The sequence below is a fragment of the Myotis daubentonii genome, chromosome 7 (assembly GCF_963259705.1).
Source record: "Myotis daubentonii chromosome 7, mMyoDau2.1, whole genome shotgun sequence".
NCBI lineage: Eukaryota > Metazoa > Chordata > Mammalia > Chiroptera > Vespertilionidae > Myotis > Myotis daubentonii.
The window spans coordinates 10,256,847-10,317,794 of NC_081846.1; the positions used below are offsets into that span (position 1 = coordinate 10,256,847).

At 47.3% G+C, this 60,948-nt stretch overlaps 1 protein-coding gene and 1 pseudogene across 2 annotated transcripts; one reads left to right on the plus strand and one right to left on the minus strand.

The window, feature by feature from the left end:
* The first annotated feature begins 40,521 nt into the window (after positions 1-40,521).
* FZD7 (frizzled class receptor 7) lies at positions 40,522-48,025 on the plus strand. Of its 2 annotated transcripts, none has more exons than XM_059702798.1 (2): positions 40,522-42,342; positions 45,503-48,025. In XM_059702798.1, the coding sequence occupies exons 1-2, from the start codon at positions 40,624-40,626 to the stop codon at positions 45,623-45,625; spliced, it is 1,842 nt and encodes a 613-aa protein (XP_059558781.1). In that variant the 5' UTR covers positions 40,522-40,623; the 3' UTR covers positions 45,626-48,025. The 2 variants fall into 2 exon arrangements, with proteins under 2 accessions (XP_059558781.1, XP_059558782.1); XM_059702799.1 differs by lacking the exon at positions 45,503-48,025 and adding an exon at positions 45,203-45,461.
* Positions 47,223-58,953, minus strand: LOC132238794 (S-methyl-5'-thioadenosine phosphorylase-like; annotated as a pseudogene).
* Positions 58,954-60,948: the final 1,995 nt, after the last annotated feature.

Genomic DNA, 60,948 nt, shown 5'->3' on the forward strand with positions numbered 1-60,948 from the left:
CCAGAAACTTACATCTGCCACACTCCCCACCGTGGGGCCTTCTGGGAGCAGTCATTAGCGAGTGCGTTCATTAGCATTATATTATCAGCCCAAACCACGATCTGAACAGGAGAATCCTTGCTTTATTGTCCCGCCTGCCTGTCAGCAGCAGAGTGGTTGTTTTCCACCTGGTCAGAGAGCCCCCCTCGTGGTCTCACACAGGATCCCCACCCCCCACAGCTGAGCCCTGGGCAGGACCCCCGATTCGCTCACTGATGACCATCCTGCATTGAGACCTTCACCCCGGTTCTCACTCCGGCTACAGCTGTCCCACTTCCTGACAATGGCTCTTTCCCTTGTTAGGGTCCCAGGCCCCTTGAGAACCTGGGAGAGGGACAAGCTCTTCCTTGTGGTGTTGTTCTCACTGACTCCGGGCCCCTAAGAGCGTGCTCCGGGCGTGTGGACAGCAGTGCCTGCTTCCTGTCTTGGCCGCTCAGAGCAGCCCCGACTGGAGTTTGGCTTCCCGGAGGCTCGGGGAGTCCTTGCACCTGGCGGCCTGCACAGGGCCAGCGTGTTCCAGGGAGCAGCCCCGAGCGCCCCGCGCCTCTGCTTAGAGCTCCGGGTTCTGGCCATGAACCCAAGGAGGCCAGGCCGCAGGGGCACACGGGGCTCCCGCAGCAGGAGGGAGTTGCAAGAGCCTGTCTGTCTTCTGCAGGATTTTGAGATTTGCTAAACTAGCCCACATGTTGGGTGTCAAGGGGAAGGATGGGCAATTCCCTAATATTCTACAGCCAGAGAGGGGTATGTGGTCCTGACAGGTGGGGGGGGGGGCGGGGGGAGGGAAGCTCAGTAATGATAACAGGAACTGGGCCCTCATTCTGTGCCGTGAGCATGATAGTCATTTAGTGGGGAGAACTACTGTTCCTCATTTTATTAAAGAAACAGGAACACGGAATGAAAACTTGCCAAGATCCCAGCTGGGAAGAGCTAGGATTTGGCCCCCAGGGTGTCTAACTCCTGAGCCCAAACGGCTAACCTCTACCCTGTACCACCTCTGCTAACCTCCACCTCATCACTGTTATTATAGACGTGGCAGGGACGCAGGCGCAAAAATAAACTTCCCACAGTGCTCACCTGGCATCCTCTCCAGTGATGCCACACTCCCAACAGGTCTGAGCCTGGAGAAGGGAAGTGACTGTCAAGTGAGGTTGGTCCCCTGGTGCCCTCTGGTCTCTCTTGCCTGCGAACCTCAGGCACCCAGAAACAAGAGGCACGAGAAAGGGACAGGTGTCGAGCTCAGTACCAAAGGGCTCAGTTCTCTACCAAACGAGGGCATCCAGGCTTTTCAGACTCCGACCCGGACCTCACCGCCATGTCTCTCCCCTCCCACCAGCTCCTTCGTAGAGCACTGTGTCCTGGCTGCAGGCCAGTGCCTCTGCTACATGCACAATAGCCCATATAATAGTAGCCGGGTCAAGACTCTACACACATATCCTGGTGGCTGCCAATGAGTCATCAGAACACTTCCTCTGAGTGTGGAAGCGGAGATATAACTTTCTACCCAAGAGCTAGAAAATAAGGTGCTCTGAACCTAGGCGCTCTTTCTGAAGGCACCTACTGCTCACGAACGACCTAATTACAAATTCCTGCCTCAAATCCCTGCTATGAACATGCTCCCTAAAGTACAGGCTGGGTACAGAAGCCCAACAGTATACCTCACAGTCACATTCCAACCAACAGTATCATGGTGTTGAAAACAGGACTGTATTTTTCACCCAAATAACACCTTTGTTGACACCTGACCATGCTAGCAGCAGCTTCTGCATTCCAGATGCCAAAGGGGCCTTCGCAGATATTCCAGAAAGATTCTATCACCATTCTGATTGGTACTAAAAAAAAAAAAATCTATCTTTGTCACCATGGGGAACTTGATGTTAAACCCCAGGTACATCAACTGAGATACACAACTTGATTTCTTCCTATAGTATCGCCATGCTCCAGACACCCCTTTGGTTGACTTTTTCTTGTGAAGGACCCAAGCGAGAGAATAGTCTAGAACAGCGGTTCTCAACCTGTGGGTCATGACCCCTTTGGCAGTCGAACGACCCTTTCACAGGGGTCGGCTAAGACCATCCTGATATCAGATATTTACATGACGATTCATCACAGTAGCAACATTACAGTTAAGAAGTAGCAACGAAAATAATTTTATGGTTGGGTCACAACATGAGGAACTGTATTTAAAGGACCAGAAGGTTGAGAACCACTGGTCTAGAAGATCAATATGGAACCTAGAGAATAGCCTTCTTTTACAGATTTGGAAAATGAGACCCAGAGACGTCAAGTCACAGCACTTAGTATATTTGTTGGGAAGGCCCCTGTGTTTGGAGACGGAAACTCGGGTTGGACTGCTAGTTTTGTGCCTTCAATATCTCTTTGACCTTGGTCCAGTTTCGTACAAGCCTCAGTTTTCTCATCTGTAAAAGGGGACCATCAGGCCCATCTCACAGAATGGACTCCCTGGGGTCCTGTGCCATGTGGAAGTGCTTTGTAAAGTGTAGCAGGGTGTGCAAGCACTGCATCACGAAAGGCACACACACCACTCCTGGTCCTCTCCCTGTTGAAAGGATCCAAGTAGCAACGGTGGGTGTTGGGAATGCTTGTGCTAGCTCTCCACTGTTGGGGTCTCTTTTCATCAAGGCCCTATCTTTTCTTTTCCTTAGGATGGAGGCGAGCCCGGCCTGGCCTTAACAACCTCCAGACCTGCATATGTCACTGCTGTCAGGGGAGGACAAAACCCAAAAGGAGAAGGGGGAAAAATAAATCTTTTGTTTTTGAAGCTAAATAGCCCAGAATGCAGCCAGAAAAGTTCCATAAAGGTTTGACTTTCACCAACACAGAGTGGAAACAAAGCTGACCCCTCCCCTGGCCATGCCCTCTGACCCCTCGGCCCGGAAGACCTCTGCTCTCTCAGCCTCCGATCTGGTTTCAGGGTCTTCCTCGGGGGCTGATTGCCTCTGGGGGTTGGGAATGGAGTGTCTTCGCAGCAGCCCCAGGTTCCCAATGGCAGGGGGGTTACTGATGAATATTCATGAGCCGTGTTTGGTGCCTGCTGCAGTTTCTCAGGCAAGGTGGGCTTAGAGGGAGGAATATATTACAGAAATGGCCCTCCTGCCACCACCTTTGGAAATTCAGGGCTCAGGGCTCAAAATGATCTTTTGACAGGGTAAACCCCCTTTCCTTCTGTTTTCTCCCCACCACCCCTACCCTCACCCTGTGTACATTAAACTCATTCTTCATGTCTAACAAGGGCGGCTGTGTTTCCTCGGGGCTCTGTTCAGTTTGGGTCTGTGTCCATAGATTTTCAGAAAACATCCATAAATCCCTGCCGCCACCGCAGCACAATTGATGGTAATTCTTTCTTTCTTGTGAAAGTTGCCACTGGCCACAGTCCTGGAGCTGGAAACGCTTTCTGTCTTTCCTTCCGATCCAGTCCCAGCATAGCTGGCATATTCTATGCGCAGGAATATTCGCATTGGCCGAAGGTGGAGGCAGGACGAGCAGAGGGAGCTGGGAAATAGAGGACTCAGGGGTGTTTGTTTGTTTTTTAAATATATGTTTTTATTGATTTCAGAGAGAGGGAGGGAGAGGGAGATAGAAACATCAATGATGAGAGAGAATCATTGACTGGCTGCCTCCTGCAGGCCTCCTAATGGGGATCAAGCCCACAACTCCAGCAGGTGCCCTGACCAGGAAGCAAACCATGACCTCCTGCTTCATGGGTCGACCTTCAACCATTGAGCCACGTCAGCCGGGCGAGGACTCGGTTTTGAGGCCCATCTTTGAGGTTTTCTCATCAGTGAAATGGGAGAAAGGAGATTTGCCTTCTGGGGAGGACGAAAGGCAATAGTGATTTGGGAGGCACTTGGGGAACAGTCATGGGTGGACATGGCTGCGGGGTCCTGGCTTCCAAAGCCTAAGCCATTGCAGTGGACGTGGCCAAAGGCACAGCAATAACAAAAAGAAGACAACGCAGATTCTGTGATGGACGTGAGCAGAGGCCCCACAAGCCCTCCACTTGGATTATCTCATTTAACTCCCTCATTGGCCTTGTGAATTAGGCTCTTTTCCTTTTTATTTTTTTAATTGATTTCAAAGAGGAAGGGAGAGGGAGAGAGAAACAGAAGCATCAATGATGAGAGAGAATCATTGACCAGCTGCCTCCTGCACGCCCCACACTGGGGATCGAGCCCACAACCTGGGCATGTGCCCTGACCGGGAATCGAACCGTGACCTCCTGGTTCATAGGTCGACGCTCAACTACTGAGCCACGCCGGCTGGGCAGGCTCTTTTCTTACCTCCCTTTATCGGTGAGGAAACAGGCCCAGCAAGGTTGAGTAACTGGCTCAAGGCCATACAACAGGGTAGTGGTGGAACCAAGCCTTGAATCTTGGGTTTTCCGTGTGACCTTGGCCAAGCTATTTCAGATCCTCAAGCCTCAGTCTCCTCATCTGCAAAAAATTAAGGGGCTGCACAGGATGACCTGCCAGACCCCTTCAGGCCTAAGGATACTGGATTGTGTTTCCAACAGTTCTGCCTGAGACCATCGCTACGGGCCAGGTCCACACTCCCGTGGGGCAACCCTCAGTGACTATGTGTGGGGTGGGCCAGTTGACGCTTGGCCAGTCCAGCCCACACACGCTCCTATGTAGGCCCAGTTGCTTCTTCCAGGGCCAGTGGAGACCCAGCCTGTGGGGGCCCTACCCAGTGACAGGAGAGCTGCTCGGTGGAGAGGCCACAGGCTGCAGTGCCTGCCAGATGGACACAGCTTTTCCCAAACAGTGGAAGTCCTCTCCCTGGCCCCCCGCCTCCCGGCTCTGAGCAAACCCAGAAGAAAAGCCCCCCTGCAGCCTGCCGACAAGCACCGTGGTGGCAGCTGGCCAGCTCGTGCCCACATCCCTCAATCGGCTCATTCTCCCGCATCCTCCCCAGGGCGCCCCTGGGTTCCTCTCCCGGGTCCCACAGAGAGGAAGCCAGGCAAGTGCAGGCAGAGGCAGCCCTGCTCTGGGTCCAGCCTCACAAGGCGATGGCAAAGCTCAGTCTGTGGGAGTTGCTGGGGACGCTCCAAACCCGGAATGGCTTCAGAGCCTCCGAAAGATTTCCTGTCTCACCTTCACCCCCGCCGCCTGCTCTTCCCAGAATCTGAGCTGCACGCCTTCCGGAAAGCCCCGCTGACATGTGAGATTACCTTCCGCGCCGAGACATACCAGGAGGGAGAGTCATCCTGTGCTTAGGGAAAGGGAACGTGGCCACCAACTGACTCCCTTGGCGCCACCTTCCAGGGAGGCCTCCGCGACGCTGCCTCAGTTTCCCCCGGGGTAAAAGCCAGGCTCGGTCCAATTTGTGGCCAGTTTCTGGGAACAGCCCAGAAACTTCAGTACATATAACTGGGTACAACATGACCCAGGACCACGCAGACCTGGGTTTTTATAGGATATAACTTTTTCTATTTGTCGACTCTTGTCTGATACTGCTGTCTCAGTGACCAACGTGCGCCTGACCTGAGTCCTTGAGATTCAGAATGGAGGAAGCCTGAGGGACCATTTTATCGGGCCTGACCCAACGAGGAGGAATTGATTTGTTGTTGTTGTTGTTAATCCTCCCCCGAGGATATTTTTCCATTGATTTTTAGAGAGAGTGGAGGGGGAAAGACAAGAGAGAGAGAAACATTGATATGATGTGAGAGAGAGACATCGTATGATATGATGTGAGGATCGAGCCTGCAACCAAGGTACATGCCCTTGACTGGAACCGAACCTCTTCAGTCCACGGGCCAGTGCTCTATCCACTGAGCAAAACCAGCCAGGGCGAAATTGTTGTTGTTTTTTTAACCTCAACAAAACAACCTGCAGCAGCTGGGAAATGAACTGCATGTGGGAAATGTTGGTCCCCGTGGGCCCCGGAACCCAGGGATGGAGAGCCAGGGAGGTGCTGAGTCTTCCTGACAACCGGAGCGACCGGTTGGTTAGTCAGCAACAGGTAGTCGGGCTTCTCGCAGATTCTCTGCCCTCCCAACTGAGGCAGAATCTCCTCTAAAGACAACGGCTCTGGGGGCCCTAGCGTGGCTTTCACCCCTTCTTGCTTCTAGGGAACCCCTGGTTCCTTCACTGGCCAAAGGCAGGGAAAGTGCGATGCTGGCGGGGCCTAAGGACTCACAGGCACGGCTTCTCCGAACCTGCACTTGTGTGGGTGTGAGGACAGCGAGGGTCTGATAAGCAGGATGAGCAAGTGGGTCACGTGGCCTGGCTGCTCCTCTTGTCTCCACCTGTGAAGAGGGAGCCGCCTCCTCAGCTCTTTAGGATATAGAGAAGCCCACGAAATACAAGGCAAGCATTTGGGCATAAAGATAAAACCTTACCTGAGGATTGCAGGGATATTTTAAAGACGCTTTCCTTTGATGGCTGCGGCGGGGGTGGGGTTGGGGCGGGAGGCGGGGGGGGGGGGGGGGATTATGATTGGTGCCCAGATTTGCTTGGGCATCTGCTGACCTTAGTATGGATTTGGTAAAAGTAAGTCAGGGAATCTTCCTTTACCAGGCACCATCTCCGGGGCCCAGGGGGCCTCTCAGACCAAACGCTGCCACCAAGAGGCCAGCACCCCGTGCCCCATCTCCATGCAATCACACTTCCCCTCCACCCTCATGGTCTGGTCCTCAGAACCAGCAGCTGCCTTTGAAATGGTTTCTAGGCCCAGTGACGGTTCTGTGCAAACCCAGGTATCTCTTCTCCAGTGGTCTCCTGGGAGGCCATGGTCACGTTTACCAGGGGAGGCTGGTCAGGGTGGGAGCCACGGATTTGCAGTTGTGACAAAAACTATACTGACAGCCTCACTCAGGATAGGAGCCTGTGACCTCAGTCACAGCTGGGCTGTACTCAATGGGCTGACAGACAATCCCCAGGGTTAAAACTAACAGGTCCCAAGACATACTCAGCCACCACTTAAGCTACTGGATAAGGCCACTTTCTTGCCTAGATCTAGGCCTCTTTGAGCTGGGAGAAACTTCTGTGGTGGCTCTCCATTTATAGATTCAGTTTATTAATTTGACTTATTTCTTTGGTCATGGGCTATTAGATTTACTACGGCAATAAGCAGCATTTACTTGTAGACCCAAATCAAGTTGCCCTTGATCATCTTTCTCACACCCAGGAGGTTAGGACCACACCAGTTCATTTTTTAGAAATCCCATTCCTGGTTTGCTCATTCTGTAGGCTACCTTGAGATAAGTGGACTTAGAAGTATTTAACTTGTCTAGAAAAGCATATGGCTAAACTTTAAGGAAACTCTAGGAACAACAAGCAAAAATAAAACAACACCCCAAAGCCTCATAACTCAATTCCTGATGTCACTGTGAATTATCCTCTTTGTCATTTCTACCTACAGCATCATGACAGACAAATTACATGCTGGAGGTCCTACTCCAGGCTGAGACCTACACCTCTTTCTTCCCTTTTTTCCTAAGCCAGGCACTACTGAGGCAAAAGGATCTAAAGGAAACTCGGCAAGGATTTAAAAAAAAAAAAAAAGTGTGGGGAGCACAGATATGCTGCTTGTTGGTTTTACAACAACATGCTTCATCTTGCTCTTTATATGAGGTGTGCTTGGGTGAGAGTGTCAGGGATTATAAGATCAGACTTTCCCGCCTGGAATCACAGAGTGACAGATAGACAAGAATGTTGAGATTATCTGGTCCAAGATATTTGACAACTGGAATGTCCAACAGAAAACAGCTGGACTGGGCTGGCACGTACTGCTCAACGTCAGCCCTAGTCTCGTCCAGGTTCCTCATTTCCCAGGTGAACAGAGTGACACCAGGGAGGTGTAATGGTCTTACCTGACCACATAACCAGCTAATGGAGGAGTCTGTTCAAAAACCAGTGCTTTTTCCACCACAAAACTCTATCCCTTATTTAAAATTACACATCAAATAAAAATACCAAATAATGACATACCATAGTCTCCAAATAACTTTAGCTCATGCCCTAAAAATTCTAGGAGTAGGGCTGACGGCAGGTATAGCACGAGAAAAGCACCAGTTTCTCTCTCCCCACTCTCCTGGGTCAGCTTTGGGGGGGATTGGCTTCTTTCTCAGATGGGCACTTCCCTCATGGTGACAATGTGGCTGCCTAAACCTCTGGATTCAACATTGCCCCTCAGGTTAAGTCCAGCAAGAAAAAGCGTTCTCTACAACCTCCCCACCACTCCCTACCCCCACCCCCAACCCCAGCCAAAGACCAAGTGGGCTGGAAGAGCAGATCGGACTGGTTGGGGGTCTTAAAGCCAGAGGAGAGACTTTAGATTTGATGAGATGGGACTTAGGAATCCACTGCAGGCCCTAAGCAGGGTCAACAGCCTGACAACAGTGCAGAAGCAAACCTATTGCCCCAGGAAAGAGCAGGATCGTCTTTGGGATACTGTCTTGCCAACAAGAGGTGGGATTTCTGACCTTCAGGATAGGAAGTCCAATTGGAGTGAACCTTGAGGTTCGAAAAACAGAGAGCCCAGCAGTGAAGACAAGAATTGCTTGTGGTGAGAAGGGAATGGAAGGCGGGTGAAGTGAAGATGACAACTGAGGACAGCCAGGGAAGGACTGGGCCATAAGCAGCAATGGCAGAATGTCGTTTCAGCAGGGATGCTGACAGCAGCAGCCAGAACGCTCTGCCAGACAAGCCGGGAGCTGGATCACGCCGAGTGCTGGCAGGGGAATGGGGATTTCAGGACCCGTGTCCATGCTGACGGGAGTGTGGGCTACTGCAGCAATCTGGGGAACAATCTGGCATATTTGGTAAAGTTAAGTACAGGTAGGCCTTACAACACAGCAAGTCCACCCCTATATACATCCAAATGTATTTCCTAACCCATAATGCCCATTGCAGCAATATTCATGGTGATGGGCGATTGGAAACAACCTGAGCGTCGTACTGTGAGAGCAAATAAGTAAGAGTGGAGAATTAGGCAGCACTTAAAAACCTGGTGCTAAGCAAAAACCAAACCAACCAACCCAAAAGACAAAATGAGATAGGTAGCAATACCATGCATGTAAATAAAAAAATAGATGCTCAGAAAATTAACACTGCAACTTGCCCACCCCCTTCCCGTCAGCCCTTCTGATTCCCTGTTTCTGGATTATTTTACCCATGGCACTTACCACCTTTGGACAGACTGATAATTCTCATTTTTATGCTTATAAGTAATTATCTCTCCTGCCCTGTTAGTATATACATTCCAGTGCATCCCACATGCCTGGCACACAACAGGCACTCAATGAATATTTGTTGAATGCATCAGCAATATTGGCCAGGAAGGGGATGAGGGTGGCCAGAGGCTGGCCATGCTGCCCAGAACATCCTGGACTGAAGCATGTTGGTGGCTTCTCAGTTCCATTCTCTCCCACCCCCCAGGGGCTGTCTGGGCCTGCGATCAGCCTGCCTGACTCTTCCAAGATATCTGGTCTTGAAAACATAAGCCCGTGGACACTCTAAGTCAGCGGTTCTCAACCTGTGGGTCGCGACCCCTTTTGGCAATCGAACGACCCTTTCACAGGGGTCGCCTAAGACCATCCTGCATATCAGATATTTACATTATGATTCATAACAGTAGCAACATTACAGTTATGAAGTAGCAACGAAAATAATTTTATGGTTGGGTCACAACATGAGGAACTGTATTTAAAGGGCCAGAAGGTTGAGAACCACTGCTCTAGGTCCTTGTCCTGGGACACCAGAAATCTGAAGGGTTTCGGTTGCATGGCTCTTCCCAAACCAATTTTAGGGGAGGTGTTGGCTGGAGGAGTCTGCCTCAGGGTCCACTCAGGCTCCTTAGAAGTTCAGCCAGTTTTTGGATTTGGAATTCTCAACTGGTTCACATGTATTAGTAGGTTTAAGACAAAACAAAGACTGGAGTCACCCTAGAAGGTACCTCACCACCAGCCTGAGAAATATCTGGGAAACACAAATGCCCAAGCTTAATCCCCAAGGAGATTCCAAAGATCTTAGGGGGGCCAGGAATTTGGTTTGTTTGGTTTGAACTCCCCAGGTGAATGTGGCCCAGCCAGAACCAGAGCCCCACACTGTCCCCAACGGCCAACAGCGCTCTCCCCAGGAAAGCAAGAAATCCCTGCTTTCCTCCATCCCCCTCAGGAATGCTGGGGGGGCTTCAGGAGCTGATGCAGTCAGAGCTCTGGGTGGAGGGGGCAGGTAATGGGCCAAAACACCCCCTCAGCCTGCTCTGGTATCAGCATTCCAGGCCCACCCACCTGGGCCCTTGGTCACCAGGAGACCTCACGCGCACACACAGGCCCTAACCTGCCCCAGCCCAGATCCGGAGCTTCCCCAGCAGCTCTCTCCGCCTGCTTAGAACAAAGGCGATTGTTCTCCCAGGAATGCACTGCAGAGAGATGTCCATCATCCCTTCCCTTCTCCCCGTCCCTGGCACCTCTGCTCCCACCTTTCGTGCCTGGGAGGGAGGGTGTCCTGACTATGACCGATCTTGGCTACTTCTTCCTCTCCAACATGAAAGTCACATGCTCTTATGTGTGGTTATTTGTGCACGAATCCCTTCGGCAGTCGGAGGTACATTTTCAAAGCTAAAGGCTGAGGTTCGGGCAGATGAGGTGTTTTGGGAGGGGGGGCTGTTTAGTACACATTGGCGTTGCCGACCTTCCTGTGGGAATCGTCCCATTCTTCAAACTTTAAAGTTTAGGATGGATTGTGCCTGTCCCTGCCCCCACCTGATGAAGCAGTAAATTGTAACAAGAGAATCTGGCTAAACAAGTTTCCGATTCAAACGTTATCTTGTGGACAAAGAACCCTTTGAATATGGTTTCTGTGTTTGGCTTCTGGGGATGGAGTGGAAAGTTGTTTTCACTGTTACTGGAATTCTTCTCTCCCTTCGGCCCCTGCGGTCACTCGCTTCAGGCAGCCATGGGCCGGATGGAGGCCAGGGGAGGCCACGGGGCCGGGAGAGCGGAGGCCAGGCCATTTCCTGCTCATTAACACCTGGGCATTGATAATATTGCTCTCTAGGAAGCTGCCGCTGAGAAGGCAGAAGGCGGGTTGTCCCCCTGGGTCACCCCGTCGTCATCCGTAGGCGGAGGGCCCCTTTCTGGAAGAGCCCATAATCCAAACATGCTTGAGGCTGTTGATGGATCGACAGCTCCCATTTTAAAAGGATTCCAAATCTAAACAGAATGTGTCTGGTTACTGACAAAATTAAATTACCCTCGGCTGGAGGAACTTCCCCTTCCAGGGAAAACAAAGTTACGGCTACAGATAAAATAGAAACCTGGGCAGAGGATTCCGGCAGCAGGCGAGTGTGATTGTTAAGTGTATGGGCTTAAATTCATTTTCTGTGTGTCCCCCTTTGAAATACTTCATCAACGAGAAGGTACAAAACGCTCTTTGTTTGTGTAGTCGCCGAAGGGTCACAAGTCTCCGGTGAACAGCACCTGGAGGCCCGGGTTTGCTGAACTCTCTTGTCTCCTCTGGGAAATCTCTTTTTCTCCCTAGAAACGCGATAGCCAGGCTGCCCGGGAGCCAAGAAAGAGGGAGAAACTTTTCCTGTTCTGCGTCCTCTTTTTCTCAAGGAAAGGTGGCGGGTAACACTCTGCCTTCTTGGACATTCTCATCAGACGAGGCCAAGGAGTGAAAGGAAGCAGCTTGTACAGATTTCAGTCCTCAAACTGGCCAACAAGAGAGCCCTCCGAGCCAGTCGCTTTATTTATTCGGCGGGTCTGTGTGGCGCTTCAGGCCATCACAACCCTAGGCTCTGAGAGGGAATAGGAGTCTTCAAAGGAACTAATATTCCTAAAGTATGAAGGGGACCTAAGTTTTGCCTCCCTAAAACTCCCTTTTGGGGACATTGATTTTAAGCTAGTTATTAAGAAACAAAAGACTCAGAAAAAAGCTTGACCCTCCCCCCTTTTCCGTCTGAGAGTCAGATGGAAAGACCTGCACCAGGAAGGGCCTCACAAAGGCTCCAAGCAGGGCCGTTAACTACCCCTTGTGTCCCCCCTGTTAACTACCCTCTGTGTCCCCCCTGTTAGCTAGTCCCCCTGTGTCTCCCCTGTTAACTAGCCCCCCATGTCCCCAGTTAACTAGTCCCCCTGTGTCTCCCCGGTTATCTAGTCCCCCTGTGTCCCCCCTGTTAACTAGTCCCCGTGCCCCATTGTTTCTGGTTGCCTGGCAAGAACCCGCCTGCCGCCTGTGCCGGCTCTTCCTGAGCTGCCTGTAAATCGCCCGTGTCCTTTTCCAGCTCAGACCCCCGCCCCACCCTCCACTTCTCCCCTGACCACAATGGCATAAAAACCTCCGCTGTGCCAGTGTTTCGGGTCTCGTTACTATAAGGCAGCCCTGAATGTACAGTCACCCTGTACATGTTCTCCTGTTAAACCTGTCTCTGCTGACTCGGTTAGCAGCCAGCTAGGAGAACTCAGAAGGTGGGAGGGGAAGTGTTGTCTAGCCCCCACGAGCACATTCCCGTTTTCAGCTCACTTTCACCCCCAATAACTCAGCCAGAGGCCGAGCAAGCGGAAGGAAAAATGGCCTCTGGGTTTGAGATGCTCAGAGACCGGCGGGGCAGGTCGGATTGCAGAGAGAAACCTCCCGGGAATGGCGCAAGGCCTCGCTTAAGCCAGGCCTCGCCGGCAGAGGCAAATCAAAGGTGTGCGGCGGCGAGGAGAGATCAGAGCCTGGCCGCAGGTGCTCCCAACCAAAGAGTCTAGAATATCCCATTCTGGGGGTTCGGTTTGCTCAGGGTCTCAGCTGGAAAGGCATCTTCCTCTGAGACCCAGACCTCAACAATAACGCCCCTCTCTTCCTTTTGAAGCCCGTTTCAAATCTCTTCCCCGACAGAGAAACTTTATCTCCTACATCCTCTCCGCTCCTCTTGGTTACATCCGTGGCCACGGAGCCGGCCAGCTGGCCCCGCCACAGCCCTGTCCCACAGAGAGAGATGTCATCGGCGTGGGTTTATGTCAGGGGGAACTTGCTTTTATTTTGCTTTTGATTAATGTGCTAAGATGTTACAGGAGGGAAGGCTCTCCTCCCTGCATCTGTGGGCCCCGCCACGCTGGGTGGGTCCTCACGGAGCAGCTGAGGCCAGTGTGAGCAGGGGCGCTCCCAGGGCCTGGCAGGCTGCACGCTGCGGGGCGATGGCTCCTCCATCACACTGTCATCGCCAGCGCAAGCGGGGAACACCCCAGCCACACAGCTGCAGCACCGCTGGCGGCAGAGAGCTGACCTGACCGCAGCGGGGAGGCCCCGGCCAGCCCCTCCTGCCCTTCAGCCCCCCAGCCACGTCTGTGGTCAGGTGATGGGGCCTTCACTGGCCCTGAGACCACTGACCAGCACTGGGCTGGAGTAGGTGCTCAGTCGCCAGGCTGCACAAGCTTGTGAGGACTTTGATGTGCCCGAGTTACCATCACTACCCTTTACTACCGCTGTTACCAAAGCCACCCACCCCTTGCTATGCTCCAACACAGTCCACCCAGGCCCCCAGTATCCAGATTACCATTCCTAAGCTTCCTGTGTAGAAACTGTTGGTGTGGCAGTGGTTTTAAAACTCAATTGAGCCCTGGCTGGTGTGGCTCAGCTGGTAGGAGCATCCTCCCAGATACCAAAAGGTGGCGGGTTAGATTACTGGTCGGGGTGCATACCCAGGTTTGGGGTTCGATCCCCATCCCTCAGACGGGGGAAAGGAGGATGTTGGGAAATGAAATTCAAGTTAACAATGTGGAAAAATGTAGCTCAGCCCAATGAAGAAACAAATGACTGCCCCCCCCCCCCCCCGCCACCCCTAAGATAAAGAAACTGGAAACAGAGTAGAAAAAGCTATTGGGAACGTTTTTCTCTGATGGCACATTGCCCCTTTGAATAAATCTTTGTGTCAACTAAAAAAAAAAGTGCTGTGAAAATTAACGAGCTAACAAGCGCAGATTGCCAAATTTGGTGGCAGACACATAGAAGCGGACCCTGTCCAATGGTGGCTGCTATTGTGGTGGTAGTTATATGCTATTATTATTATTATTGCTGTTATTAACAGACTCGAGGCCCAGTGCACAAATTCGTGCATGGGTGGGGTCTGGCCAGCCCAGCCCCAAGCGGGGCAGATTAGGGCCGGGTTTGTTGGGAGGAGGAGATGGCGGGAGGTTGGCCAGCCGGCCCCACCCTGGATCGGGCCTGTTCGCTGGCCGCAGTGGGCATCATAGCAACTGGTTGTTCTGGTCGTTATGGAGTTCCGGTCGCTGGCTTTTTAAATATATAGATTTGTGCTTTGTGAGGGAAACTAGCCTTTTAGAGACAAGTAATATGGGGAAACTTTGGGAGAACATCCCTTCCAGGCAGTAGCATATCTAAGTTTCACCTGGTGGCATATTACATTGTAACAATTTGGATTTTTCATTGGAGGTGACCTTCTTCAGTGACAAAAGCCAATGTTCTATCTTTCTGGAGGAAAAATCTGAGTTTTTGGTGAGGATTTTTCTTTTTTTTACTTAAATGTGATCTTCAGTCGATTAGTCCACCCCTGGAGATCAGTCTTGTTAAAAAACAATAACAACAACAACAAAAAAATAAACACTAAGTTGCTCTCCACCTAATCTTTCAAGAAGTTCAAGTAAAAGATGCTGGGTTGGAGTACGACTCTGAGTTACCAGAAGCAGGGAGGGAGGCCTCACAATACTTTTCCCCTATTTTCCTCTTAAAGGGTTGGCAGGTCCTAATTAAAAGGAATCATCATCTAAAACTGCTTTAAAAGTGAGTGAGTATCGCTTGCCTTTATGTGTTCCCTTTTTTAGTTTGGGGAAGTCAGCAAGTGCTACAAGGGAGAACTCTAACTCTGTGTCTCCCTTTTTCATCGCCTTAGACAAGTAGAAAAAATAACTAACTTTCTGAAATCACCCAGAAATCAGTCCATTTAGACCAGGTCAATCGCTGAGCTTACAGTGGTCAGCAAGCAAACTTATAGAAAACCGATATGTCAATTTGTGTTTTATTGTACAGAAAGGATCTTCATTTTAAAAGATAAGCTCTAGTTTTGGCTCATAAGGCCCAAGAAGATAAACTAGACAAATACCCCATGCATTAAAAATTTTTCCTTCAATCAACACAATAAGCATAAAGTGGTTTTCATGATATTCCTTTTCAAATTGAGGTATTAAGCCCAATTCACAATGTTCATATTTTTATGGCCAATACATTGAGTGTGTGTGTGTATTTGTATATATCTTTCTCACTGTTTAAGTTGAGTAAAAAGTTTCATCTAAAATTATTTATTTTTACTCTTTAATTTTGATTCACGCGCCTCTGGAGACTACATCTTTTATATGATTCTAGTTCCAAAAATAAGAGGAAAACAGAAGGTGAAATGCTATTGGTTAGTTCCTTTAAAAGGTTGTCTGGAGAGGTCACTCCTGAACTTTTTTTTTGTAAGTCATATTTCAAGTCTTTGATCTTGACAGCCCTGAAATACTACCTCACAATTACATCATAAGTATGAAATAACTTCTGTTGGCTAGTGAAATGACTTTTCAAAAGTTTCCACTATACACACAAATACTCCAGTGAAAGGCTGTCAGAGTATTCCAAGTGATTAGTGACGGTATTAAAATGGCCAGTATTGCCATATATTATACACCTAAGAAATTTAGAATATTTATGGCAAGACCTTCATCTACATAGTTTGACTCTTTTCTTCTTTTTACTTTTTAAAGTGATTGGTAATTTCTTCTTTTAGTCTGTTTCATATGCTTTGCTATTACTAAAAGCCATTTAACCACTGGGTTTTTTACAGTGAGGAAAAATAGTTTCATACAAGAGTCAGTAAAGCAACTGAACCAAATATCATCTCAAATATTTCATGAGCTCAATAAATACAGGGTGTCCCCAAAAAGGCATACACACCTTAACAGCTCATAGCTCAATTTTGAAAATAAAATGTATTTTAAAAAACACTGCCTTTATCATTACGCAAAGTGTGTGTATACCTTTTTGGGGGACACTCTGCATTTACTATAGAGTCATAACGTATCATAGGATACAAATCCAGCTACATGCACTTGGTCCGTCTCTCCCACCAAAAAGAAAGACAGAGAAGTACAACATTTTCAATAGTGTGGACACTCCAACCACCCAGTCACTCAATGACCGGCCCCAGCATCAGAGAGAACAGAGGATAGACCTACTGTCGACTTGGCTGGTTTTATTTCCTTTTACTTCCCTCAGTGGTGAAGCTGAATAGAGCAGTGGTTCTCAACCTTGGCTGCACATTAGAATCACCTGGGAATCTTTTTAAAATCCTGATTTCTGGGCCTCGTCCTCCGGAAATTCTGTTTCTTTGTAATGGGGTGGGGCCACAACATTAGTAACAAAGAAACAGAATTTCCAGAGGATGAGGCCCAGAAATCAGGATTTTAAAAAGATTCCCAGGTGATTCTAATGTGCAGCTAAGGTTGAGAACCACTGGGCTAGAGTCTGACATGTAAGTGTTTGGGATACATCAGGGCCTCCAAATAAGAACCAGCTGATCCATTTGATTCCCCAACCCAAAGCAAACAAACAAAACAAAATGACAATCTGGCCCATTATTGGAGAAAACCCTGGCTCTGTTGGACCCAGTGAGGGCCGTCCTATGTTACTGTATTTCGTAAGCCACCGGAGAGTTTTTTCAAGGATAACCTTGACTCCAAGCTTTATTTGACCGACCCTTTATGGGAGATGCGCAATACAATGCAGTCAAGTAAGGTGCACCTGCTGTATACAAGGTTCTGTGCTGGATTGAAATTACAGGGAAAATTTAAGGGGAAGATTCCTGGATCGCTTAGTGGGCACTTTAGAGGTCTGAGAACAAGATTATTCATACACATACACATATAACTTGAGAGTGAGTCACATTGTTGTAGTGTGGGCCAATCTTGACCTGTCCTTTTTCTGATCTAATAGCTCATTTAATCTTTCCTTTCCTTAGTAAGAACTGTGAGCGTGCCAAATGATGTAGATTAAAAAGGTGAGATAGTAGGACAGATATTTGTTTTTAAATTTCTGTTTTTAGGACTAATTTTTGATAGAGATGGAGACTTTGGCGGTGGTAGCAGCGGCAGTTTTTTAGAACAAGCTAGTGACTTAAAAACAGAAGTATAAACACAGAAGGTTTATTTTATTTGTTTGCTGATCGCTGTAGCTACGTCAGCCGGTGGAAGGCTTTTATGGGTAACGTATATAGTATTCGTGCACTGTGTGCTCATGTGCCCTAACATCAAACATTACCTGCTACATACGTGCTGAGTTCAGCAAGATTGCCTCCCTGTCCCAAACAGTCTCAGTCGCATCAAATCTGAAATGCATCATGACAAGCATTTCTTGTAATTGTTTAATAAAGGACATTTTCAAGAAAATCTAATCCACCTCTTTCTAATTCCGTTATAGCTTTTTCCCTTAAGATGTTACCTTGCCCGAGCTAGCTCTGCAAAAAAAAAAAATAAAAAAAAAATCTTTTTCTATCTTTTTTGAGATTTCTGTGCAAACAGGTTGTCCTTCAAATACCTGGGGGCCTCCCCAGCCCTCAACTCATGTTTGATTCAAGTTCAGAGAGAGCCTTGTTTAATCACTTGGACTCCCCAAGAGGCTGGAAAACATACCACCCCATGATCAGGAGAAGAGAGCTGTGAAGCAAGCATTGAATTTTCTCACAACTCAAACCTAACCCTTCTCTCCCTCCTTATAGGATCGAATGGAAATTGCAAAGGTTACGTGCAACACCTCACTCAAACTGACTTTTTCAGTTCAGGAGAAACAAGGGCGATAGCCAGGGAATGTGACTTTAAACCGAGGGCCATCCTGCCCAGGGATAGCCCCCCATAGCGATTACATCGACAGATCTTGGCAGCTTTATTTTAGAACTAGGAAGGATGGCAAGAGAAGCCACAAATATACTCACTTTTAAAGCTGATATACTGGAGAGGCCAAAATCCTCCTTTCCTCCTTGGTATCCCAAGTTACTCATGCCAGTTTGTGAAACTGCGCGTCATTATTTTAATTGTCTGCAGCTTTGGGTGGGTTTTAATAATCTCACTGGGCTGGCTCCAAGCAAGGCCCCAGGCCTTACAGTTAAGAGTTTGCTCCAGGACATTTGGTGGCCGGCAACTCAGGTTGAACTAAAGCAGGGGTTCTCAACCTTCCTAATGCCGCGACCCTTGAATACGGTTCCTCATGTTGTGGTGACCCCCAATTTCATGGTTACAAATTGAACATAATTAAAGCATAGTGATTAATCACAAAAACAATGTGTAATTATATATGTGTTTTCCGAGGGTCTTAGGCGACCCCTGTGAAAGGGTCGTTCGACCCCCAAAGGGGTTGCGACCCACAGGTTGAGAACCGCTGGACTAAAGGAACAGAGCCATTGACAAGCTTTGGAACAAGATTTGGGGTGGGGTTTTTTTTCTCCTTTCTCATAACATAGAAGCTGATTGTCCTCTGATGTAACAGAGATAAATTGGAATGGGCTCTGGCAAAGGTTTTATTTGATCAACAAACACTGCCCAAGGGATAGCTGTGCATGTCCCTGCGTTCCACAGCTCTGTCTTCTGTGGATTCATCCCTGCCCCACATTTTCCCTCTTCTCCAACCCTCCCCACAACTTTCCGAGACGAAAAATCTCTGAACAAAAGCTCCCCTTGCACAGAATGTTCATTATCAGGTGACAGAGGGTCAGCCTGTGAGCAAGGAATGCTTAGCCAGAGAGAAGGGAAGTCGGCTTGTGCTGGAACCAGCAGCACACAGGCCCTTTCAATTGCTGTTCATTTCTCCTTCCTACGTCGCTCACCCTGGAGAAGCCTCAGGCCTACTAATATCTCAACACCCCCCTACCCACCACCCCTCAAGCGCTCAGCTGGATCGTTGATGAACCCTGGCCCTACTCCGGCTGCAGATTCTGCCCATAGTCTGGGGGGCGTCCTGCCTGAATGGCCACTTTTTACTCAAAGCCACTTGATGAATGAAAACTTGAAACATTCTTTTCAGGGGTGGGGAACCTTTTTCCTGCCAGGGGCCATTTGGACATTTATAACATCATTCTCGGGCCACACCAAATTATCAACTTAAACATTAGCCTGTTACGTTTGGTCAAACATTCAATTAACTCGCCCCTAATGCCTTGGCAGGGCCAGACCAGATGATTTCTCGGGTCTTATATGGCCCGCAGGCCAGACGTTCCCCACCCCTGCTTTAGAGGTTCCTGGGCATTTGAATCACTCTCTAAATGGGTTTGACATTAAAAGGGAGAAAGGGGAAAAGATGGGAGCTACCTGTCCAAAGAGTAGGTGACCCTGTGCTGTCTCAGCAGACCCACACAGGAATCGGTTCCCTGTGGCACGAGTCGTGTTTGCAGGGTCCCACCAAAGACCAAGGTGACTGGTTTTGTTTTGTTTTGTTTTGTTTTGTTTTAGTTTTTATCTTTCTTCTTTCATGGTGACTGTCAATATTGCTGCCACCATTCTGTCTGGACTTTCCTTGTAACATCTTCAACATTGCCCTGCATTTGTGCGATTCCAAATCTCTGTGGCTCCGTGGAGAAATAGGAAGACCAGCTGAAGTAGAAGTAAAATTATTTTCTTGTAGTTTTTCTTTGGGGTGAGTATTGGGAAACAAGGAAGTTGGGGAGGTGAGCTGGGCTCTCTGGAGAATCTCTTGGTCACAAGGGAAGTGTAGCTAAGGGTGGTCCTCCAGGAAACCCGCTAAAGCGAAAGTCAAGAGCTACAGTGCCCACTGGAGTTGCCAGGGACTGTGACATGCATCTGCCCAAATTGGGCCTTAATAATAAATACCTCAGATTCACTGTCACACAGAAATTACGCGACTTATGTGACATGACCAGAGCTACATGGATACAATGAGACAATAAGGACTGTGGAGTAAGTGTAGAGGGCTGGCTGATGTTGGAATCAGAGCGTGGGGGTGTCGAATGGGGGGAGCGGGAAACTTCCTTTTAACAAATCAGCACTATAGTCCTGCTGTGGAGATAAGAAACGTGGTGATGAACAGGCCCAAAATAATCTCCAAGGGCACCAGTCTTTTTGGAGTTATGGCAATCTACCCACAAAGTCTCCGATTTCCCAACATTCCCCTTCCGCTCCTTACAGGAGTGGCATTGATGTATAAGCCTAAGGGGATCAAAGTTAATTTAATTTTGAGGATTTCTCAACAGACTTCAGCTGCAGGTTGTTGTGAAACTGAAGTTGGACAAACGTAGGCCGAGAGGAACAGATGACCACCCCAGGAAACAAAAGACAAGTAGGACAGCCCGGCTGGTGCGTCTCAGTGGTTGAGCATCGACCTATGAACCAGGAAGTCACAGTTCGATTCCCAGTCAGGGCAAATGCCTAGGTTTTGGGCTTGATCCTCAGTGAGGTGTGTGCAGGAGGCAGCCAGTCAATGAGTATCATTGATGTTTCTCTCTCTCTCTCCCTTTCCCTTCCTCTCTGAAATCAATAAAAATATATTTTTTAAAAAAACAAGTAGGACAGAACCCCCTTTTTCAGGTGAGGGCAACTAACAGTAAAAGAGAGGAAGCAAGTTTATTTAACAAACGATTTTATGACCTATGAGATCTACCCTCCCAGGATCCAGCTGAGGCTCACAGTGCTGTGCTCTGGTCGGGGAGAGGTGACCTCGGGTGAGCCCAGGGCCCCCGTGGAATTACAGACAGCTGGGTAAAGGCCTGGCGGGGAGCCTTCAAAGGTAAGTCAAGCGAGTTGGTAAGTTTCCCCAAAGAACACACACATGCACAAGTACTTGATAGGGAACAAATTTCTATAAACATTTCCTTCTGAGCAAAGTTTGAGGCGCAGGCCAGCTTTTTCCCATAAAAAGGAGAGCGATGCATGGCGGTGATTACACTCACTGGTTTTCTTTGTGAGGTCATATTTTTTCATTATTTGCCGGAAGTAATCATGCACATGCACACGGAGACGGATAAGCCATCTAATGCAAATACCACCAAGCTTACAGCTCGGCCTCCTGTGAGAAGTCTCTGAAGTTCCTCCGCTCTGAAGTAAGTCCTTCTTCCTGTGCCCTTGGACCAGGCTTTCCTGAGAGTGGCCAAGGATGTTTTCCATCCTCCTCAGCTCAAGCTAGCATCTAAAGCGGAGATAAACAGGCTCAGCCTCGAGCACGGAAGCTGGAGAGCAGGCTCCTCACTGGATATCTAGCTGCCTTCTGCGTGTCCAGTGCCACGTGAAGCTCCGGGGGGACACAGAGGAACAACACCCGGTTCTTGCCCTTGAGAAGTTCGTGGCGTGGGGGGGAGCCAGGGCTCCTCTCATGGTAGCTGCTCCTGAATGGGGGCCATGGTTGCTAGGCAGCAGGTCCAGAACAGTTATTCAAGTCGGGAAGTCAAGTCCTGCTTTTAGCTCTGCCCCTTGACATGTGAGATAAGCCACTTGTCTCAGGATCCTCTGCCTACAGTGTAATACATATAATTAGGGAATTACTTAACATCTCCTGTAATGAGCTGCAGTTACATATGCCCAGATATATCTTAATGACTCAAATTAAAGGGGAATATAATTCTGTTCCCAGGTCATCTTGAGTAAAATCCAAACACCTTTCCCACCAGTCTTACAGATCATTATTATACTAGAGGCCCAGCGCACGAAATCGCGTGAGACCCAGACCCGCCGCTCTGGCAGGGACCCAGACTGACTCCCACCACACTGAGAGACCTGCCGTGCAGCAAGTGACTGGTCGTTTGGTTGTTACGGCGTTACGGCCACTGGCTTTTTATAATACAGATTTCTTTGGTGTTCTCCAAAATGCCATTCACAAATTCAGTAAGTACTTGCTGAGAAACCAAATGAGCAACTGACTCAAGAAGCATTTTGAATTCTCTGGATCATTCATTGGCTCCTCATGCTACAATGTCTAGTGCTGAGACAACTACGGTCCTTCACTCTGTCATGGTCATCTACCTGGTATTCATTCCACCTGTTTCTAGTAATAGCCCCTCCTTTGGCTTTGGGAACAATCCCTCCCTATTAGATACAGTCATGGTGGTTCCACAAACTTAAGGTAGGCTAGAAAGAGAACATCAGAATTGCAATACTGAATGTTCTTGAGAACGATCCATGTTCTACTGAGACTGTGGTATCCTGAGGAGATTATTTCTTAGTTCCTGATGCCTCAATCCCAGGGCCTGCCCTGGCTCCTGTCCTCTCTGAGCCTGTATATTCTGCTTTCCCTTTAGTTCCTTGACCTGCCTTCATATTCGTACAGTAAATATCTTATGCGCTTAAATTAACTAGCGTTGGTTTCTGTTGCTTGCAAGGGAAGTGTTCTAACTCCAGCCACACCCCTTAGAAAAGTCCAGGTAATTTAACTGGGGTAACAAAATAGAGAAAAAGAACTTCCCAACTAAAAGAAGTCTTCAAATTTAGTCCAACTCTTTTGCTTTGCAGACAATCTGACCCAGAGAAGTGAAGCGACTTGATCAGAATCATGACATTCGTTGGTGAGAGTCCAGTTTAGAACCCAGGACACCGGGCTCCCTGTCTAGGAGCCTTTGCACTTTTTCACTCTGTTTCTTATCCACAGGTCTCCTCTTCCATGGCTATTGCCTGTGGACAAGAAACAGAGTAAGTAGTTACAGCAGAAAACATAAATTAGTTCCCAAAGCCTAAATTATTTACTGTCTGGCCTTGACAAAAAAAAGTTTGCCTATACCTGCCATACACAATTCGTAAATGAATGAATGTGGCTATGTTCCAATAAAACTTTATTTATATACACTGACATTTGAATTATATATCATTTTCAAGTTTCTCAAAATATTCTTTTATTTTTTTTCAAACTTTTAAAATGTAAAAACCGCCCTAACTGGTTTAGCTCAGTGGATAGAGCGTCAGCCTGCGGACTGAAGGGTCCCAGGTTCGATTCCGGTCAAGGGCATGTACCTTGGTTGCGGGCACATCCCCAGTGGGGGCGTGTGCAGGAGGTAGCTGATTGATGTTTCTCTCATCGATGTTTCTGACTCTCTATCCCTCTCCCTTCCTCTCTGTAAAAAATCAATAAAATATATTTAAAAAATTAAAACATAAAAAATAAATAAAATGTAAAAACCATTCTTAGTTCATGGACTGTACAAAAAAAATGCAGCAGGCTGAATTTGACCTACAGGCTGTAGTCTGTTGACCCCTGGTTTAAGCCCAGTTTCTGCTATTTGCAATGAAATACAACGTAACTGAGTCCATGCGCTTGCTAAGGCAGCACTGCCGTCTCCCTCCAGCCGCTATTATGATCATCTACCGAACCTCATCAACCATGATGAGATGTTCTCCAACATCTACAAGATTCAGAAGATGGCAGACCCGCTGTGCCTGGAGGTAGAGGGGAAGATGGTCAGTAAGACAGAGAGTAACACTGGTGAATCACTTGTTGGTGGAAGTGCCTCCTCTGAAGGCTTGGAGGGCAAAGGTACCAAAAGCACAGTCATCACTAGTGTAGAAGCATCAAAAGTTGGGAGACAGGAAGGAGCGTGACAGCACTAAGACATCTAATCAGCTGGCAGGTAAGCAATCAAAACAAACCACTCAACTTTCCATGGATTTTTGTCATCTATGATTTTCTCCCCCCTCAACCTTGGCATGATTGTTTAGGCTTTAGGAACTAATATATCTTGGCATTTAGGTTTTAATATTTGAAGTTCATCAGTTTCACCTGAGTGTCTTTCTTCTGTTAAGTTCAAGTAGAACTAAACATGTTTTACATTATTTTTAAAATCACGTATAATATGATGCTGTTACTATAAAATTATTTTTGTTCTTAATCTCTTTCCCTCTCTCTCCTTTAGATAGATAGATAGATAGATAGATAGATAGATAGATAGATAGATAGATAGATGATAGATAGATAGATAGATAGATAGATTGGTAATTCTTGTTATGAACTACACCATGTGTCAAGAACTATGTTAAATGCTTTTCATGCATCTACATATTTAATCCTCAAAAGATTCCTAAGGGGTAGATACTATGGTCACCCCCATTTTACAGGTGAGAAAAAGGTATGGGGATATTCCTGTGGTGACAGACAGGAACTGGGAGAGCTGAGGGTCAAACCCAGGGCTGCAGACTCCGTGCTCTTAACCATCACCTCTATTGCTTCTCTGCAAGTGGGCACGTAGGTCACTTGTTGCTCTCCTTGTACTTTGAATTTTTAATTGACGATTATGTTCATTAAAAAAGGCAGCACTGCCCTAGCTGGTTTGGCTCATTGGATACAGCATCGGCCTGCGGACTGAAGGGTCCCAGGTTCGATTCCAGTCAAGGGCACATGCCCAGGTTGCAGGCTCGATCCCCAGTAGGGAGCGTGCAGGAGGCAGCCAATCAATGATTCTCTCTCATCATTGATGTTTCTATCTCTCTCTCCCTCTCCCTTCCTCTCTGAAATCAATAAAAATATATTTAAAAAAAAAAAAAAAGGCAGCACCAAACTATAAAAGAGACTCAACTTGCAAACCAGAATGAATACTCCCAGGTATTACATAGGCCCACTGAGCGGAACCTAAAACACCTCCTGCCCCCACAACCCCCCTCTCCCATCCCCCTCTCCCAACCACTAAACTAGGAGACTCCTTGGAGCAGAGGGGCGTGTTCAGAGGACCAGCTCCTGACAAACTAGCACGGGCTTTGGAACAATAAGTGGTCTGAAACTGTAATGATAATCATCGCAAAGGGGTGGATGGAAAGTCAAAACAGCAGAGCTGTGTTTTATTGGCTTTGGGCAGATTAGCTGGAGGAAATCAGCATTCTTAAGGGATCACCTCTGTGAGAGAAGAAAATGTGTAGTAAACAAAGGTGGAAGGCGCCCGGGCTTTTGCAGTCACGCCTCCAGTCACTGCGTCCGGAACAATTTGCTGGACGGACCTGGCTGCATTGGAAAAGACATAAGGTAACGGGTGACGGTGACGGCGTGACGCCTTCTGCCGCCCAAGTGCTAGGTAATAAGGGTGGTAATGGGAGCAGCTCCCGCGGGGGCAGAGGGGCAGCTGCTGGTGTCACCTGGGAATGGCGCCCACATATAATTCTCCTCTCCTGACAAGGATTCTCGAGTCCCCCTGTCGCTGTCACTCACCGGCAACATTAATGACTAAAGGGGGGAAGGCGAAGAAAGGCCTGGGCCCCTGAAAGAGAGAGGAAGACAGAGAGAGGGACAGAGCAAGTTCATAAATAAAACAGGAGCCTGAAGGGAAGAGCTGCTTTGTCAGAATATAAATATTTCCCTTCTGCTTTTATCTTTAATGTAGTGTGAGAAGCTTATTAAAGGGAAAGGCATCTCTGTCCCTGGAGCCTCGCACAGCCTTGCGGGGAGGGAGCTGCCTGCGGAGGGCGCACCTCAGCCCCCCACTTGGAAGTCTCCCCGCTGGAGTGAGCGCCTTGCCAGAGCCAGGAGGAAGGGCTGGGGGAAGAAAGGGAAGCCATTGTGGCCGGAGGATGCTTATCTCGATGGGCCTGGTGTCCTGTTATGTGAATCGCGGGAGATGCTGAGAGACCGAGGCCGGAGTGCCCGTCTGCTCAAAGGCTTGGCTGCCGAGGCCTGGCTGCTAGACTTTCACCGCTTCATTAGGGAGAACAATATCCAAATGTAGACAAAGGGGAATTTGTCTCCAAGAGTAAGACAGATGGAAAAGCTGGCGGGGGTGGGGACCCCGGGGCCTGTGAGTACTCCTCCTCTGAGGAGCCCTCCGGGCCTGCAGACCTCACATCTCTAAGAAGACAGCCAGGGTGGGCGGGCCAACGTCCAGCCTTCCTGAGCCCAGAGCCATCACTATTCCAACAGCACAGAAGATATGCCCTCTCCACACCGTCTCCCTAAAACCCTAAAAATAGGGTAGGGCAGTCAGAGCCCGCATAGCAGTTCAGGCTGGCACAGAGCCTGGCACCCGGTGGGTGCCCAGTGAGGGTGCAGGGCATGATGCTGGGACTGTGCTGGTCTGTATGTGTAAGGCAAGCATGTCAAAGCAAGTTTGACAGGCGTGAGTAGGGCCACGCCTGGGGCCTGGCACCTGGTTTGGATGGGTGAGTGGACACATGCATTTCTGTTGGCCCTCTTTGCTCCCTCCACAGAGCTTGATTCCACCAAGCTCTGTGGCTATCTCGTCTTTGCTGACCATTTTGAGATCGTCAGCCACGTGGTTGCCCAAGGATAAGCCATCCATTCATCAGGTGTCAGAGTCTAGCCAAAGGTGGGGTGGGAGAGCCCCCAAGAATGAGTGCTGAATGTGCTTCTCATTCTTCCCTCTTGTCTGGGCTTTCCCAGTTGCTTCGCTGCTCTACCCACCCGGAAACAAACTGGTGCATTTTTATTTCTACAATGTAATGAGTGGAGAAGACATTTTTAAATATATATACTGTTTTATTGATTTCAGAGACGAAGGGAGAGGGAGAGAGAGAGAGAGAAACATCAATGATGAGAGAGAATAATTGATTGGCTGCCTCCTGTACGCCCCCCACTGGGGATCGAGCCCACAACCCGGGCATGTGCACTTGACCAGAATCAAATCTGGGACCTTTCAGTCCGCCAGCCGACGCTCTATCCACTGGGCCAAACCAGCCAGGGCGAGAGGATATATACATATTTTTTTTAATTGATTAAGGTATTACAAATGTGTCCTTATCCCCGCATTGTCCCCCCACCCCCGAGAGGACATTTTTTAATCAGCATCTCTGGCTCTCTTGCCAAGGTATTCATGTATCTCCCGGCACTTAGCAAGGGTTTGCTGCCCTTTCCGACCCATCAGGCCTGAATAACCATTCCTGCTGCTGAGCCTACTTTGCGTCCCCACTCAGGCCCCTCCCCAGTATGATGTCTTTTTGGTCTCATCCTCACTCAGTTTGTGCTTCTGGTTCCTTTTCCCACTGAACCTCAGCTAGGTTGGAATAAAGACTCAGCTACAAATCAGTAGACTCGAGTCGTTGCTATCCCACTGCACTCACCACTTGCAGGACCAATCACAGCTTATGGCAATGTCTGTTACAGAGAAGGGTGTGATTCAGGGATCGTGAGCCATCCTTAGCTGCTTCCTAGGGAATTCCTGGCCCACCAGTCTAAACATCGCCTCAGAGCTATTTACAGAACCTGATTTAACATTCCGCCTCCTGCATAAGCCTCAGCCACCCTCCCCTCCGCCTTGGTTGCTTTGGGGGCCAGGTGTCTTGAGAGGGCCTCTTTCCAGGGTTCCCACAGACAGTCTGCAGGAGGAAGAGGCGTGGGGGAGGGTGGCACATACTTATCTGAGGGCCTTTGTATGGAAGAGAGATTACATTTGGACGATGAAGATCAATGGAAGCCTTGGAGAGGAGGTTTTCAGTTCAATATCATGAAGGACTTTCTAACAATTAAATCTGTCTGAAAAATGGAATGGGAACCCTTTAAAGAGACCCCTTTCTCCCAGGACTGCAGGTGGAGGTGAGCTCTCTCTCCAGCCAGAGCTGCCCAATGGCCCGTGACACACACCTGAGGTTTGTCAGTGTGATCAGGCAAGGCCTCCAGTTCTTGAGTCCGACTCCCTAGGCTCAAATCCCAGCCCTAACACTTACTAGCTCTATGATCTTCGGCAAGTTATTTAGCCTCTCGTAGAAATCCAGATGAAAACACATTAGATTTCCTTGACAATTGTGAGGGTTGGGTTTTTTGTTTGCTTGTTTGTAATGTTTGTCAAAATAATCTGTAGTTTTTAACAGTGAGATCGTGTTGTAAGCCTTTGGAGGTGCTAAGCTCTTACTGGTTTATAGAAGTCATAAAAGAGAGGCCACCGTTTCTCACTAGCTACAACAGAAAACAGCATTTTGTAATTAATTGTTATTTTACATACATACATAAACACAAACGTTAGTGCTTAGGCTTTCAGAAATTGTGATGAGGAAAATTCTTTTAAACCAACTAATTGAACTGCACAGGGTTAAGAAAGGTGTGAAAACAACAACCCACTTATTCAACAAACATTTATTAAGCACTCACCTACTGCAAAGCCTCTTGGGAAATACCAATATGGTCTAGATCAGTGGTTCTCAACCTTCCTAATGCCGAGACCCTTTAATACAGTTCCTCATGTTGTGGTGACCCCCAATTTCATTGTTACAAATTGAACATAATTAAAGCATAGTGATTACTCACAAAAACAATATGTAATTATATATGTGTTTTCCGATGGTCTTAGGCGACCCCTGTGAAAGGGTCATTCGACCCCCAAAGCGGTCGCGACCCACAGGTTGAGAACCACTGGCCTAGATGCAGATGCTGCCGGTCAGGGACTTGCCATGTAGCAGCAAATAACTATTCAGACCCTTCCACTGTGAAAGTGGGCAGTGTCCATGGCTCTATAAATGCATAATGCTCCGTAGGGCATTTCGAAGTGGTTTCTATTACAAATGAAATGGGCAGGGCAGCCGAAACCAGTTTGGCTCAGTGGGTAGAGCGTCAGCCTTCGGACTGAAAGGTCCCAGGTTCGATTCCGGTCAAGGGCATGTACCTGGGTTGTGGGCACATCCCCAGTAGGAGATGTGCAGGAGGCGGCTGATCGATGTTCCTAACTCTCTGTCTCTCTCCCTTCCTCTCTGTAAAAAATTAATAAAATATATTAAAAAATAAAAGAAAGAAAGAAAGAAATGGGCAGGGCAACAATGGTGGGATATGTGCCCCTTGACTTTTCTCCCCGTTTTCCCTTGGAAGTCCAGCTTCTCCACGTTGATAAACTCTGTGTGCATATTGGCCGGGAATGAAAAATAACACTTTTTATTTCATTTGTACTTAGCACCATTCCTGTTCTGAAAGCCCTATGCCTAAAAAGGATGTAGGGGGAAATAAACATGGGATGCCCAAAATATCTTTCCTATGGGTTGCAGGGCATCCAGATTTGGAAAAGAAAGCTCTCTCTTCAGGAGCTCCTGTGGTCTGTAGCAACTTTCAGATATCCATCTCTTCAGCTTGTTAATTCATTGGAAACGTGTTCAGCGGTTCTCAACCTTCTGGCCCTTTAAATACAGTTCCTCATGTTGGGACCCAACCATAAAATTATTTTCGTTGCCACTTCATAACTGTAATGTTGCTACTGTGATGAATCATCATGTAAATATCTGATATGCAGGATGGTCTTAGGCGACCCCTGTGAAAGGGTTGTCCGACCGCGAAAGGGGTCGCGACCCGCGGGGTGAGAACCGCTGGTTTAGATGGAAACATGACGTTCGCCTGGCCCTGCCATTTCTGTGAGTATTTTGATTCTTAACTGAGCATAGAGGACGTTGGCAGCCTTCTGGGAAACCAGAAACTTTAGCCCCCCTCTGTCTAGACTAACTTGTCTCTTTAAACCATTAAAGAACAATCATAATTATCCTTTATTGAGCACTTACAACATGCCAGGTACTAAGGTCACTGCATTTTCTCATTTGATCTTCACAATCCTATGAGGCAGGTACTAGTAGGATCTCCATTTTACAGATGAGGAAACTGAGGCCCAGAGAAGGTAAATAGCTTATCCAGGGCCACATACCTAACAAGTCACTGAGCAAGGATTCAAATCCACAGAACCTATCTTCTCAACTATTACTCTCAAACTGCATCTCCAAAGAGAGGGGAGTTCCTGCTGTACCAAAAATAAGAGCTTTCAAAATAGTTCATGGAAAGCCTTGAACTCTCCCACCATTCTCGCCCTGCCCATTTCATTTATACTACAAACCAATGCGAAATAGCTCATTCTTCCTAGCAGAGTGAGAAAGATGAGCTGGCTACTAGGAGAGGCCCAGCATCCCTTGCCTGCCCTGGTCTGTGATGTCCTCTTGGACAGCTGGCTACAGAGAAGGTGGATAGAAAGGTGTCCCATAGAGGCTTCCACAGGAAACTGGGCTCACCCTGTCTGCCCCCTGGGGCTTTCTCCAGGCCAGACATACTTAGGTGCCTCATACTCAAAGGAGCAGACTCAACTTCTTCCCTTTTCTTCTTTCCTTACCACAAGTTCTCTTCTTTTTTTTAACTCTCAACCGAGGATATGTTTTATTTATTTTAGAGAGAGAGGAAGAAAGAGAGGGAGAAAAAAACATCAATGTGAGAGAAAAACATCAATCGGTTGCCTCTAGTATGCGCCCCGAGTGGGGATCAAACCCACAACCTAGGTATGTGCCCTGACCGGGAATGCAACCTACAACCTTTTGGTGTATGGGACATGCTCCAACCTACTGAGCCACTCGGCCAGGGCCACAAGTTGTTTGTTTGTTTTTTCTTCTAAAGGAGAACTAGTTTAAAAGTTCTGTTCTTTACTCACTGTCTGTGTGATTTTGGATCTCTCTATACTACCTTCGTTTTTCCATCTATAAAATGGGTGAAACAGACAGTAGCCACTTCAAATGGCTGTTTTGAAGCTAAAGATTCAAAGAGTGTGGGTTAAGGTCTTAGCACAATGCCTGGCTATAGTAAGCACTCAATAAATGTTAGCTGCTAATACAAATAGTAATGACATGACTAACCCCAGACATTGTAGTCCATCCTTGGCTTTCTCTTAACTGTTCAACTATAATTTAGGTCAGGATATCAGCAACCCTGAGTGCTAAGTCACAGCAAGACTAATCCGGCATCAGAACTAAGGCCTTGAAATAATGGGTCCTCCCTGGGAGCCGTGAGCCAGCTTCATAAATGTCAGGCTAGGGGAAGAGGAGGGGTGAAGTTTCACAGGTAAACCAAAGCCCCTTTTGGTAGAGTGAGAAGTCTGTCGCCTCTTTTGTTTATCTCTTCTTTAAATGTTTCCTCCAACCCCCCTCGCCCCCCTTTCTGGCTGTTTTCAAAACTCCTCCATTTTGTTAGCAGCTCTTCACAAGTCTGCTGGAGGCCACAGGAGTAGGCCAGCAGCCCTGTCCCAGCTCAAATGGCCATCAGGGGCAGCCCAAGTCCCTCCCCCGGCCTCTGGGGTCCAGCTGGCCCCCCAACCCCCTTCCCTGTCCTTCCAGACAGAGCACAGCTGTGGGGGTCAGTTCAGGCTGTGGCCTAGAAGAACAGCCATGCTCACCGCATTCCAGGGATCCCCCTGCACAAGCCAACCTGGAGCCCCTGCTTAGCCAGTCACACTGATCTCTCACTGTGGGCTCATAGATAAATAGATAGATGATAGATAGATAGATAGATAGATAGATAGATAGATAGATAGATAAGATAGATAGATAGATAATAGATGGAAGGAAGGAAGGGGGGAAGGAAGGAAGGAAGGAAAGAAAGGAAGGAAAGGAAAGGAAGGAAGAAAGAGAGAGAAGGGCCATTTATGTGCAAAGCTCTTAGACAAAGCACAGGACCAGGGATGCAAAAATATGGATTCCAGTTCCGGTTCTTTCTGTGAACCCTTGGATCATTCAATCCACCATCCTGGACCTTGGCTTTCTCCTGTGAAATGAAGGTAAAGAACTACTGACCTCTGATGTCTAAAAAAATAAATCCCCAAATCAGTGGGCTGGCTCCCAGCACAGTGCCAAACTCCCATGATAATTTGGAGACAAACTCAAGATCACCACAGAAAAGCAAATTCATTTGTTCATCGAGTGCAAGTTCCTTGATGGCAGCGACACATTATATCCCCAGCACCTCGTGCAGTGCCTGGCACAAGGTAATCTGTAAATACATTTTTTAAATAAATAAATCCCACGTGGTTTTATTTCATCCTTTTCAACTTAAGACATACCTTATTCGTTCAGTCATTTATTGAGCACCCTCTATGCCACTGCCATGTAACTACCCAGGACTTGAACAAACTTCTGTGACTGCTTAAAAACAAAGTGACTGGTGACTGAGGAGGGGGGAAAGCAGGAGAGACCCCTCAACATATTAATGAGTTCGCTAAGAAATAAAGGGCTTCTCTGTCCCCATCCCAGAGACTTCTGATAGCCAGCATTCTCATAAAAGTTGCTTTAACCGGCTCACACTTCCAAAGCCAAAATTAACACCAAACAGCGGAAGGCCCCAAATACATTCAGAAGGTTACGAGCCGGGGGGGGGGGGGGGGGGGGGTGGCTCCGGTTTAGTAATGAAAAGGAAATCTCTAAGCCCTCTCTAGTCTCAACCCAGCTCCCTCCACCTTCTCCTAATCGCCTCTTGCTCCACCACCTCCCTCTAGGGACCAGGTAGCCCGCCCAGCCACGCCTCAGCTCCTCCCTCAGGTGAGGCGGTTCCCAAATTAAATCACAAAAGAGAGGCAGCCAGTCTGCAATGATCTGTGTTTATTTAGTAAATGGGTTGATTGCCCTCATTTGCGGAGATTAAGGGTTAATTCCCCAACGCAAAGAGGACAGATTTCTCCTAGGGCGGCCCTAGATAATTAAGGGGAAAAAATAAAATTCAAGTACTGCTCCCCCCAGCACCCTTCCCACCCAGTGATGGCCTTTCGGTGGCCTTTCCAGCCAGGTAGCCACAGGCCCCAGTTCCAGTGAGGTTCTGACCACGGGGCGGGAGGGTTTGGTAAACAAAGGCTCAGGAATTCTGCAGGCCCCTTTAAACTGACATCTGGCAGATTCAGAGCACAGAACAGTTTCTCTCTCCCCTCCCTCTCTGGCTTTGAAAGGCAAATGTTTTGAGGTTTGTGTTCTCTCCCATTCAGGGTTTTTAATCAAGTGGAGTCAAACCACTTTGTCTGCACCTTAATTGAAGAGCCTGGCTCTAGGGCTTAAAGTGCTATTTTACAATCAGAAGGAGGAGGCAGGGAGAGGGAAAGGGGCCCAAGTGGAAATGTGAAAGGGAAGGAAAGCTGTGGGCAGGTAGCCCTTAAGGGCACACTCGGGGTTCTGCGTGCCCAGCCTTCTGGGCACACGTGGGGCACAGGTGTTGAGCCTCAACTGACTGGCTGTCAGGAACTGCAAAGAGCCTTACTTGGCTTTGTGGGTAACTTCCACGGCACACAGGATAACGCCCCGGCTGTAGATGGTCCTGGCCCAGATGAGGAACCCCCAAATACAGCCACAGGCTCCCAGAGCCGGGCCAGATCGCAAAGCCCAGCTTCCTGGCTTCACAGATGAAGAAATGGGCTCAGGGAGGTTAACTGACTTGCCCGGGGCCCAGGGGTTAGTGACGGAAGGAGACCCCCAGGATTCTCCTCATTTCCCCTGGCTGAAACTGGAGCCTTCCCTCTGATCCTGGGGAGAGAGAAATGCACCACATCCGTCTCAAAATAAACTTGCATACACTTGGGAAGATGGTTAAATGACTTCATATATTTTTCCAAGTGAAACAACCAAATATTTTCACCTTGTCTTCCCATTTTGGATCCTGGCTGCACATTAATGCACGTGGGGAGATTGTGGGCAGATTATCCACGAGTGGGGGCTAGGAAGTCGTTTTTTAAAGTCGATTTTTCAAAAAAATGAAATCCTTCTACCACCACCCACACCCACACTCCCGTTGAGAATCACCTGTTTTGCTTATTTGGGCTACTCTTCCTGCTGGTTCCTTCATGCCACTTAATTTACTTCATGCATCTCAAATTTACATGCCACTGAAAAGAACAGTTAATGGGACATGGTTGACATATTCAGCTGTGATTCCCAGGCCTTGTGTTCCATGCTCAGTCTTGCACCATCCTGCATTTCTGCAATTCGTGGTTTCTTATTTTCACTGGACTTGATCTGACCGATGAATTGCACCATTTGGTTGAACAAATCAAACGTCTACCTTGTGAAAGGCAAAGGAGAACAGCAAGGCACAGATTCTCCTCTCAGATACCTTTAGTCAGGTGAATAGGTTGGGGATAAGGTAAGCACTAAAATACAAGAGAGCATACAAGTAATATCACAAGAGCTGTGGAACCTTCAAAGGAAGATGGTGAAGAAAACTGACACTTGATGAACGTCTACTATGCGCCAGGCAATATGAGATAAGTTAGGATTAGGCGTGGCTGAGAGGCACACAAAAAAACTAAAATAATGTTGGCTTATTTTAAAAGAATGTTTATTTTGATCTCCTGTTTGAGAAATCCCAGGCTGGTCGGGTGCACTACAGTGTTCGGGATCCTTCTGTCTTTCTCTCCTTTCCCAAAATTATCTTATGTCTACAATAGCCTCTGGAGTTCCAGCCATCAGGAGGAGGGAAGGACAGTACGCCTACTCCCTTTGTGTTGCTCAGAACACTGCAGCCGACATTCCACTGGCCAGACTTAGTAGATGGACACAGGGAGGCTTTGATATGGAGTCTTTATTTCCAGTGGTTGTATGTCTCGCTAAAGACTAGGAACTCTATTACTATGGAAGAAGGGAAGAACAGATATTGGGGAACAACTGGCAGCCTCACACCATGTTAAGGACCTTATATGCTTTAGAGCATATATTTCTCCTAACGACTCATGAGGAGGAGATCTCCTGGGTCTTTACCGATAATTCCTACCCTGCAACACGTTTGCAATCACTCAGTATCAATTGCAATCCTAGGAGGTATCTTTTTCAATTCTATCTAAAACATGAGCAAGAGGAAGGTGGCTGCAAGGCTGAGGCTTGTTAGTCAACCCTGAATGGATGCCTCTCCTGGGCTGGCACTAATCCTTGGAGGTCAGCCTTCCACAGCTGTGGGCCCATCCACCAGGAGACAGTCAGAAGAGATGTGCGTTTTCACCCAGTGGTGTGTGCTACAGCCAGCTCTCTGAGGCTTGTCAGAGCTGCTGCTGTCCATCTTTTCCAAACTCCAAGTTCAGTTGTTTGGTAATCAGTGCTAGTAGCAGTATTTACACCATGGAAATTGGCAAATGTATATAGATCAGGGATTTCATCCTATAAAATTGGTCATTAAACATTTACCAACATACCACTGTAAAAAGTTACAACTTCAGCAAAAAACCAAAACCACAAAATATGCACCTAAATTGGTCTTTTATTTTATGGCTATGATTTGCATCCATAAAGATAAAATAAACCAGGATTCTGCCCTCTTGATGTTTTTGCCCATAGACCACAAAAAATCTTATAAATATTATTTCATTCATTCTCCCAGCATCCTGGGAGGTTTAGTGACTTGCCTGAGGCAGGGCAGAAAATCGATGCTGAAAAGCAGAACTAAACTGGTCTGTACTACCTCTGACACCCTTCCTATCCATCAATACAATACCCTACAGACTAGGCATGGGTAGCAATCACCGAAGGTACTTTTACCTCACAACCCAAATACCCAAACTCTCTTTCTACATGCTATATTCTAATGTTCTGTCCTTTGAGTATAGATTTCACAACCCAAATCGTCCCACCCTCTGCACTTGGAGGTTTTCCCCGGGGTTGCGTGTGGTCTTCAATTAATCAACTTCCTCTGCGTTCTTTCTCCCTCTAGTCCAATGGCATGTGTTGGAAAAAACAGTTGGCCAGAGTTAGAGCTCTGTTCTGATTCTAACAGAGGCAAGTGGTGTCAGAACCAATCAACATATGGTTTTATTTGTGAACCTTTCTCCGGACTCCCAGAGGGCAGAGACCCAAGAGTTGTTTCTCTCTTTGGCCTCACTTCCATAGTACTTTGGGAGTGAATGAATAATACTTATAATAAACAGTCTCTAAATTGGCTCCCAGTGATCCTCACCCTTCAATGGATTTCCATGCCCACATGTAGCCCCTGCTGTCCCTTGAGTGTGGATAAACCTAGTGACTTGCTTCTAATGAATAGAATATGGCAAAAGTGACAGGATGTCACTTCCAAAATTAGGTTACAGAATGACTACGCCTTCCAGTGCCTTTTTTTTTTTTTTTCGAGAGCTCTCTGCCCCTCATTCTCCCTCTCTCTCTCTCTCTCTCTCTCTCTCTCTCTCTCTCTCTCTCTCAGCACTTACTCTGGGGGAACAAGGTGCCATGTTTATTTATTTATTTTCTTATTTATGTAATTTATTTTCTTGAGGAAACTAATCCAGAATAGCCATGTTTTTTTAAATACGTTTTTATTTTAGAGTGAAGGAGAGAGAGAAAGAGAGAGAGAGAGAGAGAGAGAGAGAGAGATTGGCTGCCTACCAAACACCCTGACCCGGAGATTGAGCCCAAAGCCTGTGCATGTGCCCCAACCACCAACCAGGAACTGAACTGGCGACCTTTCAGTGCTGGGGACAATGCTAGACCAAGTTAGCCACACTGGCCAGGGCACAAGGTACCATGTTTTAACTGGCCTTATGAGATGCCCACATCGCAAGGAACTGATGTCTTTGGCCCACAGCTAGCAAGAACCTGAGGCCTGCCAATGGCCATGTGATGAGTTGGAAATGGATACCCTGAGGCCTGCCAGTAGCCACATGAGTGAGTTTGGAAGCTGATCCTCCTGAATCAAACCTTGAGGTAACTATAGTCCCAACCAACCCTCTGATTGTAGTCTCATGGGAGACCCCAAGCCAGAAGACCCACTAAGTACACCCAGATTTCTGACCCACAGAAGCTGTGCAATAGTGTTGGTTGTTTTAAGTTGTTACATTTTGAGGTAATTTGTCATATGACAACAGATAACTAATGCAACCCTCAAGTCACAAAGGCAATATCAAACATTTTCATGATATAAATCACCTCCACTGGGTGGGGCCTCGCACTCCTAACAGGACGTTAGCATGGCCTCCTCTTATTCAATCTTTAATGTTCATAACACTTAAAGGTCTGCTTTCAGGGTAAGACCGTTCCCATTTTGAGATTGATCCAACACCCCAAACTACACGGAAAGGAAGTAAGTCAATGGCAACCTGGCAACTGGCAACTCAAAAGTCCTCTATGTTATGAAGTCACAAATTATCTGGTAAAAGAGAGGCCAGAAAGGGAAGTAGACGCGATGCTGCAAGCTGCCCTTTCTGGTCTTGCATGAGTAATTCTTGCAGCTGGAGTTTCGCTACAACCACAGGATTGTGGCACCACGAAGGTGGCCATTTTCAAATCTGGCCTGACATCAGAATGTAATTCAGCTAGATGAACCTGGGACTTGGCCAAAGTAAGTAGCACTTAAATAACTGGGGCCAAAGAGTAGCATCACTTTTCTGTGGGGCCATATGGCTGTGACGTGAAGAAATGAAAGCCTTTGCTGTTTTAAAGGGCAGGGACAATTGGAAGTTCTGCAGCAGACAGTTACAAAACTTTCCACCCTCAGCTCACCAAGGAAGATACCAGCCAGTGGCTTCAGGAATTGGGGGTGGAAAGTGTTGCTTGGAAAAGAACATTAAATTGATCCTGGGCAGAATGTGAACCAATGTTACTACATTTCTCAAAGAAGCTAAAACAGGCTCGTTAGCCAAATTGCGAATTCACTTTCCTGTTCTAACTAATCTCCTGGAAATCCTAACATTCTATATCAGGAGAGGCATGGGAGGCTACCCCACCCTCTCACAAAGAGCAAATTCTGATTTTTCCAGAATAATTTTGGAGGTGTGTGTTTTTTTTAATCATCTTAAAAACAAAACACTCTCCACTGGATTGGGTTTTGCTTCTCTGTTTTTTATACTTGTCTGCCTAGGACACAGCAAGAAGACACACCTCTGTGATCTTTTCCACCTGGGATGGGTTTTCTGCATCTTGTGTGTAGATTGGTTTTAAAATATTTGATTCATCTTTTGTACTTTTCTTTTTAAATAATTATCCCTATTACCTAACACCAGGGAGCTGTCTGGGTCTATAATCTGAATAGAAGCCTCATCAACTAAACTGGTTTTAGTTGCATTTGAGACACAGTATTTTATCCTGTCAGTTTTCATGTTATTTGATGACGGTGCTTGCAATTTCTCCCACAATAAGCAGAGGTGACTTAGATCAGGGGCCTGATGAATAAGGAAGAAAATTTGATTTAGAAAAGGAGGATATCCTGAAGCTCGTGAAGAGAAAAAAGGATTTTCAACCCCACCCCCACCCCCCCACCAGCACCACCAGCACCACCACCAGCACCACCACCACACACTTTAAATGACAAAGCAAAGCAGCAGCACCATCTTTAAGCAACATCTTTCAACACAGCATCAATGCTCCCCAAGGTTAGGGAATAAGAATATCAACTTAGGAAGAAAAAAGAGGAGCCCTTAAAAAAATACAAGGAAGAAATGAGACATTTTAGAAGCAAATGTCATTAATCCTTCATATTACCTTGAGGCAGAAACGCCCAAGTAAATTAAACATGCCGTCGTGGATGTGAGGGGGAGACGGATGCTTTGGAAGAAAACGATGAGGATTCCTGTTGAGGGTCCGATGGAAAAATGCGAGCGTCTGGTGCCTTACGTTGGCCCAAGTGATTCAGCCCTCCAGTCGCATTAACAGGAGTGGGGAACGACAAAGAACTGTGGAAATAAAGAAAATAAAAGGAACACCGAGGAAGCCGAAGTCTCCCGTGAAAGGGAAGGAACCCAGTTAATTGTCTTAGATTTCGGGATCAGTTTTTTCCTCGCTAGAGAAGAGGCTCACCGGGGGCAGCAGAGGCAGCAACTTCTGCAAACACGAAACCCGGTCAGAACCCCCTCAGGGCTCCAGCGCCAGGAGGAACGTTTGTTAAAGTATAGGGTTGCTCTGTGACTGCGTGTGCGTGTGCGACAGAGAGCGGCAGACCTTTCCTTTCTCAACATGTCACTTTCCTGCGTGGGGATGCCTGATGTTCCCGGCTGCCCCGCGAGAGGGGAGAGGCGCCGGGACCCCCGCCCGCGCGCGGTAACTTCCGACCTCGCCTGGAGGAACCCGAGAGCGCGCGCTGGCGTCCAGTGCCTGGAGCGGGGCGAAGATGTGACAGAACAAAAGGACGCTTGCCAATCAGAAAACGCTACCCGAGAACTAAAATTACCTCTTTTTGTGTTTTTGAAAACTCTTTAACTAGCAAATGCCCTGTTTTCTAACACGCATTAAAACTTTTCTTCCCAGATTCCAAACAGAGGATCAAAGTATTGCTTCTGCAACTAAGATGGGAAAACAGGGCCATTGAAACCTCGCTTTAACCCGTACAGAGTGTTCCTAGGCACTCGGGCTCGGGGTACTTGTATAACCATTCACCCCCAACGCTTAGTTTTCTTATAACCTCACTAGAGCTACCCTGTACTCTGGGCCGTGCGCGCGGGCGGGGTAGTCTGGGGCCAGGGTCCCCTGCTCCCGCCGCTCTCGGAGGAGGGGGTCTGCCCTTCCTCCCGCCTTAGTCGTCTCCCTCCTCTCGACTCCCTTTTCTCCTCGCTGCGGCCCCTCCTCCTTTTTTACAACCCGGAGTAGGGGGGAGAGGGGATTGTGGCCTCACGTGGTGTGTTGGGGTCTGGAGAGAGAAAAGCGATCTGCGAGGTGCACCCCCTTTCGCCCCTTACCGAACCCTGCTAGTAGGACCCGGCTGCCTAAAAGTCCCGAGAAACCCAGCATTTTCAGACCCAGAAGGGCTACCGCGACTCTCTCTGCTCAGGCGCTGTGTTATTCTCAGCTTCTCCCCGCAAAAGTCTATCCCGATGCGCCCTTCAGGGATGTGTGTTTTAGTGCACCCAGAAGAGGAACAAATATCTCAAGCAAACTCCCTTTCTGGTGCGCGTACCCCCGCCCCCCCCAACACCCGAGCGAATTCAGGGGTAAAAGTTTTTAACTTTTCTCTCCCAGCCCCCCGCCCCTCCCCGCAGGAATCCGCCCAGAGCGCTGCAGACACCGCCTCTCAGGTTCCCTCGCCGGCCCCCTTCTGACTTCCACCCAATCCGAAGGCGGCCGCACAGAAAACAAAGGCTGCCATTGGGCAGCCCTGGACCTCGAGGGCCCGCCCCCGGAGTGGTTTGTGAATGGGGGGAGGGGAGGGGGCGGGGCGGCCCGGGACCCAGCGAGCCCGACGCTTCTTCTGGCGAGCGGCGCGGCTGCGAGGCGTTACTCTGCGCTCCCTGCGGGCGGGCGGCGGCGGGCGCCGGGCGCCGGGACTCACGGGCCAGGGCTGCTCAGGGCTGGAGAGGCCAGGCCCAGGCCGCGGGCACCGGGACCTCGCAGCTGCGGACTCCGTGTAACTGGATTTCGAAAAAGAACTCACTGAGCTCTTGGTTCCAAGGCACCGATTGGACTCAGAGCGAGAAGCGGCCCTTCGGCTGAAACTTGGGGCCGAGCCTTGGGGGCTGAAGAAAGAGCGGGGAGTTGAAAAGAAGGCGAAGGAGGAGGCGGCGGCGAGCGGAGCCTCGAGGCGAGGAGGCGGAGCAGCACCGCCGCGGCGGCGGCCTTGGCTCGCAGGCGGCGGCGCCGGGTCCTCGCCCGCCGGGGGCTGGGCTTGGTGTGGGGGGCGCGCGCGTTGCTGTGCGCTGTGAGTCGAGAGACTTGGGCAAACTTTCAAGGGGAGTAACTGGAGACGCTTGTTGCTCCTCGCCGCAGGAAAAGCCGCACCGTTACGTCGCGGCAGGAGGAGAAGGCGGCGCGCCCGGCCCGAGCCGAAGAGTTTGGTCCCCCGGCGGCGGCGGCGCGACTGCTGGGCGGAGGTGGCGGCGGCGCCCCCGCGGCGCGGGCACTCCAGCTGCAGCGCCCCCGGCTCCGCGCCGCCCACGGCCCGGCCCCGGCGCCGGGAGGACTCTCATGCGCCGGGCGCGGTGGCGCCTCCCCGGATCCCAGCCTCCCTCGGCTGCCTCGTCGCGATCCTCCAGCTGAGAGTGCCGCTGCACCCACGGCCGGCGATGCGGGGCGCCGGCGCGGCCACGCCGCGCTCTCCCGGGGGCTTATGCGCCCTGGCGCTTGCGCTCCTAGGCGCGCTGTCCGCGGGCGCCGGGGCGCAGCCGTACCACGGCGAGAAGGGCATCTCGGTGCCAGACCACGGCTTCTGCCAGCTCATCTCCATCCCGCTCTGCACGGACATCGCTTACAACCAGACCATCCTGCCCAACCTGCTGGGCCACACCAACCAAGAGGATGCGGGCCTCGAGGTGCACCAGTTCTACCCGCTGGTGAAGGTGCAGTGCTCCCCGGAGCTGCGCTTCTTCCTGTGCTCAATGTACGCGCCCGTGTGCACCGTGCTGGATAAGGCCATCCCGCCGTGCCGCTCCCTGTGCGAGCGCGCCCGCCAGGGCTGCGAGGCGCTCATGAACAAGTTCGGCTTCCAGTGGCCAGAGCGGCTGCGCTGCGAGAACTTCCCGGTGCACGGCGCCGGCGAGATCTGCGTGGGCCAGAACACGTCCGACGGCTCCGGGGGTCCGGGTGGCGGCCCCACGGCCTACCCCACCGCGCCCTACTTGCCCGACCTGCCCTTCACCGCGCTGCCCCCGGGGGCGGCTGAGAGCAGGGGCAGGTCCTCCTTTCCCTTCTCATGCCCCCGGCAGCTCAAGGTCCCCCCCTACTTGGGCTACCGTTTCCTGGGCGAGCGCGACTGCGGCGCCCCGTGCGAGCCTGGCCGCGCCAACGGCCTCATGTACTTTAAGGAGGAGGAGCGGCGCTTCGCCCGCCTCTGGGTAGGCGTGTGGTCGGTGCTGTGCTGCGCCTCCACGCTCTTCACGGTCCTCACCTACCTGGTGGATATGAGGCGCTTCAGCTACCCCGAGCGGCCCATCATCTTCCTGTCGGGCTGCTACTTCATGGTGGCCGTGGCGCACGTGGCCGGCTTCCTGCTGGAGGACCGCGCAGTGTGCGTGGAGCGCTTCTCCGACGACGGCTACCGCACGGTGGCGCAGGGCACCAAGAAGGAGGGGTGCACCATCCTCTTCATGGTCCTCTACTTCTTCGGCATGGCCAGCTCCATCTGGTGGGTCATCCTGTCGCTCACCTGGTTCCTGGCGGCCGGCATGAAGTGGGGCCACGAGGCCATCGAGGCCAACTCGCAGTACTTCCACCTGGCGGCGTGGGCGGTGCCCGCGGTCAAGACCATCACCATCCTGGCCATGGGCCAGGTGGACGGGGACCTGCTCAGCGGGGTGTGCTACGTGGGCCTGTCCAGCGTGGACGCGCTGCGGGGCTTCGTGCTGGCGCCCCTGTTCGTCTACCTCTTCATCGGCACGTCCTTCCTGCTGGCCGGCTTCGTGTCGCTCTTCCGCATCCGCACCATCATGAAGCACGACGGCACCAAGACGGAGAAGCTGGAGAAGCTCATGGTGCGCATCGGCGTCTTCAGCGTGCTCTACACCGTGCCCGCCACCATCGTGCTGGCCTGCTACTTCTACGAGCAGGCCTTCCGCGAACACTGGGAGCGCACCTGGCTGCTGCAGACCTGCAAGAGCTACGCGGTGCCCTGCCCGCCCGGCCACTTCCCGCCCATGAGCCCCGACTTCACCGTCTTCATGATCAAGTACCTGATGACCATGATCGTGGGCATCACCACCGGCTTCTGGATCTGGTCTGGCAAAACCCTACAGTCGTGGCGCCGCTTCTACCACAGACTCAGCCACAGCAGCAAGGGGGAGACTGCGGTATGAGCCCTCCCCCTTCTGCCCCCCACTCCTTAATAGAGGGAAAGGCGCGGGAGGGAAAGAACTTCTAAATGGGGGGGCGGGGGGGGGCTTGTTCCTGAACCTCCTCCCCCTCCAAGGAGAAGTGACCTGGAAGGGAAAAGGTTTCTGTGGGTGTGGGACGAGGTTTGGAAAGGAGGCCTGAGTGGGAAGACGGTTTGGATGAAAGGACTTCTGGCAGAGACTTGCAGGATAATGATGATGATCCTAATAACGACGGTGTTTGTCATGTACGGTCCGGACGGCCTGGGCCTGTGGAGAGGAGACAGACCAGCAGAGAGTGCTGAGTGTCTCCCAGCTCCGGCTGCCCTGGGGCTGGGAGCGATTCCCCTGCTGCTAGACCAGCGGCCTGTCCGCACTCCCGTGAGGCCCGGGTGAAAGGTACAGCTCTGTCTGCGGCGGCCGCTTTGTTGAGAAAGGGTGGACTCCCTGCGGTGCCCTTGTCAAGCGGTGGTCAAACCATAATCTCTTTTCACTGGGGCCAAACTGGAGCCCAGATGGGTTAATTTCCAGGGTCAGACATTACAGTCCACCGTCTCTCCTCCCCTGCCCCCTCCCGCCTGTTGCTTCCCCCACCCCCCACCCCCTTACTCCTTTCAAGTCTTGAAAAATAAGCATTTGGAAGTCTTGGGAGGCCTGCCTCCTGGAATCCTAATGTGAGGATGCAAAAGAAATGAAGGTAGCCTTTGGAGATGATGCAAAGGAGTAGTAGGTATTTCTGCTTTTTTTTTTTATTTTCTGGGGAAAGCCGGAGGACGAGAGAAGGGTGTTTTATTTTGTTTGATACCCTGAAAAGAAGTGATGACTTGTTGCTTTTCAAAACAGGAATGCATTTTCTCCCTTGTCTTTGTTGTAAGAGACAAAAGAGGAAACAAAAGTGTCTCTCTGAGGAAAGGCATCAAATTTTACAGGCGAAGTAGCGCAAACCTGAGGTTTCTCTCTGGATGTTAATTTGGTTGAGATAAACATTCCTTTTTAAGGAAAGGTGAAAGGCAAGTGTGTTTCCGTACCCCCATTGGGTCAGAGATTCTGACTTGGCCAGAGGAAATGCAAGGGGGTTTGTTGTTTGCTTTATATCAATTTTAATTCAGAACACATGATCCAATGAAATGGGCTCTGTTAAAATGTGAAGGGAAATCCCTCCCTTCATTTTTTTTTTCTTCCTAGAAACCTGCCTGTAGGTTTTCTTTCTATATTTTTTCTCCAACTTGAATCCTCCTAGGTAAAAGGAAGAGCATAATGTTTTCAGCCTCCATAATACAGACAAGTTAAATTTTAGAACTAAGAAAAATTTTTGTCCTGTTTTCATAGTCCCATAAATCCATCTATAACACATCATGTGTATGCTGATCCCATCTTTGTGTGGCTGGGTGGGGAGGTGACCTGCAGAAATGATAGTAAATGAAGAGGACTATTCAAATGAGGGGCCCCCTTAAAGAAAGTCATTAAAAGAAGGTAAACTTCAAAGTAATGCTGGAGTCCTTTGAAATGTGCTGGATGACTTAAATTTATTAATCTTAAATCATGTACTTTTTTTTTTCTATAATAGAACTCTGATTCTTTTGTATAATGCTCTAAAGCTGAGCAGAGGATCATGGGAACTAACCTTTACTCCACCTTTGACACCACCCTCCAATCTTGCAACACTGTCCTATTTCTCAAAACAGTTTTAAAATGCTGTTTTGAACAGTTTTTAAATCATAGAGGGTACTGTCAGGAATACAAGTTACTTTCTATAATGTTCAGCCGAGTGGAGCTGCTTTTTATATGAAAGTTACTGACCTTGGGTTTCTTAAACTTCCAAAACTGTCTCACTTGTCAGATTTTTAAAACTCCCACTACACAGTTCTTTGGCATCTTTTGTGTTGTATCTCTTGCATGTGAAATTTGTAAAATAGAGACAAGTGCGGTATGTATATTTTGTAAATCTCCCATTTTTGTAAGAAAATATATATTGTATTTATACATTTTTACTTTGGATTTTTGTTTTGTTTTGCCTTTAAAAGTCTACAAGGAAGCCCCACTTTATCACATGTACAGATCACAAAATAAATTTTTTTTAAAATACCAAGTGAATGTTTGTTTAGTTTACAGTGTATATATATATATATCAGTAAGCCAAAAAAACTAAGCTTTAGTGGTATGGAAACAAGGTGTGGAAAAACACATTGGATGGGTCTCAAAGAGGAAGAGGTGATCTATAGGGTATCCCTAAAAAATGTATACACACTTTGAATAATTATCAATTCCAAAATGGGTTAAATCTGAAAAAAAAAAAAAGAAGCATCAATTGAGCGATCATCAGCTATTAAAGTGTGCATACATTTTTTTATGAGGTCTCTTTTTCATTGTACTTTTTAAAAAGGTCATGAATGCCTTAACTGTCCCTTAATTTTTTTTCTGTTGTTGCTGCTTCCTGCCTCTGTCCACACCACCTACCACACACTCCGGTAAGCCTTTACACATCCTGCTTTGGATAACTGACTGAAGGTACAGAATAAGCATCGCTTTTAAAGAGCTGCTATCTGATCCATGTTTTTACTTCCCTTCAGAGGTGAAGTACGTATTCCAGAGAGAACTAGAAGATATTGTTGGTCTGCTTTTCTTGGGAAGAATTCAGTAAGGGGTGTGTGTGTGTGTGTGTGTGTGTGTGTATAAACTGATTCGTGTTTTGCATTATCCTGATGAACCTTATCTGAATTGTTAATACCTAGGTCCCTTGGGTTCAGGTGGCTGGGAAAGTCCTGGGACGATTCCAGATAATAGCAAGGGCCTTGCCTAAGGAGCATTCCTCAGCTGTAAGCTGCATTCTCCCTTCTAGGTCAACTGAACCAGAGGTCAAGTGACCCCCCAAGGTGGCGGTGAAGGTGGCAGTGACTCAGCAGCTCTGGCAGGAGTAGACTCCAGGCCTCGCCCCAGGGAAAGCCTCAGAAGCCACTGAAGCTATTCTCCCCTCTTGTCCCAGAAGCCGACTTGCGAATCAGATTAGACTGAGAAGCCTTCACTATCCGGGCACTTTGATATTAAACAGTCCCTCGGGGAAATGACAAAGGCATTCTTAAATACTTCCCATTCCAAGCCTGCTAGCTTTTTTTTCCCCACCTGCCTCTCTTTAATTCAGGTGCTGTTTCCTGGCTTTTCACAATACAGTTGCCTCATTCTCAGGCGGCCCTGGAGACACAGCAGTAGCCTGGATGCTGCTGTTTTTCTTCCCTTCCTCGGCTCTAAGGTTCTGCACTTCTAAAGCCCCACAGAAACAGTTCTGTTTTTGTTTTAATTAACAGGCTCACACACACGGCTGGTGCGCTTCACAAATACACAGAGTGCAAGCCAGCGACAGACGGTCCTCCCCAGGAGGAGGAAGTCACGCGGCTGCACTCTGTGCAGAGAGCAGCTCTAAGATCCTCCTGGGTTTGAGCATCACAATGGGTGTGAGGTCACCTCACCTGGGAAGATCTGGGCATCCAGGAAGGCAAAAAATAGCCACGTCTAGTCTCTTAAGGTTTATCCAGTTTTTGTTCATAAAATGACATCTTTTAGGTTAAAGCATGCTTTTTTTTTTTTTTTAACACCACACTAATATGGCCTATTAAGAAGAATGTTTGCTTTTAGGGTAGGTGGAAGGCTCCCAACAGGGTTCTTTGCTCACAAATTAACTGCTGCAGGCACTTAGACCCTTCTGCGGGGAGAGCTGCGTGACTGCTCCTGTAAATGTGTCCCTTTCCTCTCCCAGCACCGCCTGGTCCGTCGGGGCTCTCAGAGATGGAAGAGCATCGGTCTTCAGTGAGGGAACAAAGACTGTGTATGAATAAATTACTACCTGCTTTTTTGTAAGCAGAGATAAAAGTGCTCGGTTTAATTCCTTTCACGTTGTGGTTGTCCTTAATGTAGTTCTTTTTTTCTTTCTAAGTAATTTTTATTTTTGAAATAACGTTACTATTTCATTATATCCATATGGAAAAAATGTAAAGACAAAAATATAAAGAAAATTAAAATTATCCAGTATACCCCCAAAATACAATAACAAATGATGATTTTTTTTCTAGTCTTTTTTTTTTTTTTTGTGCATTTACAAACACATCAGCCATGTGTGTGAGCCTGCTAATTAGAATTTTGAAACAAAATTAGTACTGTAAAATGCTTACATACCCTTTTTTTCATTTTATAGTCTACAGCAACCAATTCTTTAGGACATTAATTAAATAGTATATAAAAACATGATCTTCAGTTGGCTGCTTCATAATCTAATTAGAGCTAACCCATCATTTATCCCCAATTTTTGGATAGTCAGTTGGTTTTGAATATTCGCTATTAAAACTAACACTATATTAAACATCTTTCTTTATATATAGTTCTTTGGATGCATTTTTAATTTTTTAAAGATAAGAGGAGTAAAGTAACCTGCATAACAAAGTGTAAGCATTTTTAAGCCTTTTGATTTTACCCAACTCTCTCCAGAAAGATTGTACCGATTTACAGTGATACCAATAGTTCGAGTTCCATTTTGTCTTCATATTCCTTGGCAACATAGGAAATCGGATGTCGCCTCCCACCCGTTATCGTTATGAGTTTAATGAGGGAAGAGGGATGGTGTGCTCTTGTCTTTTTTTCTAAGGTGTAGGGATTTTTCCACATGTTTACTGGATGTTGGCTTTCCTCTGTTTTTTGAAGCAGTCCATATCTTTCAGAAGGCCTCTTCCACACTGGCCTGGTATGGTCTGATCACCTTTCTTCCTTAGCGGGCAGGGGCATGAAAGATTCTTCATGTTTCTAATCGAGCAGGAATTTCCCAAAGGACTAGAATGAGAAAGTCTTCTTATCTTCTGGGCAGCCATGCTATTTTAACGTAATAAAACAGAGAAATGGGCCTTATTCTTCAGGTTAGGGAGGGTTTCTGACCATTCCATGGACCCTATCTGAGGTATGGCAGTGAGGAGTAAATCTTATTAGCTTTTTCTTTTTTTCAGGGCCTTTAAATCCTGGTCCCCTGAAACCACTTCTGATCTTTCCAGCAATGGTAATCTGTTGTCATGGCGATACTTGCTTCGCAAAGTCCAGCCTCTTTAGCAGGAAGCACCTCTGGAACTGTGGTCATGTGGATGACATCCGCCCCCCATGTGTGACACATGGAGCTTTCTGTCCGTGAACTAAAACGAGTCCTACAGTTGTGAGCGTTGTCCCTTTTGAGTGGCACCTGAGTCCTAGCTTCTTAGCCGCCTCTGTGAGGACCTCTCGTAGCGGGCAGAGTGGCTCAGTCTCTGGGGTAGGGCACACGCCTCTGGCACAGGAATGACTCCCATCACAGGAGGTCGGAGGCCTCATGGTGGTCCTGGGATGAACTGGCCAATAATACCACCGGCTGACTCTCTTCCCTCAAGGAACCACAAGCTGTGGTCACTGTGACATGAGAACAGCCTCCTCCTTCAGAGCCCAGATGTTCGCCTGATGACTTTTGAAGGCATGGTGGTAGGCTGCCTCCCATGCCTGGCAAAGAGGATGCAATCAGCAGTCTCTATCTTCCCCAAAATTAAGGCATCAGAAGGCTCACCAAATGGACTGTGCACACATTTCTCGGTTCTTCCTTCTAAGATTTCTGGATCATCCAGGCCTGTTCCACCAATTATTCAAATCTTCACAGCTTGGAGGGGGGGGGGGCATGTCTGCACCCAGAAGAGGCTGGGGGTGGACACATGGGGCAGAGAAGCAGAGTGGATTTGCGCGTACAGCCTGTAGTTGATTCTTACCTAAGACTTTTAGAAACTCAGGGATTTTTTTAAAGAGGTGCATCTAAGCAGAAAATATGTGAGGGAGAGTGTTTGTGAAAGGGCACATGTAAAGGTTAAGAGAAATATTGGCAGGAGTTTGGTGTTAATCCCTAGATAAGGGGCAGAAACTCTTGTGAAAATTTTCTGCAGTTTATAAAACAAAATTAGTCTCCACAATAACCGCACACAACACCCAATCTTTTAAAGCAGGTATGTCAGCAATCTTGGCAAGAATAAATGTCCTGTTGATCGCGTTTTACTGTTAGAGGAAAAGTAGAATTTTTTTTTTTAATGTGCTTGTAGAAAATAGTGATATTAGAGATTCTCTGAGTAGAACTATGAGTGTAACAGCTGTAGGTTTGAACCCTGTAATTATACCAGGAAATTCTCTTCCAACTCTCCCATCTTTAATTTCACTGAAAAGGCAGGTGGCTATTTATAGATGGTATATTTTTATATATGCATATGCGGATGGTGAATACCAGTCTCCGGGGCTCCAGGAAATCCTAGAAGAGACCAAAAGCACTCCAACGCGGACTTAAACAATTTGTAGATCTGGCCTATTTTTCTCTTATTTCACCCTCATAAAACTTGATTCTTCAACTCTTCAATTTGTGACACTTCTTACATCTGAAACTGTGTTCCTCACATTTCATACAAAAGTGAATTAGTTAAAAGGGTACCGTTACAATGCCAGGACTTTGGGAAACACACATTGTGTCTCTTATTCTCTTAGATGGGGTGTGTGTGTGGGGGGGGTTCAGTCACTTGGAAATTTCTCAATTAGTGCCACAGGTGTAGAAAGAAAGGAAGTTTGATCAAGACAATAATAACTTGTAAGTGACCCAGTTCGAGAAGTACTGACCAAGTGGCCACTACATAAAAGGTGTTATGACAGGGACCAGAGGGATCACAGATAAAAGCAAGAGGCACAGTCCACCTGGAAAACTTGCCACATCGCTCAGGGTAAGGAGGGCATCCCCAAGGGGAAATAAGCAACTAATTATATTTCTAGACAGAGTTTGGCAATATATGGAGCCCAAATGTTATTTGGAATAATATTACTTGACATTTGGTGGCATTTACTGTTTTCAAAAGCCACTTTCGCATTCATTATTTGACTTTATCCTCACAGTTATTATAACAACCCTATAATGTGGAATCATTCCTATTTGAAAGATGGAGGTGGTTGTCCCTAAACCTCTTTCAGAAGACTTTACACTAACAAAATAAAATTGAGGCTATTGTGAAGGATTCCAAAGTGCATTCGCTGGGGGCCTGCTTCACTTTGCAGGAACTCTTAGGGAGCTCAGGCCCACCTTTAATGCCGCCCCGCTGCTTGGCCCTGGCCTCAGATTCCGTTTAGAGTTTAAGAAGTGGTCTCTGAGAGGTGGGCATATTAGGAGCAAAAGGGGGGCAATTGGGAGGCAGAGACAAATGTGTGGGGAGTTGGCAGTGGGGCAATAAGTCCCATACAGTCGTGAAGGAAAGCAAGCTACTCAGATGGTCAGCTTTTCACCCTCAGAAAATATGATCCCCAGACTTCAGCTGGGCCTTGCAGATTCTAGAGGACAATTCAAAGGGAACAGTATCTTGGGGGAGGCACGGCGGGGCAGGGAAGAGGAAACACAGCAGCAGCAATGAAAGCTTGTGTGACATCACTTAGCACCAGTTTTACTTTCTCATTTCCAAAGGAAAACAAATGACACGTAGCACTGAGCTCCAGTCTCCAGGTCTGGGGTGGCTGGAGGGAGACTGGGTGGCAGCTGGTCCCTGGCTCGCAGCAGACGAAGAGAACAAGTCCTTGAGCTAAAATCATACATTATCTTCAGCGCCAACAAATTGTTTATTGAGGACCTAGGATATGCCAGGGTGCTGTGCTAAGCCCTGGATACAGCACACTGGCTTCTGGAACGTGTTTCCTGAGCCTTAGCCAGAGCTAAGCACATGCTTCTCATCTCAGTCTCTCCAGTGGGGAGTGCACTAAAGACGCCTTCCTTTGTGTTTGCAAACCACACAGGCATACCATGTTCTACTGAGCTCCGCTTTATTGAGCCTCGCAGATATCGCGTTTTTCACAAATTAAAGGTAACACCAGCAAAAAGATTATGACTCGCTGAAGCTCAGGTAATGGTTAGCATTTTTTAGCAATATCGTATTTTTAGACATAACGGTATTGCACACTTAATAGACTACATTACAGTGTGAATATAACTCTTATATGTACTGGGAAACCAAAAAGTTCATGTGACTCCCATTACTGGGATACTTGCTTTATTGCAATGGTCTGGAACAGAACCCTCAATATCTCCATGGTATGCCTGTATCCTTCTCCCCATGATCCTACAGTACTAGCGACAAATAAGCAACTAGACCTTGATCATATTCTGAAGACGGGAAACCACGAGGCTAGAAGCAGTTTGTTCAAGGTCATGAGTAATCCCAGGCCAGGCCAGGCCAGGCCACAATAAAGGATCACACAGGTCTCCCACGGACTCTGAATCGAGCGGGCTTTCCTTCAGAACAGTGTGCTTTGGAGGTTCGGTGTGGCTAGAAGGAAAGGAACCCAAGAGGGCTAGGGGAGAGACAGGCACTGGGAGGAGCTTTGTGAAAGGGGGCGTGATTGTACAGACATACTGTCAAGGGCAGTGAAGATTGGCTGTTCACACTTTGGTGATAATGATCATGATCTTTATAGTTGCTCACATTTTTTTGAACATTGACTATACGCTAAGCCCTGGGTACAATATGGCCTAGTAGTTAAGACACAAAGCCCTAAACACTGGCACTTGGCATCTAATAAGTGATAAATATCAGCATCAGTATTAATATATAATTATCTCATTTATTCTTCACAACCACCTTATGAGGTGGGTACCATTGTTCCCTCTTTTAAGCTCTGAAAGGTGAGCTCAGAGCAGCAAAATTGGCGGTAGCCTGTGCCTCTAATCACCACGCTACAAATATTTACTAAGGTCTTAATGTCTTCTGTCATTATTAATTTAGCCCAGGATTGAAGTGAGAGTAAGTCAGGAAAAGAATTTACATCAGAGCAGAATGAAATTGAGGAGGCAACCTCAGCGCCAGTCCCCGGGAAGTATGTTCATGTTTCAGTGAGAGTAGAAAGCTCTCAGCCGTAGGAATTCGCCATCAGTACCCCCAGCTTCCAGCATCGCAGGCATTTGCCAGTGCTGCTGCGGCATTCTTCAGAAGCCAAATGGCTTGATGAAGTCAGAAGAGCCCCGGAAAACAAGAGCAAATGTTTCAAACCAGACCAACCTCTCAAGTCACAAAGAAGTTTTATTTTACCAGTACTGTTAGCACAAGTGGCTGACAAAAAGAAGGCTAAAAATTAAACTTCCAAGTTCTTCATGCAGGGTCTACTTTAGGGGAGCTCCCCCTACAAAAGGGGGCTCATATTTCACAGCAAGAGCTAAATGAAACAGCAAGGAAATTCAGTTAGTTCATCTTGGACGAGAGGAAGGCGATATACAATTCCTCCATTCACCTAGTGCAGTGGTCGGCAACCTGCGGCTCGCGAGCCACATGCGGCTCTTTGGCCCCTTGAGTGTGGCTCTTCCTAAGCCTTAGGAGTACCCTAATTAAGTTAATACCAATGTACCTACCTATATAGTTTAAGTTTAAAAAATTTGGCTCTCAAAAGAAATTTCAATCGTTGTACTGTTGATATTTGGCTCTGTTGACTAATGAGTTTGCCGACCACTGGCCTAGCGGTTTGGGGTCCACAAGTTGTACAAAATGTTTACTTCCGATATCTAAGTCCCCATGCAGAGCTCACCACCACTCTTATATTTATAACTGAGCAGTTGAAGTGGCCACTGAAAAAAATCTAAACGCCATCTCTGCTGTCCAATCAGAATGCTACCTAACTTGCCTTTTCTGGTTGTTAAATGATAAAGCACAATCTTCTACTAGTCAGAGCACCAGGTTTGGACTCTGCTGATGAATAGAAATACTCAACAGGTTACTGCGTGTGTAGGAGTAGACATTACTGTGTCTCTTAATCCTGGCTATTTGATTAAGAAAATAAAAGAATTCAACCCAGTGTTAGCCTTTTGCATAGGATCAGCCTTCAAGAAAAATCAGAATGGAGCCGGCTTCATTTTCCTCAGGGACACTTCTTTTAACCTAGAGATCTTTCTTACCTGTCACTCTACACCCAGAAAAAGGAAACACAAAGATGAAATGTGTTTAAAAAAAAAAAAAAAAGATCAAAGGGAAAAGACAGGAGGGGGAGATAGCAAGAAAAAATTCTGAACACAGCCCTGCTCCTGAGCCACCGACACCTTGATTCGTCATTCCTTTGACAGCTTTTAGGTGAATTTCCATCATTACTCTCATTCCCTTTATCCCCGAGTCATAATAAGCAGGAACATTAATTGAGGGTTTTGATGTACCAGACACATACATGGAGTGTGGTACCCACTCTACACACCTTACCTTATTTGATTCCCTCAACAGCTTTCTGAGATAGACACTACTATCCCCGTTTTAAAGACGGAGAAAGCTGAGACACCAAGAGATTAAGAAACTTGTCCAAGAGCCCTTGACTCCCACACTGTAGTGCATCACTCTTCCTGCTTTTTTTTCCAACCATGACTACTAAATTGTTGGTATCTATAGAATCGATTCTGCTTCTTTGGAATATCACTAAAACTGTGATTAGTTTGGGGGGGGGGGTGGGAGTGTGAAATGCATTTATTCTAAGACATGTGTACCTTGTTAGCAGGGAATCAGACCCTGCTTTTCCATGATCTCTCTTCATCCCACTTAACAGAGATCACAGGAGGACCATGGCCACCAGTGGTAAGCTCATAGATGTGTGGAGCCAAAGTGGGTTTGGATTTAGTTCATTGTGTTTTACATAAAAGGGGTCCAGGGGAGCTTGATAAGACATCCCCCTCAGGACAGAGTGACTCCAGAATATCAACATCCAAGTCCAGATGACTCAGTGAATATGCTTGCAAGGGTTCACCATATCTAATCTCCAAGATTTCCCAAAGATGGGGGATTTGACAGGTAATAACAGATTCCCTAAGGACTTTGGGAGTTGTTTGGGAAAGATGAGTTAATGACTCCCTCCAAGCATGAAAAAAAGTCACCACTGGTATTCCAGTTTGGGGAAATAACTTCAGCTCACTTGTTGAGTGCATGGTGCTAAGATGATCAAGGGACACAAGAATGTCTCCCAGCCAACATGGGCTCTGTCACCGTCAGCCTGAGCGATCCCTTTTCCATACCTGGGCATCCAGGATAAGCCCACATGGATGTTTAAAAGCCCATCCATTAGCATGGTTGGAAGAATAAAGCAAAGCAGACAATTTTTATCAGAGCCGGTTATTGTAGCTCCCTCTATAAGACTTGTCTCAGGGGAGAGGGAGTAGTTACAAGGCATATCATGCTCTCTCTGCCATTGCCAGGGACTGGCTTGCTTTATTGTAAGCTCTCAGTGTTTAAGAGGCATGCAGGCCTGTAGGCTCTCGGTGCTTAAGAGGCATCCTGAACTGTTGGGACAAGGGCAATGGTTTGAGATCCAACAGCTGGTGCCATATATTTTATTCTGCCAGCAGCTTCAACTTATCCTTGGCCCTGTCCTCTCTCTTAACCCCCATAATCGGCCAACCAACTTGAATTCTAGTTCCTCCACATGGTCACCATCTCTTGCTTATATCACCATAAAGGCTCCCTAACTGGTCTTGCTGCCTCCATTTTGGTCCCTCCTCTAATTTGTCTCCACCCTGTGCCAGAGGAATCATGGTAAATGCAACTGTGACTATGTCTCTTCCTTGTTTAAAATCCTAAGCACGGCATACAAGGCCTTCCATAATCTCTACCAAGCTCTCCAGCCTCATCTCCCACCATTTCTGCACTGATCCGTTTACAGTTGCCTACATACTCATGTATCACAGGAATTCATTTTTTGATGAAAGGAAGAATCTGCAGCTATTTCAACTGCTGAAAGCTAATCGAGCCCCGTATTGGATATGCTCCAGCTCTCTTGCTCTCTGCCAAAATGGACAGGAATGTGAATCCAGAAGAAAATCAGAATAAAGACATAGATATCTACATCACCGCCCTGGGACACTCCTACATCATCTTGGGACAATGAAAGGAATCCCAAGAAGAAGGGATATTACTGGCTAAAAAAAAAAAAAAAATCAAACAAGATCATTAAGTATTATTAGTGCCTAGGCAGTGATTTGTCTTATAATACTTAATTTCTAGTGCTCAGCAGAACATCCAGTAGAAAGTGATGCTCAGTATACTGAGATGGTTAGTGTTCCCCGAGATTCATGTCCTTCCCAGAACATCAGAACCTGACCTTATTTGGAAATAGGGTTAGATGTAGTTAATATAGTTAAGATGAGGTCATACTGGAGTAAGGTAAGCCTTCGATCAAACATGACTGTTGTCCTAATTTTTTTAAAAAGGAAGAAAGACACACAGGGAGAATGCCATGTGATGACAGAGGCGGAGAATGGAGTTATGTGTCTAAAAGGCAAAAACACCAAGGATTGCTGGCCACCACTGGAAGCTAGACGAGGCAAGAAAGTGTCCTCCCTAGAGCCTTCAGAGAGAGCATGGTCTTGTTGACGTCTTATTTCCGACTTAGAGCCTCCAGAACTGTGAGAGAATAAATATCTGTTGATTTAAGCCACCTAGTGTATGGTAATCTGATAAAGCAGCCGTAGGAAAGTAGTACCCTCAGTGATTGTCTGTTGGATAAATAAATAAAATGAATGAATGGAACACATGTGGAAATTTATTTGGAGCCAACTAAAGTATTAGAAACCTTAGAAATATGATTTATAGGTTATCAGCAAAAATCCACTTCTCCTGTCCCATGACCCCATAACTAGATTAGAACTGAGCATAGAGTTGGAATATCTAAATACTAGCTTTGCTTTAGACTGGCTATAATACCTCACTACAGCTGGAGAACAAAACTAAGAACCCAGAGGTTCTTTTCAAGAAATCATAAATCCTTTTGGAAACTTGATAGAACTGTGGGTGCAGTCCCCAGAAATTACGCAAGTCTGGTCATATACACTCGAGATTGCAGACAACTTCCTCCTACCTCCCCAAAACCATTGAACCAAGATTAAGAGCTCCTTAATTAGAAGATACAGGTAGAATATTTAGGGTTTTTTACCAATTCGTTGGACACAACTAAATAGAGAAAAGGGTAACAGAATTGTTTCTCCTCTTTAAATGAGGCCATGTCAAGCCATGGGGCCCCCATCATTTGGAATGGGCTTCAATCGCTCATCTCAGAATGACGATGGACTATAGGAGAGCAACCTGGCCTGGCAATGTAGAGACCTGAATTCCAAATCCAGCTTTGCCATTTAATTCTTTTGTTCTTTTTCTCTTCTATTCAACCTCAGCCCCAGTAAAAATGTGGATGCTTTTAAGGTCAGAGGACAGGTTAATGAGATAATGCTGGTAAAGTACTTTGCCCCTAGGAAAAGGTTCCTATGTAAACATGAGATATTATTAGACATTATCAAACTTCAGCCCAGCCAGCAGCGGCCCGGCCAGAGGTGAGTTCTCTTCCTTATCTACTGTTTGGCCAAATTGGGCTTTTTCTCAAAGGCAAAGAGTGTGGGAGGTCTCCTGTTGACTGGTGTTGGGGACTCTCTGATAAGTGGGCCCTATCATCTCCCTCTGAGCAGTGCAAACAGATCATTTGACCACATGTGATTAAAGGCTCCCTTCTTTACTAGCAGTGAACCCCAATCTCCTTGTGCATACATGTTAAAGCAATAATCTTTAGGGAATTCTCCCTTTCCCATGTGCGTAACGTCAATGTGAGTTATTCAGACTTATTGATAGAAAAATAAATCTTATTTCATGTTTGGTGGTTGTGATTTTTTTTATTATCTCTTAGGAATGATTACATAGAATTTTCCCCTTCTGCTGTTCTTGGCCAATTTGAAAAAAAAAAAGGAGAAAATACATTGGTTTCAGGAACATTGGTTTTAGAACTTACTAAAAGCAGCAAAAGATCAATAAAGAAATTAAATAAATAAATAAAATAAAAAAGTAGCAAAAAGAAAAGAGTAATTTCTACAATTACTAAATTGTAATCAAACTTAAATGCTTCAAACTAACATTCTCTGTTCTCTTCACCACCACAAAAAAAAAAAAAAAAGAAAAGAAAAGAAAAAAAAATGCCAAAAAAGGGTGCGGGAAGGAGCTTCTTAGTTCTATGGGAATTTGTGTGGTATGTTGTATTGTTGGGTTTTTTTTATTTCAAGGGAGCTTTTTTCATCATCAGAATTGACAAGGGCAACGAACTGAGAGAAACCTAAAATGACAGCAGTAATTTTCATCAACATAAGGATAACATAGAATCTTAACTCAGAGCCCTCAGAAATTTCACTACAAAGGAAAAAGAGTTCACCCACAATTACCCACTCCTCATGCGCACGTACTAAGGGTACCAGACATACATTGGCCAGTACTCTCAGCATCTGGTCAAACTAAGTTTCAACAAATTTCATCAGTTGTGCTTTTCAACTAGCAGGATGATTTTTTTTTAAAAGAGATTGTTAAATCCTAACCATGCAGAGTATAAAAATATCTTCACTCCTTCCATCCTTTCCCCCTTCCTCCTTCTGTTCTCCCTTCCTCCCTCCTTCCTATTATGTACCAGACACTGCTAAGTAAATGTGAAGGACACATTCTATTACCTATAAGGTCAGTATTTAAACCATTGGGATTGCAGATCTCACAACTTTGGGGTGGACAGAGATGTGCCTTGGGAAGATAAAATTGTATTTACTGTAAGAGAGAGAGACAGGGAAAGTGAAGGAGAAGGAGGCAGGTAATTGTTAAAAATGAGTACCCTTGGAGGGTCTATTTCAGACAAGTTTGAAAGGTGTAGTTATGATCAACTGCTACTATTCTCACCACTTTACTTCCTCCCCTTTTCCTCCAGTGGATCAAACATTTAACAGTTATTCAGAACCATCTTAGGTGACCCCCACCCCAACCTATGATGTCTGATCTATGTGTTTGTACCTGAGGTACATGTATTCACCTCACAGGCTAAATTTTGAAGGTGTGGCATTCTCCTAGCTCTTTTCCTCTCTGAATGTGTCCTAGGAACATTCATGCCTCATTAAAAAGCAGGAAGGATAAATGAAAGAGAATCCCAGTAGGTTTTAGGGAAAAAATGCATTAAAGTTATTTAAATACATATTTAACATTTACTAAAAATAACTTGGGTTGCAGGAGAAAATTAATTAGACAAAAAGCTTCTAATCAGAATTATGCTATCTGATTGTGTAATTAGACCTGGCGTTTAGGCCATCCTAACCAGTTTAGTTGAAAAGGAAGAGAGATCATTGTTTATTGGAATGGCAATAATTTGGGTTTCTTTAATTGACTCCTGGTGTGAATATGTTGATGCCTGCTGTTCTCTAAGAGGCAGCCTGGAAAGTTTCCAGGAAAAGTTCACATTCCAGGGACAGTGCTGGAATCTACTCTCCAGTGCAACCCAAGTCTGCCATTGGGGCTTGAGTCTGTTCCAGCACAATGCCAGCTTTCAAAGGCAGCCTCAACTGGCAGCAGACACCACAGCTGCACCAGGGGCAAGATGAGGAGCCCAGCTTTGAGCTTGGCCATCAAGATAATGGAGGGCACTTCCAAAATCTTACCTTCACCGTGTCCAAAAGCATTAAGTTCACCAAAGGCTCTGGCTTCAGAAGCCAACAGGGTGGACTTGGAAATAGCATTAACCTTCTGACATGAAGTCACCCCAAAAAGAGCTGCAATGAAGGGGAAGTGGGGAGTGCTGGAGCTTTCTCTTCCCAGTGCTTCCAAATGTCCAAAAGCAGTGTTGCCAATTGCTTGCTAAAAATTAGTACATTCCATGGGAATTTAATAAGGGGCAAAATAAAAATAACCCATAACCCACTTGAAAGCAGAGACACGTTTTGCAGGCCCTCACTACTCTAAGCTCTAAATTTAAAATATCTCATTTTCTTTATAGGGAGTTTAGGTAAGAAGGAAGATAGAGACTGGGAATCCTGGAAGAGGAATTGGGGATTTCAAAGCATGGTTTGATCCTGAAGGCCTAACAGATGGCCAACTCTTTACACATAATCATTACAGCAGCCCTCCTTCCTGCCTCTGGGAACACCCAGCATGCACACAGTAGCCATGGGCTCTACCATGTTGGTAGAACATAGACTAGCCCCGGTCCTTCCCTGACCTAGTCCCCCTGAACACAACTGATTGTGAGGGTGGGTATCTGACCCAAGCTGGGCCAAGTTGAGCTTTCCGCCGGGAATTGGAACTGGAATCTGGGTGCCTGAGCCGTAGGATGTAAGTCCAGGAGCCATTGGTGGCTTGCTGATGGGCCTCAGAAATGAGAGGCAGCAAAAGCATCCTAATGCCTTTAAGTCTCTGATTATGCTTGTTCCTTAGATGCAGCTCAATAACATCATCATAGTTAACCATTTTAAAAAAATACACAAATAAACTCTGTTTAAAGAAATAATTAGCATAATAAGGAAAAACTAGAACATCTTTCTAATCATCCTCTAGGTCTGCTTTCTTTCCCCCTCTGGACTTACCTATAGGCACTTCTTACTGCCTGAAATATCTCTTCTCCAGAGAATAACCTAGGGTGCCAACTTCTAGAGCATAGTGGTAGCTGAGGAAAGAATGGGAAATAACAAAGCAAATGAAACAGTAGGTTGGGAATATGTTGAAGACACTTACCTGGCTCCTCCACAGCATTGGGTGTCCATATGGTCCTCCAAGAAGCGGACATCAAAACAGGAGAGATTTCTTAGGAAAAACACATTTTCCTGTGAGGGGAAATGAGGAGGGAGCCAGAACTGTCTGACGAGGGACAAGTCTGACCATGTGAAGGAGAGGGGGGAGGAAAAAGTTTAGATGGAATTATCTTAGACTATTTACAGTTCTAAAAATGTTTGGCAAGAATGCTAGGGAGTCCTTGAGCAAAAGTCACCCACCAGAGGAGTCCTACATCTGCAGTGTCTCTCAAGAATAAGCCTGCCCGCCCTAGCTGGTTTGGCTCAGTGGATAGAGCATTGGCTTGGGGACTGAAGGGTCCCAGGTTTGATTCTGGTCAAGGACACACACCTAGGTTGTGGTCTCGATCCCCAGTAGGGGGTGTGCAGGAGGCAGCCGATCAATGATTCTCTCTCATCATTGATGTTTCTATCCCTCTCCCTCTCCCTTCCTGAAATCAATAAAAATATATTTTAAAAAGACCAAGCCTGTGGGAAGCTCAGCCTCAGGGCAAACGCAGGTATGGATTTCAGAATGTGCAACTGGGACCCTCAGTCAACTATGCTCCTCGCAGCTGGACATCTGAGAGGTGCGTTGTCATGACCACCACGGTACCTATTTCTTCAACGTCCGCTTGACTGCCACCTGCTCCTCTGCCCTGATTTATATGAGCGGAACTACTCTGTCCCTCTGAATTCCCAGAGCATTTCTCCATCCCTCTCTTAACACAACTTCATGCTTTTTATCCTGTAGCACTTTCTTGTGATACCTTCTACTTTGTATTGTGTGTGTTACATGCAGCAACCCCAGATACTGCTGAGCCTGGTGAGACACTATTCTGCAAGGGGCCTGAGGCGGGTGGGGTCGGGGCGGAGGCTGTTGGTCTTACTTGCTCACTCTGGGCACTGGAATCTTGACTTGGATACTCAGAGTTTGTCTCGTTTCAATATCTGCTGTACTCCCTTTCTTCCCAGGCTCTTACTTGTTTAGCCACTTATAACTTATGTCACAAGAAATCTGCCCCTGCTGGCAGGAGAGTAAGTTGAGACAGAGCTGTTATCGGCTCCCATGGGAGAACTTAGCGAGGCACATTTACAAGAAGTGAAGCAAATATTTATTGCTGAAAGCAGGACTACGATTTCATATTTTCTAGCAAAACAACCGCCAAGCACTTCAGAGAACACAGGAGGATTGCCAGACTACACGATGGGCACCGTAATTACATACAATAAAAATTGACAGATATCTCGGGAGAAATAGCAGCATATTTAAAGTTAAGGGAGGTTTTAAAGTTAAGGGAGGTTGGTGTGATCAGCTCATTCTTTGCAAAGTCACCCTCGGGTGCCAAATATCTTTCAGAACCTCCTGGATGACTTTCAAGAGAAGCTGTTTACCTCCTAGAGAGGGATAATTTAATTAAGGGTAGGATAAAAATGTGACTTTAACCAAACAGGAAACACAAATGACGAACAATTAGATGCCTCAGCCTATATTTGCTAAAAAGGTCAAAATCACCATGTGAGAGGCATATACTAGTATATATGAGAGAGTAAGGGAGAGGGAGAGAGAGACATAGAAACATCAATGATGAGAGAGAATCATTGATCAGCTGCCCCCTGCATGCCCCGTACTAGGGATCGAGCCCACAACCCACGCATACGCCTTTGACTAGACTCGAACCCAGGACCCTTCAGTCCGCAGGCTGATGTTCTATGCACTGAGCCAAATCAGCTAGGGCGAGAGGCACTATCCCCATTTTTCAGATGAGGAAACTGAGGCTCAGAGGATAAGAATTTTCTCATTACACATCTCATAAGAAATAGAACAAGCCTGGTCCCCAGATGGCTCTCAAATGTATGTTGTTTTTGTTAAGTGCCCTCCATAACATATTTTAACATGATGTGAGGTAGTACCGCCAAGAACCCTGACGGTGCTAAACTGCGGACAGGCTGGTAGATCACACACAGAGTGCTACTCATACTCGCGCCCCACACAGGAGCGGCCCTTCGCT

Bases quoted from the DNA above. Each gene is read 5' to 3' on its own strand.
- FZD7 (XM_059702798.1), top strand. From the start codon at position 40,624: ATGCGGGGCGCCGGCGCGGCCACGCCGCGCTCTCCCGGGGGCTTATGC. The intron at 42,343-45,502 runs GTATGAGCCCTC...TCTTTAATTCAG, and splicing joins GCAGCAAGGGGGAGACTGCG to GTGCTGTTTCCTGGCTTTTC.